The sequence below is a fragment of the Pleurodeles waltl genome, chromosome 3_1, assembly GCF_031143425.1.
Source record: "Pleurodeles waltl isolate 20211129_DDA chromosome 3_1, aPleWal1.hap1.20221129, whole genome shotgun sequence".
NCBI lineage: Eukaryota > Metazoa > Chordata > Amphibia > Caudata > Salamandridae > Pleurodeles > Pleurodeles waltl.
The window spans coordinates 1,940,663,020-1,940,735,108 of record NC_090440.1 but is presented as its reverse complement, the minus strand read 5'-3'; positions in this window follow the sequence as shown (position 1 = coordinate 1,940,735,108).

Sequence of the window (72,089 nt, the reverse complement as noted above, 5' to 3'; positions counted from 1 at the left end):
CAGAGAGATTACAGGAACTGAGAAGCGCAAGTAGTGCACATGAGCTTCAGTACCGGATGTCAACTCAAGCGCACATTTATAACCAGTGACATCCGGTCACTCACCTCTAGGAGGATAATTTTACCTGTCAAGTCAGGAAGACATTCAAGGCCAGCTCCACCTCCTTCCAGTGGGACGATGGTAAAACAAACTTTGAACCTGCGCGATCGCAGATTCAAAGTTTCAGGGGCTGCTATTTCACCCCACCCTTTCCCCACTCTGTGACGAGAGGGGAAAGGGTGGGGTGAATGGCTGATTGGCATGTAGCCACAGGCATTACAGGGATTAAGCCTTGAGCACCCGTGGCTACCTTTATTTGTGAAGCTTTAAACACCACAGAAGGGGGAGGCACTGAGGCATGCCAGGGCCCGAGGCCAGGGCTGGAGTTTCACCAGCCCTGGATGATCTCTCTGATGGCTGATGGAGGCGATGTGCTCCTGTGCCAGCCATCAAACAGTGTTACAACCAGCTTCCTCCAGCAGCTGCTGGACACATTTTGTTTGTTATACCAAGATTGAATAATAGGTTATTCACTTTTGGTATAATAACAAGGACAAATATTCAGAAAACAAGGAGGGTGTAGCCCTGGAGCCCTTAAAGGAGAACCTTCTTTTGGACATACTTGCAGCTGCCATAATGCTCAAAGAGTATTAATGTATAATGCACAAAGACTGAAGGAAATACAATTGTATATATATATATATATATATATATATATATATATATATATATATATGTATATATATATATATATATATATATATATATAAATATATATTCAAGAATTATTGCTTTTAACTATTATATATTACTGTTATAGAGATTAAATATTGTCACAGAAGTTTTACCTATCCAATAATGCAAGGTAAACAACAGTGATAATGTTTAATGATAATGTTCAGCACAGAATATATATGCAGGATACTTGTACGAATTATAGCAATGCTCTTGAGTCAGAATAATGAGTACACAGAAATTCATCTGATGATATTTACCTATATGAGTGAAACGTTTTTGACTGTACATAAATGAGGAAGCTATTGCTCTTCAACGTTTCCTAATTGATGCATTGCTGGAAAATATTCATATGTTTTTAAATATATAAGGTGTGTGTGTCACCGAAGGGAAAATTACAGACACGCTAGTTTTTATTTATGTGGGACTGCATGAGTCGATTAAATTAAAGGTGTGCCTATCACTGAAGAGATAAAAAAGCACGCACGTTCAGGATTAGTAGGATAGTTGGAGCTAACTCCAAAAAAAGGTGTGCGTATCACGGATGTACAAAAGGAACTGACACTCATGTTTAAATTCTGATGGGGCAGCAGCAAAAGATACAGCGAATGGATGACCGATATTCCAGTACATTTACTTGATGAAGAAAGTTTGTTGTGCAAATAACGGTGTGCGTGTCACCAAAAATGAAAAGGCCACACAACAGAATGGTGAGCCTATTACTGTGGCAGGTGAAGACGCAGTCTAAGTGCCTAAAGTTTAGTTAAACACAGGTTACTCTCTGCAAAGCTTTGCGGGAAATGCACTCCAGGATGAGGAAATCATGCATAACATACCTAGGGGAGGGGCTGTCCTCTGAAGGAATCGAGGTAGATTCTGGGTCAGGAGGTTAGAGGACTTCACCTTGAGCGCTCACTCCACCCAAAAAGATGCCGTTGCTCGCTCCACAAATGGAGACGAAAGTGCAGCGAGAAATGTCTTCCAAGGAAGTAAGAACCTTCTATAAGCAGGGGAAGAGCGTTCTGGAAGAGTCGGACTGACTTCAGGGCTTCGAGAAAGCGTATTGTGGTGCCACCTCAAAAGGGTCAGTGGACAGTCTAGATATGCCAGAAGCATCAATGTAATGCTAGGATTTATTATGTTGACAAGTCCTTCACTATTAACTGGTGAAACAGTACCGGAGTCCATGTGTTGACCTACATGGATATAGTCCATACTGGAATATCAGTAAATATGATGATGTTGATGCAAGATTGTGAATTTTCTAATATTTTCTTAATGATTAATCATTTGGTGAATTAACATGTGAAAACGGGTGACTTTTGTAAATGGTCGCCATAGTTAATTTTTGTTCTCTGACTAAGCAAAACTCTAGGCAAAGTCGTAGTTATTTTCCATTGCTTAGTGCTTACATAAAAGAGTGTGTTTAATAGCTCATAAATGTGTAAATAGCTGCATTATGTCTTACAAGGTCAAATTTATTAAGTCATTACACAAGTTTGAATGTTCTATTGTTTGAGATTATCACGAATACGTGGTTTCTTCCTCGAGGATGGAAGTAAACGTTGCAAGATGAAAAGTTTCTTCCTGAGAAGAGAAGTTTAGCAGAGATGGAACAAAGGAGTCACAGACGGGACGGAAGAGGTAAAGTTACTGTTATGAATGTGCCCTGGTTATTGTCGACGTCATTGTATTTTAGGTTATCAAATGAAATAACCATTGGTTGAATCGAAAACCACCCCACGCACTGACCAATCCTAGACTTTTCAAAATTCAATTAAACAATTTGTCATCTGTTTAGAGAGGGAGAGTTCGTTAATGCTGTTTTTTGGAGTAGTGTAGGAGAGAGAATAGAACGAGATTCTGCTATCCTTCGATGGTTCGAGTCATATTAGCGATGTGAGCTTAACTGTCGATGTAGGCCCGATCCTGATGGTGTCCCCTTGCTGAAGTAGACTCTGTGTTGTTGTTCTTTGGGTAATGTATGAAATTGTATTGATATATGTCTCTTTTGCTTTGTAGGTACCAGCTACAACTTATAGTATGATTGCTGCATAATAATGATAATAATAATAATAATGATTATTCATAATAACCCGAGCTAGAATGACTTTTTCTAAATTTGTGTTTCTAAATTCTTTTACATGAAGTCCAACATGTTGATGCTAATTTGTGGTTAGTGAGGGAATCTACCTTCACATGCTCATGATTCGTATTGACATTCTTTGATCGTTTGTAGTATTGTATACTTTACCTTTGTCGCCAATTCTAGTGTTATTATACTTGAGATTATTTTCTTGATTGCCTTGATTAAACTCAGATATATAAGACGTTCTAATCAGCCACTATTGATTCCATATGCTCATCATTTATGCTTGAGAGTTATTTTTGTGACATTAGCATTGTTAATGTAATGAAATACATTTATAATTCTTCTTAATAAACTGGTGTGGTTATTGTTTGAGGTTCAGATCTTTGAATAAAATGATTACTGTTGATGATTACATAACTCATTATTGACATCCCTTCAATGCCTTGTTGTGTCAATCCATTGGCCTCTAGTGCAAAATCCATTATTCAGTTTAAAGTAATAGCTAGGAGTTTGTGGCGCTGCAGCAGTTGTTGGTAGCAGAGGACGGTTACATCATCGTTGAAGATGTCATAATGAGAGTGATGTAACTTGTGAGAACTTCTTCTAAAAATAAATAGATTTGTAAATTTTTCTGAAATGTTATACAGATCCGATAAGATGAGTTGCTAGTTGCCCTAAGTAACTTTCCCCAGTTCTTGAAGACTCTCTAGGTTGATCGGTATGTTTCTAGCGGCGTTTGGTTGAATTGAGTGAGGTGATTTGCGCTTGCACAGCTTAAGCTAACTTGCAGATGATTGAGGTGTATATGAATTTAGAAGGAGTGGATGTACTCTAGTAGAGTTCAGTGGGCGTACTCCAATAGGTATGAAAGTAGGGAAGCAGCATTCTTCATTTGAGTGTGGCACTTAATACAGGAAAAATGATCCACCTGGTTGTTGGTGACGGACCTAAGGAGAGAGATCTAAGACTCTGGAGTATATTCACAAGTGTAGTGAGACACTTGGTATATGTTGTAATTTGTCCATTTAGTAGACCGATCCGGCGTGATTCATAAATCGAGGTTGTGAGATAATTGGTGTGATTGAAATTATACTGAGATTTGGTGAGTACTAAGTGCACTAAGGCAACAGTCCAATGGCCAGTTGAGAAGTAAATTTTGCAGGTCAAATTTTGCTTGCAAATGAGGGAAACTGTGAAAAAGAGTAAGCGGGAGCCTAAGGTTACTTTGGAGGGTTCCTGAAGTGATAATATTACCCTACCTGTAGTAAATGGGCAAATTTGTTTTCTTTATTTTGTTTGAAGTTTTGCTCGCAAATTATTATAGCGTTGATTTGACGTGTGAGTTGTGAAGAAGTCAGACCGAAAGACTTTGTCAGCATCTCAGTGATCGCGCTGAGAAGGGGTGTGTGACATAAGTGGTGCTGCACTGGGATTAGTTGATTACTGAGAAGGGTCGCTCACGGATTCGTCAATCAGTCCGATAATAATGTAACACGACTGGAAGGTGAGAGGGTCGAAGAGAATTGTGGGATCCTAGTCACTTTTTCTGATTGGTTGTTTTTTAACAGATTTCATCATTTGTTTTGCTTAGTTTAATTCAGTTCGTGAATAATAATTTATTGAAAATGAAGTTTTTAAGGCTTTGAGAAGTGTGCTGAGAGGTGATGAATATATTTGGGCGCTCGAAAGAGATATTTGTCTGCCAGAAAATACTACGGCATATATTGTGTTTGAGGAGAAAGGTGCTGGAGCGTGCCTTTGGTTAAAACATTGGGTCAAGATTACAAGGAAAGAAGGTTGTTTAGCTTTTCCAGAGAACAGAACATTTAATTTGGGAATTTTGGAGAATCTAAGGCAGAAAATGTACAGTTTAAAACCTCCTCCGAGGCAAGCACAGTACGAAGCCTTAGCGATCTGGGAGCTAGACAGCAACAGCATTGAAATTTGAGAAAAGAATGAGGAGAGTAGAAAAGACACTAGCAGACGCTAGATAGGATGAAGAGCAGAAAAGGTGTAGAGTAGCAACTCTACAGGGAATTAGATTATTTCCTGCAAGGACAAAAGAGAATGAGGATGAGTCAAAAGATGGACAAACAAAGAAAAATAGTTTTTCAGTAACTAAAGAACAGAAATTAAAAGACTGTCATGTTTAATGATGACAATGAGTTCGGTGAAGATGAAATAGTTTCTGAGATTTTAGAGCCATATCCACCACCGAACATGAGTCAGAGAAATCACAGGACAAGTGAGAGTTGAACGAGTGGAAGTGGGATTAGAAATACAATTCCTACTGCACCATCCACATCGGAGACATCACAGAATACCCTGAACAATGAACGAGTTCAGATGCAGAGTAGTTTTAATGATTCACTGAACAATAGACAGCAGTTGGAAATAAACATTCCTGAAATACATCCAGAGGCTCAGGGTATTAGGACGACTACTAATTTAGTGTTGTCTCCAGGTCAGCAAGGGCTGAATAGAACTCAAAGGGAGCCTGTTCGAATACAGATTCCACAAATGCAGACCATGATAACAGGGCAAATTCAGAAGATCTGCCCTAATGCAATTTCTGTACCTATTACGATGGGTCCGTTAACGCCACTATACGCACAAGCAAACAATAGTGAAGTGAATACTTTGATTCAAATTCAGAATGGGGTTTTGGAAAGATCAACTCCCAGACAAGGACAGACCCTGAATGAGACTAATTCTTTAATAGATTTGTCTCCTGTTGAGAATTCTGGGATCAGATCTTACAGTAATCAGGGAGAGAGATTAATGGCAACACAACAATGTGCGAGCACAGCACAAGAACAAGATTTGGGTGCACAGTCTAATGAGATTTCTTTGAAAGGTCTATCTGCACAAGAAATAACAAAGTGGTTAGAAGATTTGAGTAATTCAAAGACATTAGAAAAGAAAAACGGAGAAGAAGACATGATAAACTGAGTAAGGTTATCAATGTAAGGGAATTAACTTCTTGAAGGGACCATGAGTGTGAATAGACTTGAGTCATATGCTGAAGCTCAATTAAGATATTTGTGCAAAATAATTACAAGCGGAGCAGAGAAAGTATACCAGCAGTTACAGGAAATAGCAGATGAGTATGACATTGATTTGACAAAAATGAAAAGCCTGAAGAGAAGTTACAGATTAAACATGGACGAGGAAGACTTTATACACATGAGGTCAGCAGGGATGAAAACACATCTTAGGGAATTGCTTAAGATAGTGCAGGTTTGGAGAGCATTAGACAAATGGGAAAGCAGATGGGTCAGGAAAAGAAAAAGACCAAAGAAAGATGTTATGACGCAGGCAGGAGACTCAGTGAAAGTGTTGCCGATGAGAAAAACGCCAGGAGGAAATTTTGTACATGTACCTTGGAATAGAGGTGATATTTTAAGTTGTACAACTGATTACCCAGGGTTGAGAGAAAAGCCAGTAGAGTGGTACCAACAGACAGATAGGTTTTTGAAGCTTGCAAAATGTCTGTGGGAAGACCTGAATACACTTTTTGACATTATTGTTCCGGCAGATTTGTTGATTGAATGTAAAAGGAGTGTAGATTGGCCAACAAGTGAGCCGCAAAGGGATTTGAAACAGGTGCACCATCCCCAGAAGTAATGAAGTATTACTATAAAGTTATCGAGTTCCTGAAAACAAGAGTTTCACCAAAAAATGTTGATTGACAACACATAGATAGAACAGCACAGGAAGGAAAGGAATCAGTTCATGCATACTATGAAAGGTTGTTAAAAGTGTTTAAACAATTCAGTGGTGTGGAAACAATTGCAAAAGAGAACATTAATCATTTGGTGTTTAGGTTTGTTGAATGATTGAAACCAGAAATTAATCAGATGATTAAGAATCATTTAATCTCTTGGCAAGCTAAACTGATTGATGAAGTGTTACAGTATGTGAAATACTGTAGTGATGAGATTAGTTGAAGCAGAAAAAGTTGAAAGAGAAGGCAATGGTGATGCAGAGTAAGGCTGCACAGACAGGATTACAGGGAAATTTTCAGCAACTACCACAAGGGAATGGTATGTTTCAGAATCAAGGCAGAGGCAGAGGTCGAGGTGGAATGATGCTTCCAGTGGTTAATACTAATGTGGTGTCATGCTTCATCATAGGCACTGCTCTTCGTCAGACCGGCGCTGCAATGTCTGACGGGCACCACCCCTGATGGGGGGGCTCTTTGCCGGAGATCTTAATATTTGGTGGTGCCGTGACCCCAAAGATGACTAAAGTGTCAACGGAGATCAGAAGATACATACATAGTCTTTGGAAAATTCCCAAACTCCTCTCTTTGATATGTTCTGCATTACAAGAGTGATTGATCTTAACTTCTTTATTCACTCTTTTGATTCTAATTTTTAACCTTGGCCCTGACCGTCCATTGGGTCCAATAAAATCCACAGTCTCAGTGGCGGTTTTGAGAGTCAATTTTAACCACATTCTCTTCTGATCTCCGTTGACACTTTAGTCATCTTTGGGGACACGGCACCACCATATATTAAGATCTCCGGCAAAGAGCCCCCCCATCAGGGGTGGTGCCCGTCAGACATTGCAGCGCCGGTCTGACGAGGAGCAGTGCCTATGATGAAGCATGACACCCCATGGCTGTGTGAGGCCTCTTGCTCCTAGAATTTAGGACCCCGGTCACTATATTTTTTGTTTTGTATGATTGGAACAGTGTATCACTTATTTTCAATACTCACACAAGGAGGATATACACTGGACCATAACTCCTCCTGATCCCTCCCCGATTCTCAGTAATACTAATGTGGATCTGAGTGCAGTGGTGAAGCGCGATGAGGAGAAAAGTATTACCTTGTCATAATTGCTGTGTAATTGGACTTTGGAAAAGACAGTGTCCGATGTTGAATCAAGGTGATGTTGTGCAACAGACAAACTGTGTCAATTCACACCAGAGCATGAGAGGACCTACAATGGGAGGTTAAAATGAGAATTTCCAGAATAATGTAAATATCATGCAAGGATTTCAGCTTTTATAACCAATGCAGCAGATACAGAATGTACAACCTAAGGTACAACAAGTACAAATGTCACAGATGCAATAAATGCTGCCACAAGTGCAGATGGCACCTGTACAGCAAATGCACATGCTGAGACAGGTTCAAATGATACAGAGTCCTATGGATCAAAAACAGGTAATGCTTTTGCAAGTGGTCACGAATCAGAAAAAGAATAAAAGTGAAAAAACAGTTGACCAATGTCTTTTACACAGTGAGGATGAAATAAAAGATGAATGGCCGTTGGATAGTTCAGATGAGGAGGAGTATGTGATGGCAGCATCATTAGAGGTGGATCAGAGGGGTCCTTTTATGAAGGGTTAGGTACATGCTCATGAAGTTAATTTCCTGGTCGACACAGGAGCAACACGATCGACAGTAAGAACTGTAGAAGTTCCAGACATACCAATTTCAGAGAGGACAGTTCAGATAGTAGGAGTTGCGAACAAACATCTGACTAACACTCTTACAGAACCAATACTTGTGAAGGTTGGCAATTTTAGATATTTTCACAGTTTTGTCATTTGTGATTCTAGTCCAGTGTCATTACAGGGAAGAGACTTATTGTGTAAAATAAATTATTGATTTTCAAGTTCTACAAAAGGGATTGAGATTGAGACAAATAGTGATGGAGAGGATTCAGCGATTACTGTTGAAAAAGAAAGGGAGTTCACAGAGTTTGCGCTGATTGATTTTGATGATCAGACAAATGAAAATGAGCAGAAAAATGAGGACAATAATTTGGTTGACTTAATTGATTTATTTCCAGTTTTCAAAATAAAAGATCTTCCAGTTGATTTACAAGAAAGGGTCAAGTCAGAAGTTTGGGATTTGTCCGGAAAAGACATTGGTTTGATTAAAGGTGTTGAAGGGTTCAGAGAGGCAGTAAAGGAGAGTGTAGTGTTTCCACAAACTGCACAATATCCAGTGACAAATGAGGCAATTGAAGGAATAAGACCTTTAATAGAACAGTTCCTGGAACAGGGAGTTTTGAAGGAAGTGATGGGTAGCCTGTGTAATTCATCATAATGGGTTTGAAAAAGCCAAGTGGGAAAATTCGACTTGTCCAGGATTTGAGAAAAATAAATGATATTGTGGTGAAATGTTATCTAGTTGTGCCAAATCTAGCTGTAATAATGTTTCAGATTACGTGTGATGCTGAGTGGTTCACTGTCATTGATTTGTGTCAAGCGTTTTTCTCTGTGCCTCAACATGAGGACAATAGATATCTCTTTTGTTTTAAATTCCTGACCAGAGTCTATTGCTGTTGCAGAATTCCTCAGGGATTTTCAGAGTCACCATCAATTTTCAATCAGATTTTGAAAAAGAACCTGGAGTCATGGGTAATGCCTTACCAATCAACATTGGTGCAATGTATTGATGATTTATTAATTGCCTCAAAGACAAAAGAAGGCTGTCAGGAGGATACAATTGCATTGTTGAACTTTTTGGGAGACGATGGTCATAAGGTATCTCCTACAAAGTTAAAGTACTGTCAGCAAAAGGTGAAATATTTGGGTCATTTGATTGAGAAAGGATCCAGGAGAATTTCGTGGGAAAGAGTAGTGACAATCATGAGAATGAAAATACCAAGTTCGCAAAAAAGAGATGATAATGTTTTTGGGAATGGTAGGATATTGTCGTTAGTGTATTCCAAATTTTTCAGCGATTTCAAATGTGACGATCAAGAGGTGCACAGTGCTTAATCCGGCAACGTTGTTACCAGATGAAAGAGATGATTCAGATAAAATAGACGATATTGAACATGAGTGTTTGGAAGTGACAGAATTGTGCACAGAACCCAGAGATTATATTAAAGACATGTGTTTAGAAGACAATGATCAGATTGTCTTTGTTGATGGTTCCTGTCTAAGAGATACCAGAGGTACATTGAGAGCAGGCTATGCAGTGTGCACAATTACTGGCATACTAGAAGCTTCATAGCTTAAAGGAGTGTTTTCTGCTCAAGTCGCAGAACTAGAGCATGCCAATTATCAGATCAAATTAAAGTAAAGATCTATACTGATAGTGGGTATGGATTCGGTAATGTGCATGATTTTGGGCAAATGTGGTCACAGAGAGGCTTCCTAACGTCATCAGGTTCACCTGTGAGAAATGGTGAAAGAATACATGAATTGTTACAGGCTGTACAGAAACCTGAGAAAATGTCTGTGGTTAAATGCAGGGCACACCAGAGAGGACAAGATTATATAACTTTGGGAAACGCTTATGCAGACCAAGTTGCAAAAGTTTGTGCCTTAAATGGTATCTCATTCAAAGGAAATTGGGAATTGATTTCTGAAAATTATGAAGTTTATACGAATTTCACAATGCAAATTGTTGAGACCTTAGAAGAGCTGAAGGCCATACAGAACAATGTTTCAGAAGAAGAACATAGAGATTGGGTGAAATCTAATTGTATTTAAAGAGAAGATGGCATTTGGGTGACAACAGAAGGGAAAGTGGTTCTGCCAAACAGTTTGTTGACACAAATGGCTAGATATTACCATGGTCAAGCACACATAGGGAGAGACGCAATGATTAGGTGTTTCAAACAGTTCTGGTATAATCCAAAATGTAGGCAAGTTGCTGAGCTGGTTTTGCATAGATGCATTGTTTGCCAGCAGATGAATGTTGGTAAAGGAACAGTTGTCAACATGGGACACATAGGCATGGCAGGAGGACCATTCAGCAGGATGCAAATGGATTTTATTGAGATGCCTGTGTGTGCTGGTTTGAGATACGTGTTGGTGATTGTGTGCATTTTTTGTCACTGGATTGAGGCACATCCAACAAGGAGAAATGATAGCCTTACAGTAGCTAAGTTACTTTTGAGAGATTTAATTCCACATTTTGGTTTCCTGGTCTCTTAAGAATCAGATAGAGGGATTCACTTCAACAACGAAGTGATAACATTACTTTTTTCAGCTTTAAACATTCAGCAGAAACTACATTGTAGGTACTGCCCAGAAACCTCAGGACTTGTAGAGCAGATGAATGAAACTTTAAAGTTGTGATTGGCAAAAGTATGTGCGTCAATGAATTTAAAGTGGCCAGACGTTTTATTATTAGTTCTAATGTCAACAAGAAGTACTCCTGTCATCTCATTAAATTGCAATGGGGAGAACAATGAGATTGCCAGTGATACCTGCAAATGCACTTCTGAATATTACAGATGACATGGTGCTAGATTATTGTAAAAGCCTGGATGATGTGGTTCGATCTTTGTCTCATCAGGTGGAAGCAACAACAGCACAACAAACACAAGGTCAAGGCCACAACTTGAGAGCTAGTGATTGGGTTATCATACGGAAGCATGTAAGAAAGTCGTGCTTAGAGCCACGGTGGAAGGGGCCCTACCAAGTCATTCTCGTGACAACAACAGCTGTGAAGTGTGCAGGTTTGCCGAACTGGGTGCATGCCAGCCACATGAGAAAAGTGAATAACCCAACAGTAAAGAGAAGAATAGCTGGTGAGGCTACCAACAGCTAACAACATTCCAGGCAAAGAGCAAGAAAGTGAGGAGCTGGATCCTAAGAATGTTCAAGATGTACCTACTCCTTGAACAAAGGACTGACCCCATTGGGAAAGGAATTGAGGATAGTCCCGCCCAAGTGGATTATACTCTTCCTGAACCAGTTGCAGGAACGTCAGAAGAAAAAGGTTCAAGTTCAAGTGCAAATCCATTCTTGAGGAAGTTGCTGATGAAGAAAACGTTAAAAGGAGACAATTGGCCAGAGAAAAGTTCAAAAGGAGGAAGAAAAAATGTAGTACCACCCATTCAGGAGGAAAAAGAGTTGAACGAAGGAGAAAACAGTAGTGGAGAAGAGGGTGAAAATAGTAAAAGACCAAAAAGGAAAAAAGTTGCAAGCAAGCGATATTCTGGTCCAGAATGGGCATATGTAACTACAAATGAATGGCAAGAAGAATGTTTGAGCTATTGTTTTGACATAAACACTGAAAATGTTTATTCAGGTATGTGAAGATTATGAGAAAATATTTGGGAAAAATTTGAGACTTATCTGAAAGTCGTGCTTAAAAGAGACATTAATGACTGAAATAGACATATTGATAATCGCAGTTGACAACCTGCTATATCGGAATTGACAAAAAGAGACTGTCCTGAGTGAATGAACTATTAAAAAAAAAAAAAATTTAGCAGGGATTTTTGTTTTGGATTGTGTTTGCTTTATTTTTGAAATTTTTAAAAACAATTTGTGTTTTTTTATTTTCTCTTCTTTCTTGATTCTTGGAGACCATGAGAAACTTTAATAACCAAGGCAGTAGAATTAACCGTTGCAAAATTTTAGGTATTGGTTTGGCAGTAGCGAGTGTCTTAACATGCTTTTATAACCAAGAATATATCCAGTAATTCTATTCAAATTATGACATGGTATTTTCGTTTGTACCTGTCATTGGTTATTTGAATAGAATAGCTAAAGATAATAACATAATTATTATGAGAGATTTCTTTGAGTCTGCTTTAACCTTTGGCACTACATTTGCTCATCGTAACAACTTAACCTGTTTACTAACACCTGTAGAGAAGACATTTTTAGATAATACAGAAGATAGAAGGAGAGAAATCAAGGCAAGGATAAATAAGGGAATGATTAGTCAAAAATCTGGGGTTGATTATGCTTATACTGACATTACTAAACAAGGAAAATTAACATTGGATGCTGAGCATGTGGGAAAGCTTTGCATATACAGGCCATGGAGTAAAAAAGATAGAGTGTTTGTGGGAACGAGTGAATGTAGACATGTGTTTATGTTTCAGAGTAAATGGGATTTTATGATGAATGGACAGGACCCACTAGTGCCTGGTATTTACTATATTTGTGGAAGAAATGCATATTACCATCTTCCTAGAGGATGGTATGGCACATGTTATTTGGGAATAGTCTTCCAAAAAATGTATCAGCTGGAAGACTTGAGTACATTTCCTGAGACGACGAGAATTCAAATGAGACACAAGCAAGAATCAATTTCTAGCACTGTGGGAGACATTTTTGGAGCTATAATTCCTTCAGTGGGAGTAGTTCTGAATTCTATTAGGATACAGAATGTGTCTACAATAGTAGATAATATGTTGACAAGTTATTCTGGAGCTATCATTCTTCTAAATACTGAGTTAGCTGCTACAAGAGCTATGGCACTTCAGAACTGCCTTGTATTAGCCATTCTTTTGGCAAAAGAGGGCGGAGTTTGTAAATTACTTGGTTTGAGTCATTGTTGTACTTACATTTCTGACAATTCAGGAGACGTTAGAGATTTGGTTAAAAATGTAACAAATAACAAAGAAGATTTCAAAAATCTAACCAAAACTATAATTTGGGAGAAAGCGGGCAAGGGAATTGCAGCTGTGAGAAATTGGTTTGGCAACGTGGGGAAAGGAATTATATTGAAAATGATAAAATGGTTATCAATAATCTTGTTTTGCTTAATTGGAATCTGGGGTATATATATAAATTGATGAAATGGTTAAAAAAGAGAAGACTTGAAAAGAATCGTAGAAGGTTCGATATACAAATAACTAAATTTTATGGAGAAAATAAAGGGAAAAAGAAAAATAATGCAAAGGTAAATGAGACCAGGTTTTGAATTGTAAAATATTAATAAATACATTTATTATGGAATTATGTGATGACATAAATAGTCATCAGAGGAGGGATTGCAGGAATGTGAATTTTCTAATATTTTTTTAATGATTTCTAATGTATTAATCATTTGATGAATTAACATGTCAAAACGGGTGACTTGTATAAATGGTCGCCATAATTCATTTTTGTTCTCTGACTAAGCAAAACTCCAACCAAAGTCGTAGTTATTTTCCGTTGCTCAATGCTTTCATAAAAGAGTGTGTTTAATAGCTTATAAATGTGTAAATAGCTACCCCTAGCAGGTAGCTGCATTATATCTTACAAGGTCAAATTTATTAAGTCATTACACAAGTTTGAATGTTCTAGTGTTTGAAATTGTCACTAATACGTGGTTTCTTCCTTGAGGATGGAAGTAAATGTTGCAAGATGAAAAGTTTCTTCCTGAGAAGAGAAGTTTACACGAGATGGAACAATGGAGTCACAGACGAGACGGAAGAGGAAAAGTTACTGTTATGAATGTGCCTTCGTTATTGTCGACGTCATTGTATTTTAGGTTATCAAATGAAATAACTATTGGTTAAATCGAAAACCACCCCACGTACTGACCAAGCATAGACTTTTCAAAATTCAATTAAACAATCTGTCATCTGTTTAGTGAGGGAGAGTTCGATATTGCTGTTGTTGGAGTAGGGTAGAGAAGAGAACGAGATTCTGCTATTCTTTTATGGTTCGAGTCATATTAGTGATGTGAGCTTAAGTGTCGATATAGGTCCGATCCTAATGGTATCCCCTTGCTGAAGTAGACTGTGTGTTGTTGTTCTATGGGTAATGTGTGAAATTGTATTGATATATGTGTCTCTTTTGCTTTGCAGGTACCAGCTGCAACTTATAGCATGATTGTTGCATAATAATGATAAAAAAATAATAAAATAAAAAAATAATAATAATAATAATAATAAAGATTTTTTATAATAATAACCTGAGCTAGAATGATGTTTTCTAAATTTGTGTTTCTAAATTCTTTTACATGAAGTCCAACATGTTGATGCTAATTTGTGGTTAGTGAGGAAATCTACCTTCACATGCTCATGATTCCTATTGACATTCTTTGATCATTTGTAACAATGTATACTTTACCTTTGTTGCCAATTCTAGTGTTATTAATCAGTGTTATGATGCTTGAGATTATTTGCTTGATTGCCTTGATTAAACTCAGATATATAACACTTTCTAATCAGCCACTATTGATTCTGTATGCTTATTGTTTATGCTTGAGAGTTATTTTTGTGACATTAGCATTGTTAATCTAGGGAAATAAATGTATAATTCTTAATAAACTGGTGTGGTTTTCGTTTGAGGTTCAGATCCTTGAATAAAATGATTACTGTTGATGATTACATAACTCATTATTGACATCCCCTCAATGCATTGTTGTTTCTATGCATTGGGCTCTGGTGCAAAATCCACTATTCAGTTTAAAGTAATAGCTAGGATTTTGTGGAGCTGCAGCATTGAGAACACAGAAGGGAAGATCACGATGACTCAGCAACCTTACTACGCAGACCAACTTGTTGCCAGTTTTCAATTTATGACAGAAACCAGTAAAATTAGAACAACTCAGTTTTTATTCTTGTCTCTTCTTCTTCACAGCTCTCCTCGCGAATAGCTCACAGAATAGAATCCCTTAACATTCTAAGGCCAGCTGCCATACACCTGTCAGAATGTTCCATGTATACTGAAGTAAAGAGGAAAGTAGGGGTACTATTTTGACATTTGTATTAATAATTTGGAAGTTAACATGAATGTATTATGCTCTTATCTCAATATGACAGGGTTCTAAAGGACATTATTATGTATTTCAGCTTAGGTATCAAGCAATATTGACTAAAAAGTAAATAACTTAATGGTTAGGGGCATTTCATGGTTTACAGGAAGCAACAGCCAGTGTTATCACTGAGAGTTCAGGACCATGGATACCTTTCAATCTGTCCAGAGTGCTGATTGTCTCTAACATGGAAGTTTATACATCTGCTGTGAGATCTGGCTTGTCATGAAGGGTTGCAGGGCAAACCTCTGTCTCAATTGTACCCTTGTCTCAAATTGTGTGGAGTGGTGCTTTTTACTGCTTGTGTCCTGGGATCACCTTACTGTTGGACAAAAACTGGTTACTAAGTACACCCAGTTAGTACTTGATCCTCAAGGTAGCTATGACGGAGCAATCTAAGGCTTACTTAGGCAGGTGTTGTGGGCTTGAGACTCAGAAGTCAATACACACAATAATGAGAAATAAATCAATGCCCAGCCAGTACTTTTTCTTAAAAAGAAGAGTTACTTCTATCATAGTAAAAGGGTTGCAGATGAAAATTACCCTCAGTGTCAATAAACATCAGGGTCTCAAATTAGCAATAACTTCCAGGTTCTGATATAAGCATTAACAAGCCTAGTTTACTTTACATGTCTCCATAAGTTGTTACCATGCGGACTCCACAGCAAATATCACTTAATTTCTCTCCCCCCATTCTCTCTGAAGCGTGTCTGCTCGGCCACCAGACACACTTCCAGGGGGGCCCACACCTGAAACTATTTTGGTGAGGTGGAGTGACCACCAAGTACCAGTAGTGATGTACAGGGAGAATGCTGCCGTTCAAGAAGGAGTCTTCTATACTCCCTTTTGACCCACCCTGGACCATATAATCTTCCACCCAAAATAAGGTTAAAGAGCCCATCCACACAGTTAGGGCAAGCCTCAAAGCAACTGGAATAGTGCAAGGTGTCAGGCTCGGCTGAAGACGGTCCTACCACCCGCTCTATGACAAGAGGTTGTAATGAAGTCATGGTTCTCCGGGTTATGTGAGGCGAAAAGTGGAAGGGGCGACTCAGGAGCCGGTTGTCATTGTGAACATGTGTAGTCATATGATCTTCATATACAGGGTCTTCGCAGTCTGGTGTTGCACACTAAAAAAAGGAAAACAATATTAAGGAAAGGAACTGGTAGGTGAGAAGTACTATGTGAGATGACTTACCAAACTTCAAGGCAGATGAAGCTTTAACAAGCACTCACACCAACCAGGAACTGGCAGAGAAACCCAGGATGTCAAGGAACAGCAAGGTAGAAGTAAAATGCAATGCACAGAAAAAACAGAAAAACACATAAATGAAGAGTGAACTCTGCTTCTCTAACTCAGGGACCAGAGGGAAGCAAAAATGAGGGAAAACAACAACATGAATGCGGGGGAGCTGGATGACAAAATAAACAGCAGACAGTGATTAGCCAACAATTCACCAAACCCTTAGCAGACACCTACCTAAATGACTGAATGCTTTATCTACTGATACTGCTTCTCTTAATCCAGAAGTGAATAGATATGTGTGTATTTATATGGTATTTCAATAGCGCAAACCTAGCCAAAAGGCAGCAGAGCATTGTACAGGGTCAAAGAAGAGCATAAAGTCCAATGTATGTGAGATTGGACTTAGAAGGGTAAACCTGCCCCTCTACATCCCCACTCCCCATTTAATGTTCTTTCACCAATTTTAGTAGGATTGGAGTGAGAATGGTAAATCTGTACCCCAACCCCCTACCCAGTTAAATTTCTGTACTTTACCCAATGCTTGTGGGATTGGAATTAGAACAGTAAATCCAACATGTCCAATATGTATACTTTCCTCATTGTATGTTGGATTTGAGTTAGAATAGTAAATCTACTCTACTACCACTCCCCTGAATATATGTTATTTCCCTATAAAACTTGAGAATGAGTTTAGATTAATTAATGTGATTTCCAATTCTATCACAGGACCGGAGGCGAGGATTATGCAGATCTTTCTTCACTTTTAATTAAACAGCAAGTTCAAAGTAAAACAAAACATGAACAAAAAAACTACAAGTTCCATGAGCCCGCCGCCATGGTAACGAGTATCCAATGAGGTGCACTCCTTCACGTTGGTATAAGTATCCCGAAATGCGTCACACTTCCTCTTTCTTCACTGCTGTGAGCCAGATAAGTGCCTTTCTGCCTCCGGTTCGGGGGTTTTCTGTTTGCTTTGGCGCGTCTCTGCTACATTGTATTTTCTGTCTTTCGTTCGCCGGAACGAACGTTCCGCTCGAGCGTTCTTCTTGTTTTCTTAAAACCTCCGGCGTGTTTAAATACACGTCGGGCCCACTAGAGGGCGCGCGCACGCTGTTTTTGTTCGGAGAGCATGTAGCTCTCAGCGCTCGGCGCTCGCGCCTCGCGTTTGTTTTCTTTTTTCCAAATTGAGGGTTTTTTGCCCTCAATAACACGTTTGTACCTTCGGTACAGTTTTGTCCCTACCTGTGACACCCATTTGGGTAAGGTTTACCCCATTAGGGAAGATATTATTTTTCTTGCACTTACAGTGACAGAGTGGGTAGGGATTTTACCCTATATATCATATTTTTTTTTTTGGGTGTGCACTCTGTCCAGTCCTCATTATGCACTCCTCTCAAGAAAATGAACCTTTTCCCAACATGTCCCCAGGTGAGGGTTCCTCTCGCCGTACCCTCCCCCCCGGGGTGGACACTTTGTTTTCACAGGCTATTTCCCACGCTTTAGCCCCTCTTAGGGATAGTGTAGCTAAACTTACTGAACAGGTGTCCAGAGGTACGGGCATGTTTGGTGTGACGGGAGCGGAGGGTGATTCCTCTACCCTTTCGGCTCCCAGGAAACTGCGCAAGCGCGACGCGGGGCACCTGGAGGAGGGCGAGTTTTTTTTCCCCTCCCAAGAGTGCGCGCGCGCATACGCGCTTACCCTCCCGGGAGGGCTGTTTGCCCGGGGTAATGGGTGACAAGCTTCACCACCTATGGAACCCTGATTTGGAATCCCCCAAAGGCTTCATGGGAGGTTCAGATGAGGACTCATCATCTTTGGATGACGACTCAGGTCGCCCTTGGCGCCCTGGGGCTACCCTACCAGATCCTTCGGATCGCGCTGATTCTGACTCCGATATGTTTGAACCGGAGGGTATCTACCATCCACGTTCTTCGGAGTGGCGCCCAGACCACAAGGTGGCTGAGTATGTCGCCAGCAAAATTAGGCAACCTCTGGACAAGGAGGTGCGGGCCCGGCTACGGGCGGAGTGCCCACGCCCGTCTTTATCGGATAAGGTCGCTTTTACACCTGATATTGACCCTGAAATGTGTACGTTTTTTGCAAAGTATACCAGGGATCCCAAAAAAGGGATTGACCGCTCCTGGCGAGCATGTCAAGATAAACTTCTTGATGTCCTTGGTCCCCTCACATGCTCCGCGACCTCCTCTTACAAGGGGACTGGATGGTTCGTCTGGATCTCAAAGACGCATACCTCACAGTCCCCATTTTTCCGCCCCATCGCAGATTCCTGCAGTTCATATGGAACGGCCAGATGTTCGAATTCACCACACTCCCCTTCGGCCTGTCATCGGCACCATGGTGCTTCACAAAGCTTCTCAAACCAATAGTGGGAAAACTGAGGTTGCTAGGCATACGCCTCATAATTTATCTGGACGACCTCCTTTTGATGGACCAGTCCAAGTCTCAGTTGATGTTCAATCTGAACACAACTATTGCGCTTTTCCAGGACCTTGGTTTCGTGATCAACCAACAGAAGTCGCAACTTACTCCGACTCAATCGTTAGTCTTTCTAGGGTTTCTAGTGGATTCCCGATCGGCGTCTCTCAGTCTCCCGACGCCGAAGATCTCCAAGATAAAGAAGGAACTGAGGAAAGTCCTTCGACGAGACCACATTTCACTACGTCAATTAGCCAGGGTGATCGGCCTGCTTTCCTCTTCGATTCAGGCCATTTTTCCGGGTCCCCTACACTACAGAGCCCTGCAGCGCTTGAAAGCGTTTCACCTTCGCCGAGGGGTCACGTACTCCGAGTTGATCTCCCTGTCTCCAGAGGCAAGGACGGAGCTGTTTTGGTGGCTGGGCCACATGGAGGCATGGAATGGCAGGGCCATTTTTGGTGCAGCCCCGGATCTGGTGATCGAATCAGACGCCAGTCGCCAGGGGGGGGCCCGTTGCGGAGACATATCGTTCGGGGGACGCTGGACCCCGCAGGAACTAACCATGCATATCAACTGCCTGGAACTCCTGGCGGGATCTTTTGCGATCAGATCTCTCACGAGAGACAAAGTCTCATGTGTTGTTCTACTACGGATGAACAGCGTATCAGCGATACAATACATAAATCGCTTAGGGGGAACAAGATCAAGAGCCCTAGCGGAACTGGCGAAGAATTTTTGGCATTTTTGCCTTCAACGCCAAATCTCAGTCACGGCGGAGTATCTTCCGGGAACCCAGAATGTAGGGGCAGACTGGAATTCTCGGTTTCTCCAGGATCCCAGCGATTGGCGTCTACATCGCTCGGTTTTTCAGCCGATCATGGATCGCTGGGGTCCCTGTTCAGTGGATCTCTTTGCGTCTCGTTGGAATGCTCAACTTCCCCTATACTTCAGCTGGCGACCGGATCCGGGAGCGGCGGCAGTAGATGCGTTTCTCCAGCATTGGGGTACCCTTCAGGGTTATGCTTTTCCCCCGTTTCTCCTTATTCCGCGGGTTGCGGCTCAGGTTCGCCGCCAAGAGGCGACGGTGGTTCTGATAACCCCCTGGTGGAGGTCACAGCCGTGGTTCCCGACCCTGTTGGAACTCTCGTGCGAGTGTCCTCTTCGCCTCCCGCATTTTCCCTCAATACTCCTGGATCCGTTGGGTTCCTATCACCCTCTGGTCCTTCAAGGTCATCTTTCCCTCATAGCTTGGAAGATTTCCGGCATCGTTGGCAAGACAACCGACTTTCGCAGGAGGCTAATAACTTCATCGCACAGGCCTGGGCCCCGGGTACATGCAAACGATATAGATCTGCATGGAACAGATGGTCTCGTTGGTGTGTGGGCAAACACTGCGATCCCATGGGGGCCAGTATTACCGACATCATCAATTTCCTTGCAGAATTAGGGGAATCTGGCTTAGCGTATCGCACTATCAATTCTTTTCGTTCGGCCATCTCGGCGGGCCACCCGCCCCTTAACAATCTCCCGGTCGGGGAGCATCCCTGGATTTGTAAACTTCTTAAGGGTATTAGACTCTCCAGACCTCCGCAACCCAGATATTCGGAACTCTGGGACGTGAACTTGGTTCTTAGTCTCTTGTCCTCTTGGCGGGACAACCAATATTTGTCACTAAAGGAATTGTCAGCCAAATTGGCCATGCTTCTCTGCCTCATTTCCTGTAAGCGAGTGTCCGATGTCAGAGCATTGGATATTTCCGCTCGTATCTTTACTCCAGAGGGGGTCACGTTTACTATTGCAAGGAGGACACAGTCTAATACCAGGTCGGTATCCTATCCCGCTTTTCCTGATTCCCCGAAGCTATGTGTGGTTCGATGTCTCAAAGTCTATGAGGAAGTAACCAGTTCTTGTAGACCTCCAGGAGTCAAGCAATTATTGATTTCTATAACGAAACCGTTTAAGGCGGTTTCTTCCCCTTCCGTTGCCAGATGGATTCGATGGATTCTCTCTGAGGCAGGAGTAGATGTTCAAGTTTTCGGCGCCCATTCTACTCGGGGAGCTATGGCTTCCAAAGCCATACAAGTGGGGGGCAGATTGGAGGACATCATGCATGCTGCTGATTGGTCTTCAGAGTCTACTTTTAAAAAGTTTTACTTTAAACCAATTCATGAAGCAGCCGCACTTGTGGTGAGTAAGCTTTAAACTTGCATAATCCTCGCCTCCGGTCCTGTGATAGAATACGAAATTTCCTAGCTATCGTGAAGGAAAGTTTCAATTCTATTAAGGACACGGAGGCGAGGATTATCCCACCCACATACATTACGCTGGTATGTCCCCTCCCGATTACATCTACCTACGTAACAAGGTAGTATACTTGAGTTTGTACATTTTTTGTTTGTTGTCATGCTGATCATGTTCTAAATACATCATGTAGTATTTGATTCAGATGTGATCACACTCTATTTAGAGGTATTTTAAGGTTCATGACTTTATTGCAGTCAGTATGTATCTGTGTTTTATCGGATTTGCATCTAATTATACCTTTTTTGGTAGGTTCCGAGACTACGACCAATTGACTCTACCAGGATTCCTTCCGCAGTGAAGTCGAGGAAGTGTGACGCATTTCGGGATACTTATACCAACGTGAAGGAGTGCACCTCATTGGATACTCGTTACCATGGCGGCGGGCTCATGGAACTTGTAGTTTTTTTGTTCATGTTTTGTTTTACTTTGAACTTGCTGTTTAATTAAAAGTGAAGAAAGATCTGCATAATCCTCGCCTCCGTGTCCTTAATAGAATTGAAACTTTCCTTCACGATAGCTAGGAAATTTCGTATTATAGACCATTTCCACAGTATTCGTGGAACTGGAGTTGTATTAGAAAATCTAATCCCCCAATTTATGTCCGTTCCTCAGTGTGTATTGGTTTTGAGTTAGAACTCTTACCCCAACTGTATGCACTTTCCACATTTCTTCTGGGATTCTACTTAGATCAGTAAATTTGACCGCTTACCTACAATAGCTGCTCTTTCGCCAACATGTGAGAATGGAGTTAAAATAGTAAATCTGGCCACCCAGATACATTCGCCTTCCACATGTTCATAGGATTCGAGTTAAAATAGTAAACCTGACTCTACATTTGCTTTTCCCAGTGTTCATAGGATTGGAGTTACAATAGTAAATCTGGCTCACTAAACAGATACATTTTCTCCAGTGTTTATCGAATTAGAGTTAGAATATTAATTCTGAATTTTATGATATGATCAGAGTCCTACTTATGAACATGGTATCATAATGTAACTGATATTAGAATGCAGTCTTTGACTCTAGAGGTGAAGGTATTTTTAGTAAAATTTCATCTTGGATATCCTACTTCAAGTGTAAGCAGTACGGATAGAGTTACAATATTCAATTTGACCCAGCCACCCCAAATATGAAGAGATTTCCCAGTGTTTGGGATTGAAGGTAAAATAGTACATATGGCACCTGAAGGATATCAGCATTTTCCATAATGTCTATGGAATTGGGGTTATATTAGTTAATCATTCTTCTTTAAAATGTGCAAGATCACAAACAGCTTTACAACTAGTAAATGCAAGCATGAGAAGCTACTAATAGAGTGAAATAAACCTTTCACTCAGGTACATAAATGTAACACAAACATGTAGATCTGGCATAATATTGTCAAAACATTTACATGAGAAGAATTACAAATTGCATGACACTGAATGGAAACATGATTAACTATAATCATCATGCTTGACTATATCACTAACCCTAGGATTGCACAGAACGAACAATGTGCTACACGTTTGTTACGGTCTTCATTAGGGACAGTAAGTTTTGTAGAAATAGTAATACTAATCGAGAACTAAGAATTGGGGAACAAACTTCATTTGCTGCTTGAACCGTCAGGAACTGTGAGATGGAACCCAACCTCTTGTGAAGTGTGACTGTGGCATAACCAGGGCTTTGAGTATGGTCAGCCCTGGCAGGTTGCAGACCCAGAAGTAATGAAAAACTTTACATTTCACATGTTTTACTTTATCTTACCTTCCCTAAGAGAATATTTTCTAGATCTTGTGTTCCTGTAGTTTTTCATGTAAAATAGGACTCATGTAAAGTGCACGAGTCAACTCGCCTTTAGGTGTATGGGTTAGTGCAGGTTCTGAATGGGTGTTCATGATAGGGCACAATCAAGAACTCTGGAATTGAGGCTGAAGGTGGTGCTATTTTCCCACCGTGCCTTTCAATGGGTGAGGAAAGTGTTCAGATAACATGTTAATCAAATCTATGTTCTCTCTGCAGAGATCACAAAGAGATGGTCACAAATCAGTAAGTACTTTGCACATGTTTACATTTAAGTTTCCATTGCATGGCAGGCAATTGGCCACATAAGTTTACATAACTTGGAGTAGTGTGCTGTTTGCGTGGATAACTGTTTGAGCCCCTCTTGTGGGAGTGTTGGGCACTGTCTAAATGATACAATGCAATACGCTTTGTCACATGCAAATAATGTTGATTCCTTGTACAGTTCTTCATCCTCTCATTGCATGCTATCTCATCCGGGCCCCCTCTCACTGTGGGCCAGATGTAGCAAAGGTTTTTACCCATTCTGTGTCTATGGGAAAAAGTGTTCGTACATATGGCCCTGTGTCCCTAAACCACGAAATAAAAACTTTATCATTGACTTAGAAAGTAGAAACTCACTCCTTTCTTTCTGTTAAATGATCCTCCACTTACCCTCCTTCCTCTGCATGACTCCTGTTTCTGAATACAGTGTACTCTACCTTACATGCCCGTCTGCCTTACTCTCTATTATATTTCTGCAAACTACCCACGCCTTGTTTCATACAGCGCAGCCTCTGTGTACTTGAAATAATATCCCAGCAACCTAGCAATAACTGATCTATTCCAGCTTGTGTGTTTATCACACCAACAGCTGCATGAACTCACATATCCTCCACTAATGAAGAAGCCTAACAATTTATTGTACCAGAAGTAAATTGACAGTATTTCCTTGATAGCACAAGACTAATCACAACAACCAACATCTATCCGTAATCTGTGGATTACCCATTAGCCTTGGGTCCCGGAATAGCGTGCTACCCATCGTAAAGAGCATGCCTCATCAGGTAAGTGCTATAGTAATGCGCCTGTAATACGATAGAATAGTTGTAATTACCATTTTATGTGAAATTATGCCGGTGGTACACACAGCTGGTGAATTAACGACAGTGCCGAAGAAAAAGAATATGCTGTGTTTAAAGGTGAAGTGAAGGAGAGAGAGCGAGAGTGTGTGTGAGTGGTGTCTAAGCGCATGCGCGCAGATGGAACATTTCAGAAACATGTTTGGAGAAGAAAGGGGTAAATATCTAACAGAATGAGCGACTGCAGAAGAAAGTGGTGAGAAAGGGAGAACGGGAAGATCACTACTCCTTCCACAGTGTTTAGTAGTATTTATTTAATTGACAGTCAAATATTTTCAAATGTAACCATTTCCAATTCCAATTACTCACAGCAAAATCGTTGTTGCTCAATTATCTGATACAGCTTACAAGCATTAGTAAAGGCAATACAGATGGCTTGCATACGTTTGATTGATTGATTGAAATCTTTATTCGATTATTATGCAACAATTATAAAAGAACAAATTACATCTTAAGATCATCATGTGTAAAATACATATGGATCTGATAATAATAAAGGAGAATTATAACCATAAATACGGTTCACAAAAACATCAGGTTTTAAAACTTGTACATCAAAGTCATCTAATACATTCCACTTATACTACACATTCAATCGTCTTTACACTTATTTAAGGTTGCAAAGTTTAAAGAGGACCCGACAGCAATTTAGACAACAGGCTCAGAGAGCATTTGAAGGTATTGAAAAGCTGGTTTATACTGGTAAAAGCCACTAGATCTAAGAAAAAGCAGCAGATATCTACGCCGAGGGAATTAATTAAACTTATAAATAAAATTAAATGATCCAGGGTCTGTGGCGAGCTACCATAACAAAGGCAAATCACTATTGAAATAGGATCATATTGTTCGGGGGAAAACAGAGTCTATATCGCATTGCACCCCGACAAAACTTTGTGAGCAAAGATCTCTCCCACAGATTTCTGACTAGGGAGAGATAGGGCTCAGGGCCGACATTAGTTTGGGGACTCACACAAAGCTCTCAAAGTTGACTTGTCCATTACCCCTACCTTCAACAGCACACTTTACAAATAGCTCTTTAACCTTTGATCCATCACCTTTGTCCTTTGTGGCACCGACTGAGGGGCGTAATGTAGTTCTAAACATCTCAGGGATGCTGTGAAATTTTTTATATAGACCAGCCATGGAATTATGTGACCATAATCACAGTCCAGGCAATCTTGGCTCATATCCCTGTTTAAGGCTGTGTGTTCCCTGCTCCAAACCGTAATCCACAAAAACAGTGGAACTAATTTTATAAAATCTTCAACAAAACCCAGGTTATGCTCTTCGTGCAGAAAAAAACTTGAGCTAGCAGGGCCCACACCAAGCAGTCTCCTGCAAGAACGGTTCTTCCGCATGTGTACTCGAACAGTTACAGTACCCCTAAATGGCGGCACCATAAGTCAGGACTAGCTAATATTTCATTCTACAAATGTGCAGTAAAGGGGTTTACTGCCTATAACTGAGGAAAACCTGAAAAGAGCATCACATGCTTGGCTGAAACTCTGGCATCTATAAGCCAAACAAGGGATCTAGTTATTCTGTTGATCAAAGTGATGCTCAAATAGGGGAACACACTCAACCTTGAAATGACCTTTCTTTTGGAAGTTACTGGTCTGACTTTAGACAACTGCTTCCCACAAACCATATCATGAGTTTTGGCAATATTTGTGACCAGATCGATCTCATTCATAAATTTAACAAACAGATCTTCAAGACCCCTGAGAGCATTCAGTGTATGAGAGAGCAACACTACATCATCTACATATAATAACTATGGAACAATGCCCATTTAAATTTGGCCATGTCCTTCCTGTTTACTGCCAAAAACTTGTTCAGGCCATTTATATATAGTAAAATTAAAAGAGGGGCCTGGACACAACCTTGCCTGACCCCTTGAGGAGGGCAGGAGTCCATGTTTTCCCCTGCGAACCCATACCTAACAGAAGCAGCAATATCCATATGCAAAGCCCGTAAAAAATGAATCAGTGGCTGAGGCATTCCTAGTGGTTAAGGTTTAAACAGTGCTGCAGTGTTCCCCTGCCCTCTCTAACGCCAATCTGGGCTGGACTAAGAATGTTATTCAGTTAAGCGAACATTTTGAATCTATTTTGGGACTTATTGGTGATTTTGAATAATATATTGAAGACAGGTGCTTCGTGTTATTAATAATTAAGGGAACAATCTAAGAATTGCCTATTCACAAGGTTTATTTGGGGGAGGTAACTTGTAGTAGCACCGTCAATTGAATATGATAAGATATTAATGGTGAGCGTCAATTCTCCTTAAACCACCTCATTTTCAGTAGTTGAATTTATAATCAGAAGAGGCATGCATAAGTTAGAAGAGGAGAAGAGGTCCATTCAAAATAAATAAAAGTTTAATTCAAGGTCAGTTTTTCATGCACAACTTTTCAAGAGACTATGTCAGGTGGTGAGCTTTTGCAAACATCAGTAGATGTAACCCTGTTGCAAGAAACAGTTTATTCAATTCTGCTATGCAGGAATGTGGGTTTTAACTGTCTTTTTAGAGTTGCTTAGCTTTAAATAGGTGGCTCATACTAGACTCATTGCAAAAACCAAACATAGTGCTTGTTGAGATAGCTTTACAAGCTACCTTCAAGCAGTGCAGCATTTAAGAATATACCACTGCCAATAATTACAATTTGTCAACACCGCCATTTCCCCACTGTATGCAAAACAAGCAATATTGTAAACCCCTGAAAGATCCTTGTGTGTAACTACCACAGCAGCATATTCAATTGCATAAAGTGTTGTTACATATTAAATATTAATCTAGAATACTGCCAACACGTGTTTCGTCCAATGGGACTTTTTCAAGGCTGAAAAAATAGAAAACGAATTTCTTGTATAATAATGCAATGAAGAGAAACAGAAAGTTACAAAGAAGAAAAACAAAGAGAACCAGAAAAGTTACGAGATACCCTCATAAACTGTGAGAAGGACAGGTTATACTTAAAGATTGTGCCAGCGAACGGTGCAAGAATGGAGTCAAAGCGGTGAGAATTGTGTGTCGAGAGGCTAACCAAATCTGAAAGTGTTCTAGATAGAATTACTATTATTTGAACATAGAACTCAAAGTGATCCTCAGAAGATGAAGCTGCTAGTGATAGCAGGTAGCTCGGTGTTATGTGAAAAAGACATGCAAAAATCACCGACGCAGTTACAAGGAGAAACCGTGATCAAAATTGTGAACAAATCAAACAAGTGTATATGGCCGTATATGCCAATAGGAGGGATGGTGAACTACACGTATAATTGAAATTATTTCTAATTTTTTAGTAAAATTTGTCAACCCTTACGAAGGGGGGGGTGAGTAAATTGAGAACGTACCAGAAACTGTAAAAAAAGGGAAGTATCTGGCACAATCTTTAAGTATAACCTGTCCTTCTCACAGTTTATGAGGGTATCTCGTAACTTTTCTGGTTCTCTTTGTTTTTCTTCTTTGTAACTTTCTGTTTCTCTTCATTGCATTATTATACAAGAAATTCGTTTTCTATTTTTTCAGCCTTGAAAAAGTCCCATTGGACGAAACACGTGTTGGCAGTATTCTGGATTAATGTTTAATATGTTGTACATAAGGAATTAAAGTTCATCACTATATGACAACGATCTTCTGGAACTTTGGACTCTCATTTATTTTGAATGTGATTCTCTTTGGACTACTTTCAGGAGTGCCCTGGTATCTTTGTTTTGAAATTCACTTTCCAGCACGGCTCAAAGGAAGCTCCTTTCTCTGATCTAGTGCAGTTTAATACCCTTGGTGGTTGGGTATTCTTATCAGGCTTAGCCCCATTCAAGGACTCATTGGATCGACTATTGTGACATTTATTTGTTTGTTTCAGATGTGCAAATGTTTTAGCACCTACCACCACTTTTTCTAGACTTGATAAAGTACACATATATAATATAAATAAATCATGCAAGCATGTGCCAATTTAAAATATACCAAGACAGCTGATAAACATGTTGGAGCAATCTTCATTATTATGTTGAGTGCATGTTCTGACCCATTTACTACCAGGTTCGGAAAGTACTGTCCCTTGCATGCATCTGAAGAGCACCCAGCCCCACAGAACAGACATCAAGCAGTATAGAAAAAATTTGTCTTGTGATCATCATGACTATCCAACATTCACCCTACCTCACAGGTGCCATTACGTAAACAGTCAAAGCCAAATTAGATATTTCACGACTGCGCTATATCACCGTCAAATCCATCATTCTTCCATCTACACACACATTAAAAAAACGGACTTTTTTTTCTAGAACATATTTTTTTATGAATCTTGATTGCTGCGGTTCTGTATACATGTTTAAATACGCTTTTCATGTATTGATAAAGCAGGACAGGGCTTTGAATAGAAAAGGTAATGCAGGTGACATCCCAGTACATTATGCAGTTCTCTATCTGGTTTTGTGCTGAGGGCATTCATAATGTACACTTTTCAAGCAAACAACTGCCCAGTAAGGAGCATGAACCTTGCGTACAATTTTCAGAGAGAACTGCCCTAAGTTAAATTTTTGCGAAATATGCTTAACATCGTCCACTCAGTTAAAACAAGGCAACTGAATGCACTCAGCGTTTCACCGCTCTACATTCCAGAATTGTCTCACATGACAGACATTTAACCTTAAAGAAGTATTTAAATAGTAATGTGGGCAGAGATGTGAGAAAAGCAGGAGAGGAGACAGAGAGATTACAGGAACTGAGAAGCGCAAATAGTGCACATGAGCTTCAGTACCGGATGTCAACTCAAGCGCACATTTATAACCAGTGACATCCGGTCACTCACCTCTAGGAGGATAATTTTACCTGTCAAGTCAGGAAGACATTCAAGGCCAGCTCCACCTCCTTCCAGTGGGACGATGGTAAAACAAACTTTGAACCTGCGCGATCGCAGATTCAAAGTTTCAGGGGCTGCTATTTCACCCCACCCTTTCCCCACTCTGTGACGAGAGGGGAAAGGGTGGGGTGAATGGCTGATTGGCATGTAGCCACAGGCATTACAGGGATTAAGCCTTGACCACCCCTGGCTACCTTTATTTGTGAAGCTTTAAACATCACAGATGGGGGAGGCACTGAGGCATGCGAGGGCCCGAGGCCAGAGGTGGAGTTTCAGACAGTTTTTATTTATGTGGGACTGCATGAGTCAATTAAATTAAAGGTGTGCCTATCAATGAAGAGATAAAAAAGCACGCACGTTCAGGATTAGTAGGATAGTTGGAGCTAACTCCAAAAAAAGGTGTACGTATCACGGATGTACAAATGGAACTGACACTCATGTTTAAATTCTGATGGGGCAGCAGCGAAAGATACAGCCAATGGATGACCGATATTCCAGTGCATTTCTTTGATAAAGAAAGTTTGTTGTGCAAATAATGGTGTGCGTGTCACCAAAAATGAAAAGGCCACACAACAGAATGGTGAGCCTATTCCTGTGGCAGGTGAAGAAGCAGTCTAAGTGCCCAAAGTTTAGTTAAACACAGGTTACTCTCTGCAAAGCTTTGCGGGAAATGCACTCCAGGATGAGGAAATCATGCATAACATACCTCGGGGAGGGGCTGTCCTCTGAAGGAATCGAGGTAGATATCGGGTAAGGAGGTTAGAGGACTTCACCTTGAGCGCTCACTCCACCTAAAAAGATGCCGTTGCTCACTCCACAAACGGAGACGGAAGTGCAGAGAGAAATGTCTTCAAAATTAAGGAAGGAAGAACCTTCTATAAGCAGGGGAAGAGCGAACTGGAAGAGTCAGACTGACTTCAGGGCTCCGAGAAAGCGTATTGTGGTGCCACCTCATAAGGGTCAGTGGACAGTCTAGATATGCCAGAAGCATCAATGTACTGCTAGGATTTATTATGTTGACAAGTCCTTCACTATTAAGCCCAGTCATCTATTCTCTCTAAGATAATGTGACCAGCCACTTTGATGATAGAGTTTATTGGGGAAAAGAGTTTGTTTATAGAGTTTAGTAGGAAAATAAGTCTACAGCAACAGGGATCCTGTGTGTTAGTCTTCTTAAAAAAAGGTACAATGGTAGCAGCTTTCCATGAACTGGAGATGCTGTCTAAAGTGACTGCATTTAAGACATTGGTTGGTAGGGGAGCCCGAAAGGGAATATTCACCTTATAGAGGTCCACAGGGGGCCCCACCAGGCCTGGGAGCCTTATTAGAAGGGTGACCCTGAATGGCACAATGTACTTCCTGTAGCTTACAGATGATGCCCAGTGACAATGTGGCTGCTTCCTTTATAAAATCTGAGGGCTGCAGTGTTCCCAATAAGTAAATCAGTTTAGAGTGTTCCACACCTTGTTCAGGGGTTATGATAGTGTCTGAGTCATCAGACATACCTGGGGACGACTGTTTCCCTTTACCCATCTCTCAGTGTCCCTATGCATCACCAGAATTGCAGATATGTATTAATCACTCCCATGCTTCTTTAATGGTTCCTAGCCCTGATGGCTGCCTTATGAGCTACTCTTGCTAGAGCAATATTTTGTTTAATGTTTGGCCAAGCATTGAGGACTTCCCCAAGTTGCTGGTTGGCAGCCCTACAATCTTTATCAAATCAACTGACTTTAGGGGTCCCACTATTGCCAGAGAGATCAAGCATGATGGACTAGGCAGAGTGATTTAGGGATTGGACAGCATCCATAACAGCAGCTGGGGGGTGCATACTTAGAGTAGTGAGTCCATAAGCAGGCTCAAATTAGTGTCAATTAAGGTTAAACAGGGCGAGGATTGAAATGCTGCACCATTTAATTCTGAGACCTTTATCTCTAATAAACCAGTTAGACCAGGAGTTATGTTACAGCTTCTACTGACTGGTAGTGGCATGGCAACTTCAATATGGTTATGGTCAGTAACGCAGATATCCAGCAACCCCACCCCTCACACACACCTACAGGTTTTCCAGTGGCATTGAGAGGAGAACATAATCAATAAGTGACCCTTTACCCCATGCCACAAAAGTTGGTCTTTGGTCAAATGGGTTCCCCACGATGTCCCCTACATTGAGCAGGTCAGTCCTACCTAGGGTGTTAAACAGTCTCCTACCTCTGTCATCGAATGTTAAAGGACACAGATTAGTATCACTTAGCTCAAAAGGGTCAAAACCAATAGAATTCCAACCTAGTTTGGCATTGAAGTTGTCACACATATAACATTAAAGCAGTTCAACTAAGAAAGGGACCTGGCCTCAAGAGCAGACATGTCAAATAAAATCTCTATCTGGAAGCCAAGGTGGGACACTGAATCGTAAATGGTAGGCTTTCCTTGTATATGTAGGGTGGAGGACGTTCGAGAAGTCAACCATTGTGGTCCAGATCGGACAAGGGAAGAAATATATTAGAGGTGGGGATAGGAGGTTTCTCAGCTGCTATAGCTGACAAAGGAGGGCCAGTCCTGGATCTTGGTTGCAGATGCCTACAAAAAATCCTAGTGGGGCAATACTTATACCCTCCTCCAGTGGAATCTGACTATTGGCGATTTGGATCAATTGTCTAGCTAATGCATGGTATTTGCAGTTGATGACCATGCAATCCCCCCTCAAATGTTTAGTGGCATGGCCCAAAACAAACAGTATGTTATGTCACCCACTGATTTTAAAATTGGTATTACTGCAAAGTCAGTGGCAAACTTTGTTTTTTAAATGGGAGATAGGTTCCTCTGTATTAGAGATTAGTTATGGAACCCCCTTCATTATGGCAGCAAAAGGGCCGCATTCAGATGGTAGATTTAGGATGGGCATGGTGCTATCGTTTTGGGTAATCCCTGTTTCCCCCCCATTTATGCCCCTAGTATCCCCATTTTCCCACCCTGTTCCTGATGTCGATGCCACATTATATCTATTGGGAAAGAGGGGTAATGGCATGATAATTGTATCAGCATGAGAAGAACTATGGGGTATACAAACAGCATTTGTGGGGGAGTTTTGCCCAGTGCCTACATGATTACCAGAAGTAGCTGGTTGGGTCTTACCAGCAGAAAAATAAGTATTGGCTGTGGCAAATGACTGAGATAGATTTAAAATCAGTGTTTGTAGGTTTTGCATTCTGTCCACCAGAGGGGCAACACACTGGTCTTTGACAGATTAAAATTTGTCCAAAATAATGTCCCTATCTAATGATGACACATTACAACACCTTTTTGAACCCCAGATAAATCCGGTTTCCTTAGGTTTCGGGTAGAGGTTCTACCACTAACAGTTTGTTTTGTTTGGTGCTTTCTTTTTTCAAAGGGGGCATTATCACTGGCATTCAGAGCATCTGTTCCAGTGTTCTCTAGTGGTGACTCAGGGGAGGTCGATTGCAGGTTAGGCGTAGTAATTGAGTCTGGAAAACCATTATCAAATGGTAGACTTGGCTGAAGGGACATGGAAGGGTTAAGGTCATCCCCTAGATCTAGGGATAGCCGTTGCTCAACAAGATACATTTCTTTCGAGACTGTGCCCACTGCATAGCCTAAGTAAGAGTCCAGTGTAGTGTCATTGGAGGACTTATTTGCAATATCCTTATCCACGTGCAATTTTCGCTTACCCATGCTTCTTAGTTATAGTAAGCCCAGACTAATACACAAGTGTTGTCAAATAGAGAATGACAGACTTCAAGTATCCTTGTACAAGGCCTGGCGCCCAATAATTAGAGTGCTCACCAGTCATTCCCTAGATCAAAATCAAGTGGGTTGGCCTCTTCCGGGCACTGAGGGGCGCAGTACGGGGCCTGCGCCTGCCCTGCACTGTGGGAGCAACATGCACGCTGTATAGCGCTAGACAGGTTCAGGTGAGAGCAATTAACAGGGCCCTCCTCCTTGGCCCAGTAAAACGGGAAACGTTGTCCCCCTCCTGTGATGCTGGCACTGTGGACACCTCAGGTCTCAGCATTTGTTTATTAATGTGAGTTACACCGAGATGCAGTAAGAGAAACCTCACCTGGAGGCACACAAACACTGGTTGAGAGGCAAGCTGTATGATGCATATGGATTTTAGTTCACAGGTTTGAAGCCACACCATTAATTAAATAACTCACTTTTTTAACGGATTGCCTTTGTTATGTTCCTTTGGCCGCCCACTTAAAGCACTGGCATAACAGAACCCCATGAAGCCCTTCCCCTCTCCAGTGTGGAGTGGAGAAAGTAAGAACCCTGCATGTGACCCTAGCTCAGTAAACACTCTTTTACTATAGATGAGGGGGCTTACTGCGTGACATTTTAGTAGCACCTTCTACAAGGCTCCATTAGTTCGTGTTATGTAACTGGTTGGAAGCAGGTAGTTTCTGGAATAGTCGTCCAGTGGCCTGCACCCATGTTAAGCAACCTCATCAGAAACAGGGCAAATAAGATGAGCAAGGCTCTCGCTCTGATCCCTTTACTGGGCACAAGCAGCAGAGCATGGTGGGAATGGTAGGCTGCTAGACCTGCTATGCAAACCCAGATGTCCCTGGCACCATTGGTGATGTGAGCGCATTGACAAGCTTGCAAAACAGTTCCCTTTGTTGCAGTGCCAGGTGAGCTGGGCTTGCTTGGAATTGGTGTCATCCAAACTGCTGTGAGCTGGCAGTGCATGTTTGGACCCAATCTGCCTGCTTCTGCTTGGGAGCAGTCTGCCTTCCAGCACACACTTCCCCGTCACCAGGGCTCTCACTGTTCACATTCTGAGTGCGAAAATGTGCAGAGAGGACTTGACAGACAAAAGGCATTGAGTGGCCATGAGTCAGTAGCAGGAGGTTGAGATGGTAGTTGAAAGAAGGCACTTTGGACCAAGAGTACAAAAGAATTTTGGGATCACAAACCCTGCAATTCACAAAATCACTGGCCATACGACATCAAAATGCTTTTTTCTAATGTACAAAATCCATCTTACGAACTAGAAATGCTTTTCGGACTCATAGGATGGACTTTACTGCCCATAGAGGGTCACAATATTGAAGGGGTTTAAACTGGGGTTTCCTTTCAAATTTGGTTCCAGTATGCAATATATCAAGGGTTTTCGACTACAATTCTGATCGCAGTCCTTTGAGCAGTCAATGTTACCTCAAAGAAGGTGGTGACTGATTCTCAAAGGGGAAGTGGTCCAAAGACTCCTTCCCTTTAGAGATTTGTGTTGACAATACTGTACTGTGAGGAATTGTCATTTATCCAGGGGACCACTACCTTCTTCCCCCTGATGTTTTCTCAAATAGAACATTTTATTTTTTAAAGGTGCACTGGTTCCTTGAAGGAACATGGCTTGCTTTAAAAAACGATTTGTGAATGCAAATACAGGGATGGTGATCTCATCTCCCTATCCTTCCTATGGGCCCCATTCACAAAGGTAAACTTAGGCATTTGGTCTAAAATTAGACCAAACTTCTAAGTTTAGGACTTTGGGAATTCACAAAGGGCATTTATGTGTAGAATATTTATGTCCCCACTTGGGGCGGAGTGCGGACCTAAAGATAGCACTTGGTAAGGCCCTCTGTGAATTCCCAAAGTCATAAACTTAGACGTTTGGTCTAAGTTTAGACCAGATCTCAAAGTTTGCCTTTGTGAATCTGGCTCTATGTTTTTTGCCAAATGGTTGCAAATTGTGATCTGACTAATTCATATTTAGTAGGCAGGTTGTTCTGCCACCCACTGCAGGTGGTGAATTTGTGACCTGATCTTTTAGTACATAAGTTGCTTTGCAAAATCAGAGTCCCTATACAAAAAGTCTGTACAGAATTTGAGACCACTTTTTGTTAACAGACTCTTCGTGCATTAGGCCATTTATGCCTGAAAGCAGCACGGGTCAAGTCAAAGTCAGGCACAGATACCAACTACCACTGTTCACGATTTGCATCTCAAACTCAACCCACTGTAATGAAAAAATGTCCAACATGATATCATAAACAACAAAGCAGAGCTCCTTCCTTAGCAGACAAAGTTAAAATCCACACTAGAGGAAGGACAAGCCAATGATGCAAGGTGACATTTATGATCTCTGCTCAAGGACATATGGAAATAACTCCAGGGCCACACACAATAATCAGTAAACTGTAAAGGCACAGCGCACACCGATCACATGTGCAATAAACTCCATTAGTTCCAGTTTGTTCACTTCACAACATTTACTTGCGCCCTCCCGGCGCGTTAAGCTGGCGGCATTTTTAAATATTTTCTTTACTGGCGTTTGATGCACAATATACAGAAAAACAAGTGGAGAAAAATACACATTAAGAAGACAAACAGTTCACGATAAAATACAATTCAAATGTAACCACCTTTACTGCTATTTCCACATGGGTCGGTGTGTAGTAAAAACATACGACCCTTTACTCACAATAGTCTGGATTACTGCACGGCTGGCCTTCCTCATTGCAGTCTTTACATATGAACTGAGTCCTCATCAGGTAGACAAGACAATTCACCTTTTTCATACGAGTCATACACAATGGTTTCCCTGGTATGTCTTACTATGTGTATTTGTGAGTCAACCAAGTCGTACTCAAGGCAAACAACTAATGTAAAAACACTTCTCCCAATCAGTTATAGTTTTTACTAACGATGTGTGGATGTCCCTCAAAACAACGGATGGGAGTTATGTACACGTAGCTGATGTTTGAAAGAGGAAAACAGCACAGTGTGAGCAAAGGGAAACACTATTATTTCCTTTTGCCCACCTTGTGGTGTTTTGGAGAACGAATGATGAGCAAATTGTCCGGCTCACCACCTCTCCTCCGTCGGGACCACGCCACTCTGCCGTCTCCTTTTTGTTGGGCCATATGGTCACCTTATAGAAGGTCCCCGAAATCATACAGTCCTGAAGAGGACTCTCTATTGCAAAATAATTCAAAACGTCGTTGACAATTGGAGACACTAATTGATACAAACTGCAATGAATTGTTTTCACTCAATTTATTAATGTGTGTTATGGAGATGCATTTTCGAAAGATGTTTGTTTTTATTGATGTGATCGCTTTTCTTCAATGTACTTCATCCTTACTGGGACGCTGCACTGTCATTTGTACGGTACTTTGTTAGTCCCTTTTCTCTTTCAAACGTCAGCTAATTGTATGTAACTACAATATGTTGTTTTGGGGGAAACTCACTTGTCATTAGTAAAAGCTATAAACACCTGATTAGGAGAAGCGTGTTTTTGCATTGGCTGTTTGCCTTGGGTATGACTTGGCCGATTCATAAATACATATAGTCCGATATACCAGGTGAACCACTGTGTATTGTTCATGTGACTGCCCTGGTTCCTACTGGTTTAATGGCAGCCCTTGTTTTATATACCAACTTTTTTAAGCCACCAGAATCCCTCTCTCCACCTACTTTACTCCTCGCAGGCTATGACCACATCCTGCAGGTACGAAGCAAGAGACTCAGAGAGGCGACTTCTGAGGAAGATGAGGAGGGCCACACAAAACTGTGATGAGGAAGGCCACAGTTGCAGTAATTAAGATTACTGGTTAGTAACCATGACATTACTGCCTTGTTGGTCAGATGAAATGCATATATCAAGACCTGTTTTACATCAGTGTTTTTACGTGCAGCACTGGTTATTTATTTAGTTACATTTTACATTCTAAAATATTCATACAAGGAGTTTCACAGCTCGTGTACAATGACTCATTTATTCAGTTTTAGGGGTGTAAGAAATAATAAATCTGCTGTCAGTTTTGTGGCAGTGATATCGGCTTTTTGGATTTTTTTTTATTTTAATTTGCTAGTTTATTGTGAAAAGCTTGTTCTCTATTTTTTAAGTGGCACTTCGTTTGCTATACGTTGTGATTAATGTGGGAACAAATTTCTGCCAGTGGCTGGACCTATGATGCCAGAAAAAGTAGATAATCTTCACAATATCTGTCTAAACGGGCCTTCAAGTGGACCTCTCCAAAGATGTGCAGTCTTGTGACACTACAAATAAAGTAGGACTCACAGGAAATAAATTGGTCAAAAGGCTATTGTCCCATTTTTGATGAGCAATTCCAAATTCTATTTGATTTACCGAAGTAGCGTCTCGCTAAACTTTAAAAACAGGAATTATGTTAGTTATCTATTGGCCTCTCCAGCTGATCTAAACTATCTATGTTGCCATCCTTATCTGCGGTTTTAGTGGAGACCATCATCCGAAAGGCCATCAGTCACCTATCACTGCATTCTCATAATTTCAGTAATACTCCAAATTTGACCAGCCTACAATTTCCCATGCACATTTTTCAAAACATGAAATCAGATCATTATTACTGTGGGCAACATTTTGATTATCGCCCGAAATCACTTTCTGTTAATCCTGTTGACTCATTGTCCACATTGAAAAGGTGTATGCGGATAATCCAATATTAATACATACTTTTAAGTTGATCAGCTTTAAAGTCACACATCAGCAGTTGAGATAACACCAGGGAATGGCCTGATACCAGAGCTTGTTTTATTTACCATAGTGATTTTGTATATATATTTGGAGATGCATTCATCCCTGAAAACATCGATACATAACTCATTGACATGCTTGTTCTCTGGGTCCTGTAACAGAGGAGTACAGGAAATATTAGTTTCATTGTTCATCAACTGTCCAAGAGCTCTGGGTACTGTTGCTTTAAAGATTAGCAAATAATCCCTCAATTCTTTGACTCTCCAGTGGTTGCAGGGGCTGAGCAGTCAAGGCTTACACTAGGCTATAATTAAGAATTTCAGTCTTGATACAGAACTATACAAAATTATCTCAAAAATATTTACTTCAGAAAGAAAACTTTTTAACACAATTTTAGAAAATGTAAGTGGGTTTAGTAGAAGACTGGAAAAATCACAAGGTGACTTGCTCTCTTGGTTGCTGTAAACAACCCCAAACTGAAACCCTTGTCATTCGATGAGACCAAAACGCAAAGCAATGTAAGTTTATGCAGTCTGTTTTTATGGCCACTTCGCAAAAGTATGCAGGTCTCACAATACTACTGTGGTCACATTTTCAGGTCAAAATCAATTGAGAGACACACTGTTTAAGGCAATACTAGCATAGCCAAATGAGTACGTTGCAGAGGATGGTGGAACCTAGGTGTTTTTACCGAGTTTTCAAATTCAATATTTTAAGGGTCCACTACTACTCCAGTGCTTTTGTTTGGCTCACAAATAACAGTTGTGGTCTCCTGGTGGACTTCAGGGACCTGTACCTGCTAGTTGCAAATTGCAGTTGACTCTTCCAGATCAGAGGTCTTTCATAACCTACACTCAGAATGGGCTAGTCTAGATAGGCACAAGTATTTCACTAATGTGTACCTATGTCATACATGCTATTGTGGGGATTCAAGGGTCTGGGAACTAGAAGCTACCAAAAAAACAGCGAAGGTTTCATTTCAGAGTCTGGGGTGCACACCAAGGAGCACTAGGAATCTTGAGACATCCTCTCATTCCACTAAGATAGATTAACACTCCAAGCCTTAATGCCGTAGGGAGGTTATTCCTTGATGAATGGAAGAAAAAGAGACTTGGTGTCCTCAATGAGACAGAGTTGGCTGTGTGGTTCAGTGAGCTGGATGCGGGCTGCTCAAACATTCAGTGACCTGAAGATCATGACTTTGAACCAAGCAAGGCTTACTTAGCCTACCATCTTTCCAATGCACGGAGTTTGAAAACTGTTAGATTGGTTAATAGTAACATCTATTATGAACAGCACTAAGAAATGGCAGAAGTACAATAAGTGCTATACAGTATACTTTGTTATTATTATTAGAAAGAGAGATGCATTAAAATGTGCAACCTACCCATATCGTGGCTGAGGAAAATTAAATATCAAAATCAACATTCTCTGAAGCATATCCTCTTTTCTAGGCCTGTTCTATACCAAACATCAATACATTCCTGGACTTGCTGCAGCTCTCTAGCTAGCAATTTGTATGTGGGAAAGCAGAAAGCAGTGTCACTCTTTCATAGCCCTAGAATTAGGGGATTTTTGGCTCTTTCAAAGATGAGACCATATTCTAGCTGCACCATTTGAAATCCCATGGCAAGCAGACCAGTATGGGTCAGGCAGTAGTGTCCGCACCGTGCCCTCTCAGAATTCCTGTAGATACTAGTGATGTGGGCTATCCTAGTGATCAAACTGGGTCTGACCGCATTCCCTTTGTTAATTTCTTCTCTATATCATAGGTACAAATTTACTGACTACAGGCCTCTTCACAAGACAGAAGGAAGGAAATGATCTGTCTATAGCGGTCTTGTTAAAGAATGGGAAATAGCAATTCTTTCACAATGTGCAGGATTTATTTTGGGTTTACATAATAGATTAGTTATCTATTTATGTGGAAAGTTTCAAAGGGTTATATGGCACTATATAGACGTTGATTATATTGACTCAAGTAATATTGCATCCACTACGTTTTCAACCATAGTAAATAATTACCAATCTTATCTCCACAAATACTTACCTAGACTTCCCTTGAGAATGATATATTTGTCATGCAGTAATGTTAGTCAGTACGTCTTGAGGCACAAACATCCACCGTATGAGGGTCTTTTGTTACTCAGGCTTTGTCAGCGTTACATAGGATAAACTAAAGACGTTTACTAGATTCTCCGTTTCACAGCTAATTATTATTTTCTCTTCCAAGCTGTGTTATTCTAGTTAGTCAGTCCCCATTATGTGCTGTTCTGTGGCACACCAGTCTCTCCCATCCCTTGTTACACAGCAGTAGAATGACCTCTTAGAGCCAGTGTACATAGGAAGCAAGGTACCCACTACCACCATCTGCATTACTCTGTGGCTGGTCAGTGCCATTAATGTGTTACTCGACAGCAGAGTGTATCTTCTAACCTGTATTGTTCTGTGCAGATCTGCTTCTGCCATGTGATAATATTCAAGCTAGCATCTATTGAGTCTTATTCTACAGCATGTAAACTGCATCTCAACACTTTCGGTCTAGCATCAGTCTATTTTGTTCTATAACAGATAAAACGTCTATAATGTGTTTTTATATTCCAGGTGATGTTCTTTCCTCATCCGTTACTCAACAACCTATTCTCTTGTCCTGTCCTAGCCTGTGTTGTTCTACAAGCCAGGCTGCCTCTTACAGTATGTGTTTTAATGTCTGTCCAGCCAGGCTACAGATCGTCCATTGGGAGCACTGAACACCATCAACCAAATGCAATGACGACTGCACTCAATAAAGGTTAAAAGATCCTTCAAAACTTCAAGCAGTTCCCTAAGTTTTTTTTTACCAAAGTTGGCAACGCTTTCGCATTTATAACTACTTCCACTGGCTGTTCTGCGTATTTCAGAAACCCCTTAATGTTGGACTGAGTGTGCTTCTTTTTTGGGGTGCTTTCTTAACAGCTTGATTTACGAAACCTGTAAAATAAATAAAAGAAAGTCCAAGTATTAAGACTGCCGAGCTGAAGAACATCACCAGTGGAGCTTTGGCACTTACATTACTCAGTTCTGAATTATTAATAACCCAATTCTCCTCGAGTTCTGGGCTTGCATTTCAGGCTTTTGTCTGATTCTCCAGCAGCTGGGTTTTAGGCTGTTTTAATTGCTGACTGGTTTGAGGTCACCCAGCCTGAAAAGCAGACATAATGGGCACTAAGATCATGCCACTTCTAGAATAATGGCAATTATGATTCAAATGCTGGCACCAGTTGGGAGCTATTTAAATGGCAATGATACTTTAGATGCTGAGCGCAATAGAGATACAACCAGGACAATGGTGCTTTATGCAGAAGTGCAATGCAGATACTATCATTGTGTGAAAACCGGAATCTTGTTTATATCATGCACATATACTTGTATCCATTACAGTATTAATGTTTATGCATATCATCACGAATATACATATCTGTGTTTTACTATCAAATATGGATGTTGTTTTACAGATGTTTGGAGCTTTTAGTAGCCTCGAATATGCGTGCTAATTTTCATGTTCAAGTAGGCCCAGAAGCCATGTAACTTAAGGTTATGCATTTGCACGTTTCCAAACAGTACAACCTCTCTTTCGAACCTGGCAAGGGGAATTAGGATTTTAGAAAAATTCTGATAGTTTTGTCTTTATGAAATTTATCTTCTCAAGGATGTTCTGTGCTTCCTCAGGGAGAAGCTTCTGCCACCTGATTATTAGATACGTTTAGCTACAAATAACAAGTTTCTGCCGCATGGTTAGGCTCCTTTGGCTTGTGTACTTGCCTAAAAGTCTATGGCCCTCATTATGACATTGGCGGCAAGTCCCGCTTATCGCCATGCTGACTTCCGGCAATATGCAGTCGGTGCGGCGGTTTACCGCTACTCATATTATGACACACATAGCCATCCGTCACTATCCAGCCAAACACACAAGTCTGCCAGCCCAAAGTTCAGTGATAAACTGGCGGTAGCAAAACCCACACAGTTACGCCAACAGAACTAAGCCCACAGCATTATGACCCACGAATCACTGCAGCGGACATTCAGCCGCGGTAAACCATTGGCGGTACATACCGCCGTGCTCAAAATACACACACACATACAAAACAGCACCACATTGGACAATTCAAAATACACACACTTGACACACATACACACACCACACCCACCCACCCAGACCAATATAAAACACACACACACTACCCACAACCCTTTACAACAACAAAAATTGACAACAGAGAGAGAGAGACACCAAGAGCACGCGCAGAACCAGAGCCACAGAACACCATCACCCATACACCATCCACGCACCTTACAGCACACACCCCAACACATCACCCCACACACCCTCACACACATCACACACACTACACCCATGGCACCACAAAGACACCCAAGATTCTCTGAGGAGGAGCTAAGGGTCATGGTGGAGGAAATCATCCGGGTAGAGCCACAGCTATTTGGATCACAGGTGCAGCAGACATCCATTGCTAGGAAGTTGGAGCTATGGCAGAGAATCGTGGACAGGGTCAACGCCGTGGGACAGCACCCCAGAACAAGGGTTGACAGCAGGAAGAGGTGGAATGACCTAGGGGGTATGGCGCGTTCCATGGTAGCAAGACACCAGATAGCAGTACAGAGGACTGGCGGTGGATCCCCACCTCCTCCCCCACAGCTAACTACATGGGAGGAGTAAGAATTGGCAATCATGCATCCTGAGGGCCTGGTAGGAGTAACAGGAGGACTGGACTCTGGTAAGTCAACTATTTACTACTTTCACCCCCCCACCTGCATGCCATCACATACCCCCACCCCTACCCTCACCCCACCACTCTACCACCTCACATACACCCCATCATCACAACCCACTCATCCCAATACCAAGCCTGGCACGTAACACTAATGCACGGACCCCCATCACAGACCTGCATGGACACACATCACTAAAGCATGCACATTAGAGAGAATCACCTAGCCCACAAAATCACTACTTACACAAGGCAAAGCTGACAGGGCAATCACAACCATAGAGGGCAACACACCCATGCACAAGATGTCACACGCAGAAACAATAACACTGCATTTACATCCCCACACGTCCCCCACACAATGCTACCGGAGAGGAGGTGCCAGGACCATCCAGTCCCTCAACAGAAGAGGCCCACAGTGATGACAGCAGCTCTGGACACCTGGATCTGGATGACCAGCCTGGCCCATCAGGTATCTTCGGACAGACGTTCACCCAGGCACAATCCCATACCACCACAGATCCTCCCCCCTCAGGAAACACCAGCCCAGCACCCACCCAGCAGGCCCATACCTCTGTCCCCAGGACACGTCAATCAGCACTGTGTCCACCACTACAGGTACCCCAGGACACCCCACAAACACAGGACGATCAGGGACCTGGGGTCAGTGGCAGTGGGCACACGGTTCAGGGTACAGAGGCACAGGACAACAGGGAAGCTGGGAGGACTACTGTGTGACAGGGGGAGGACAGGCCCAGGGAACCGATTCTCCAGGAGGCACTCACCAACATCCTGGGAGCATACCACCATTCCCAGGAGACGATGAGCCAGATACTGGACAAGTTGCTGGAGAACCAGCGGCTGCAGGAGGGACAGTACCTGGGGATCAGGAAGGACCAGAAGGACATCCACACCACCCTGGTCACCATTGTAGGGGTGATGGCAGACATGGCTAACACTATGAGGGAGGCTGTGGCACACCATCGGGCCCCTGACACTAGCCACACCGATGAACAGCCCTCCACCTCCGCTGCCGCTAGTGGATAGGAGGCCCCGCCACAGGACAAACAGGTCACAAGCACCCCTACCCCTGCAGAAGGAGAACCACCACGTAAACAGTCCCTGAGATCCAGGCAGAAGCGCATAGAACATTGCCAAGACCCCTGCCAGGAAAGAGAACTCTCCTGATTGTCGCCATTGTGTCCCACTCTGTCACCCTGTCCACCTTGAACTGCCATTGCTCCCCTTCCTATGCCCCCTTGGACAATGCACCTGTGATACAAATATACTGGACTCTATCCTGGACTTTCCTCCACCATCAGCCCATAAACACCATTAAAAAAAATACAAGTATGGAGTCTGTCAAATGATTGAACTAGGTATTTGTTTAACAAGCTTGAAACACTGCAATACAACTGTACAGGAATAAATACATAGGAATGACCTGTAGTAGGCTGCAGTAAACACACCAGGTGTCAGAGTGGGGCACAGATATCTGAAAATAGAGATGCCAAAGGGTACAGTAAGCGGCCATAGAATTGGGAGAATCTGCCTGCCATGTACAATGTCAAACACAAAACTGTCAATGTAAAGTGAAGTTACAGTGTCTTGCCTGTGTGTCACTGGAAGTATTGTCGTATAATTGCTGTTCTGTTGTCCTCATCCTCATCCTCTGCCTCCTCATCTTCACTGTCCACAGGGTCCACTGCTGCCACACGCCCATCTCCAGCCTCATCCTCCTGCAAAACAGGCACCTGGCGTCTCAAGGCAAGGTTATGCAACATGCAGCATGCTACGATTATCTGGCAGACTTTCTTGGGTAAGTAGTAAAGGGATCAACCAGTTAGGAGGCACAGAAACCTGGCCTTCAGGAGGCCGAATGTCCTTTCTATTATTCTTCTTGTTCGCCCATGTGCCTCATTGTAACGTTCCTCTGCCCTTGTCCTGGGATTCCTCATGAGAGGTTGGGGTAACCAGAGTCACCTGCAAATATCGGAGGATACCTGTTAGACACACACTAACTCCTATGGCCAACACCATACCCATACACCAACCTCCACTGGGAGGGAACCAGGGCTCACCTATTAGCCACACCCTGTGCCTCTGGAGTTGAGCCATCACATATGGGATGCTGCTATTCCTCAGGTTAAAGGCATCATGCACAGACCCAGGATATTTTGCACTGACGTGGGAGATGTACTGGTCCACCAGGCACACCATCTGCACATTCATCGAGTGAAAGCTCTTTCGATTTCTGAACACCTGTTCATTTCTCTGGAGGGGGGACAAATACAATATGTGTTCCATCGGTTGCCCCAATGATGTTGGGGATATGTCCCATTGCATAGAAGTCAGTTTTCACTGTGGCCAAATCCTCCACCTGGGGGAAAACTATGTAGCTGCACATGTGTTTAATCAGGGCAGACAACACTCTGGTCAGCACTATTGAGATCATTGGCTGTGATATTCCTGCTGCCAATCCCACTGTCACTTGGAAGGAGCCAGTTGCCAAGAAATGGAGCACAGATAGGACTTGCACAAGAGGGAGGATCCCAGTGGGGTGACAGATATCAGGTCAGGCTCCAATTGGGCACACATCTCTGTGATTGTGGCCCTGTCCAGTCTATAGGTGAGGATAATGTGCCTGTCCTTCATTGTTGCCAAGTCCACTAGGGGTCTGTACACGGGGGATGTCTCCATCTCCTATTCATCTGCACCAGTTGTAATTTAGGGGGCAAAACGGGGAGCAGCTGATCAGTATTCCACATTTCCAAACACTACACTGCACTGCATGTTGCGACTGTAACAGTATATTGTTGGATAGGCCCAAATGGTGCCTATGTGTACTGTGATGCAGTTAGGTTCCATGGCCTGCCCCCCCGAAATGGCGTCTGTCTGTCCTGTGTGGATGGACATGTGGAAATGAGGTAATGCCGCTGACGTAGTGAGCCGTTGCGGGAGGCGGTTGAGTACCGCCGTGCAACTCCTCATTAGTTGTCATTGGGCCCTAGGGGTTACAGTGGCCAATGGTGATGTACGACGGCGGCGATGTACTACAGATACAGCCACCACCCCTGTACCAGCACCGCCCTCCCAGCAGCCCCTCAGTGTGTTTCCTGTGCCCTTTCACCCAGGAGGGTCGGCATCTCCTTCGCCCCAGGCACCTCAGGCCCTGCCCCAGTTAGCCCTGCTGCCCTGAGTGAGGAGGCTATTGACCTCCTGCGATCCATCTCCGTTGGGCAGTCAACCATTGTGAATGCCATCCAGGGGCTGGCAGCCCCTTTGCAACAAACAAATGCATTCCTGGAGGGCATTCACTCTGGCATGGCGGCCCAACAGAGATCAATCCAGGCTCTGGCCTCCTCCCTGATGGCACCTATTGTCCCTGTTTCTAGGCTCCCCCTCCACCTTCCTCTACCCAGTCCCAGTCCCATTCCCCTCAACCCCAACCTATCCCAAGCACACAGGCAGACCAGCATCCACACAACACACAGGAGTGGCTCAGGCAAGCACAAGCACCACACATCATCCCACAGGCAGTCACACAAACACCATCCAGATGCGGACATACCAACATCCACTGCCTCCACTGTGACCTCCTTCTCCTCCTCGTCCTCCCTCCCAGTAGCCTCTCCACTCACACCTGCATGCGCTACATCCTCATCCATTACTACCATCACCAGCACACCTATCAGTACACACCCTTCACTGGCAGTCACCACCCCCACATCCATGCACATGTCCCCTGTGTCCTCTCCCACTGTGTCTGTGCCCCTTCCTCTCAAAGTACACAAACGCAAGCACTCAGACACCCAACAGCCATCCACCTCACAACAGCATCCAGCCCATGCACCTGTACCCAGTCAGCAAACAGACACCTCCTACAACTACTTCCTCTTCCTCCACTCCCAAACCTTCACCCTCTTCCCGCCCCAATGTCCCTACGAAATGTTTCCTCTCCACCGTTGACCTCTTCCCTACCACCCTCCCCCCCGTCCTTCACGTCAGGCCAGAGTGGTCAGAACCCAGGTGAGCCACCCAGTCCACAGCCACAATAGTGTTGACAGCTACTGAAGGTGGGACAGGCTCCAGGGAACCAGGCTTCAGTACTGAAAGTGTGCCTGCAGCAGCTGCCAAGGGGAAGGGGAAAGAGGCACCACCAGCTGCCAAAGCGAAGGGCCAGGGGCTTGCACCAGCAGGCAGGACGGACAGGAGGCCTGGTGCTGGGACTGATTCTGAGCCCCAACCACCAACCATGGCAGTCCAGCCATCCGAGGCTGCAGGGGAAGGGCTGGAGCCTCCCCCCACCACTGCCTGCACTACAACCAGCACCACTGCCAGCAGCAGCAGCCGCAGTGGGCAGCCGTCCAAGGCTGCAAGGAGGGACTGGAGCCTCCCCCCACCACTGCCAGCCCCGACACGATCCCTGCCACTGCCACCACTGAGCAGTCATCGCCGCCAGCGGGCAGTGTGTAGTCCTGCCTCCATGAGCTGCAGTGCGTCCTGGACCTTGCAAATCCTGTAGGTGTGACACCCAGGTGAGAGACTGTGACCTTGCACTCCCCAAGATCTGCATCACAGGGCACAAGTCCCCCTCCAGAACCAGAGGAAGAAACCATCCACTCACCCCATCCTTGCCAGGATGAAGCACACTGGGCACAAGGCCCCCTCCAGAACCAGTGGAGAAGCCATCCACTCACCCCATCATTGCCAGGATGAAGCACACTGGGCACAAGGCCCCCTCCAGAACCAGTGGAAGAAGCCATCCACTCACCCCATCCTTGCCAGGATGAAGCACACTGGGCACAAGGCCCCCTCCAAAACCAGTGGAAGAAGCCATCCACTAGATAGACTGTGGCCTTGCACTCCCCAGGACCAAGCAGTGGGCAAACCACCCACTAGAGAGACTGTGGCCTTGCACTCCCCAGGACCTAGCAGTGGGCAAACCACCCACTAGAGAGACTGTGACCTTGCACTCCCCTGGACTAAGCAATGGGCATGTAGCCCCCTCCAGGACCAGTGGTGTTGTACAATCTTCCAGCTGAGGTGCCCCCCCATTCCCCGTCCCCCTGAGGTGCCTGTGTATTTTCGACCTGATGCCCCTGCAGTCTTCTCTCCATGTTGTTGCAGGAGTGAGGTGGGGCCTTGGCCTATGTGTAGTGGCCCTGTGGCCCACGGACATTGAGGACTGGGAAGTGTCCCTCCATTTGTAAATATGTATGTACTTTTTGATTTTGAAGCATGTATTTATACTATTTTATCTTAATACACTCACTTTAATCAATTCCTTTTGTCCTTGCTTTATTCCTGAGGGGTACGGGGTGGATATGTAATGTTATTGCATATGGTTGTGAGTATGGTGTTGGGGTTGGGGGTGTTGCGTGAGTGTGTCACTCTCTTTTTCCTCCCCCCTCCCTTGTGTGCTAGGTGGCAGTACTCACCGTGGTCATCTTCGCCGGCGTTGATGTTCGTAATGCAGGAAGAGGTATACAAGCATGGGGAAGATGTGTAACTCGGGCTCCATGGCGTTGTGGTTGTTCCCTGAGTCTCCAGAGGTGAGTCCTTTGACTTCTGTGTTCTGTTTCCACCGTGCTTTTGTTGTCATTGGTACCGCCCCGGAAAAGGTGGTGGATAGGCCTGTCTTAATACAGTGGGCGGAACATTGTCTTCCGCCTGGCTGTTGGCGATTACCACTGTGGTGCTTGTTGCTACTGCTGGGGTGGTCAGTGTGTTAAAGTGGCTGTGTGTCTGAGCGGTTTCTGCCGTGGTCATAATTCCATATTTTTTACCGCCAGCCTGTTGGCCGCATTACCGCCGCTTTATCACCGACCGCCAGGGTTGTAATGAGGGCCTATGTATTTTAACTTTCACTCTTACATTTTCTAGTGAGAGTTTTGGTCAAATTAAATGATTTTGCTGTGGTGCCTGCTATTTCGCCTTAAACGCTATTTGGACTTTGGGCTTCCCAACGTGTTGTTTTATCATTTTAATGGTGGGAATGCTGCTTTAGATACTGGGAGAGTGTAGAATATACTTACAATGAAAAGGGCATTACAAAGGTAGATATATACAATTCAAAATATTTAACAAGATATTAACAAAAATATAACATTAAAAATATACCCATAATATAGAAATTATCTAAATACATGTTTTAACTTTAAAAATAAAATACATTTATAATGTTAAAATAAATTAACAATGCAAAAATACATAAGCACTAAAATGACTTCTCAATTTAAATCATAAAAATGTGTTTTAATAAAACAAATAAAAATAAACAACAAAAATATAAATGTACTACACACATTTATAATAAATAAAGAGAATTTTAATACAAAGAAAACATTATTACAATTCTAACTCCAAAGTAATAACATTAAAAAACAACTATTATCACACTATTCAAACAAAAAGAACAAATGACATAAATAAAAAATAACATTACTACTAAAGTCTAAAAGAAACATTAAAACAATGTTAGACTTTGGAGGGGTAAGAGGTGTTGTGTTATGTGAGGCAGATTTATAAAGCACGTAGCTACTCAAAGGCATCCTAGTACTGAGAAGATAAAAGCATGTTCCGTCCACCTGTCAGCTGAAATAACGGAGATTAATTTGCATAGAGCCAAGTTTTAAGCATCTTTCTAAATTTAATTTCGTCAGGTTCAGTTCTCAAATCTTTATGCAAGGAGTTCCACAATTTGAGTTACAGGCAGGAAAGTGATCTCCACCTCCCCATCTGGCCTTCTTTAGAAGTCCTAGATTGGAAGACTTCAGAGTCCTATTTGGGGTATAGGGTGTCAACAGTGACCTAATCAAGAGCGGACCTCTCACGTTAGTTGCCCTATGCCTCAAGCATAGTGCCTTGAATTTTACTCTCTTCTCCACAGGGAGCCAGTGTAGGGCGTCCAGGGCCCTTTAGGCTGAGGACAGTTTGGGTAGCTTAAAAATTGTTGTAGCTTCAACATTTTGTGCCACTTAAAGCCTTTTTACAGCTACTTAGGGTGTGCCCAAATGAAGGGAGTTTCCACAGTCAAGACGTGGCAGAGTAAGTGATTGTACCACAATTCTTCTGGAAGTAGATGGTATTAAGTCAAGTATTTTCTGTAGTATTCTTAATGCTGCAAAGCAGGAACGATTCACTTTCTTGACTTCTGCTTTCATTGAGAGGGAGTTATCTATCCACATTCCAAGGCTTTTTAGAGCAGATGATGGGGAGGGAGATATTATTCCCACTCCAACGTAAGCAACAGCAGGGAAAATGTAGGACTTTGGGGCCAAATTTACTACTCCCACTCCAGCCTAAGCAAAAGTACTGAACGTATTGAAATTTGAGCAGGGTGTATTTACTATTTCCAATCAGACCTAGTAACAGGAGAGACAATGTTAGACTTTGTTGTAGGAATAGTAAATCTGACCCATCTGAAGAGTCAGGGTTACTATTTCCACTCTAACCTCAACCTAAGTATAGAAAACACTGGATTTTGGAAGAGTCAGGTTTACTAGTCCCTGCCCAGCCTAATAAAGCAACAGTATGGAAAGCATTGAACATTGGAGAGTTCAGATTTACTAATACCACTCAAACCTAAGCTGTGACTAATTGTAAAATAATGCTTGCTAGTGCCCAAAGCTCTCTCAGAAGCTTGCAGACAGCACTATTAAGTGCCAACTTGCCACGTACTGCACTGTCTTTAATTCTCCTTATGCCTCTTTAATCCAGTATCAGACACCACCTTTCCCTTTCCCTTACTCTTGTAGGTTACTGCTTTCTCCTTTTGTGAATTTTTTTATTTGTCTATTCCTCCTTTCTCCTTTGTGTGTTTTTCCATCCGTTGCTCTCGAGAAATGTCTGATGCGATATAGGTGCCAGTACCCAATAAATGAGTACCAGTGGCCCCCATCAGCAACCACTCACTCACATTAAGCACTGAACTTAAGCAACAGTAGGAACACTATTGGACATAGGACAGGACAGGCTCACTATTCCTTTACCAGCTTGAGCAACAGTAGGGAAAGTGTTTGAATTTGCAGGTGTCAAATGAACTATTCTCACTCCAACATGAGCAACAGCAGGTAAAATGCTGGACATTGCACGGTTCAGATTTTCTATTACAATCCTGAATGTAAAAAAAACAAAAAACTAACTTTAGTTAATACAAACATAAAACTGTATTTCAGCAAATATATGAGAACATATTAAATATTTTAAAACATATGTTAATTTAAATAATTAAAAATATTTACAAATTAAAATTATAAAAATATTGTATAAAAATATTCAGTAATTAAAAACATTATATATTTGAAACACTTCCCACCCTACTACACTAAAAGCCAAATTACTCAAAAAAATAAATGATAGAAACAAATTAATAGCACACAGTTGAATAAAATAAAATGCTACACAATTTTTATTATATTTAACTACAAAAAATAATACATTTAATAAATGCAAAAACTTTATTGAACCAATTTCATACAATTACATAATGAATGGCTTAACCAGTTAACAGTTGAAAGGGGAATTCATATTTTTACAGAAATAACTATTAAATAATTTACTAATAAAATGAATAACTAATATTCAGATTAACAAATTAAAATGTGTAAAATAAGTACATTGTTTATAAACCAATTAAAAACCATATAATTGAAAACCGTTCACCCCTACTCCCCTTCAAACCTAACAACCCATCAAACAAATGAAAGATATTAAAATAAATCAAACATCTCTTATTATATTACCAAAACAAGCATGAAATAAACAAAAAAAATAACACATCCTTAACATTAAAATAATAATAACACAAAAAAATTATAAAACACAAAACTAGAAAATCAATATTACTTATAACTATATTAAGTCTAATGATATTAGACACTTAGAAAAACATTATTGTTACCTGTGATGATCTATCTCAATATATTCTTGCACAATATTTGTGTCCAATAATATTTTATTATAATATTAGGGTTGTTCAGCCTAGAACCACATCCTGGAGGTACCAAGAAAGACGTTCAGAGAGGCAACAGTAGAACTGGAGTGGGAAAGAAGGACTCTGATCAGGAAGGCCAGACTTGAGAATTTTGAGTAGGATAAACCAACAATGGTTCTGATACAAAGGAAGACTCATCAGGGCCCCATTTTGGGAGTTTGTTTCTGAGAAGTCTTGCAGAGTGGATTGCCACAAGATCGTGGCTTGCCCAGCATTAATGTCTGCCAAATGTGCTCCTTCTATATCAGTAAAAGCAGTTTTATCAGAAATGATCCACCAATGTGGCAGATACCTTTAGATTACTCTGGAAGTCTGCTATATGCTGTAAATAACGCTCTAAATTCCTCACATCAATTTCTTTCCTCACAATTTAGCACTATATCCACTCAAAGAGAAAGAACACAGGGATGAGGTATACAATGACATAGGGTGAAAAATAACTATACTCACACATTGTACCTCAGTAATTGGATAGAAAGTTTTGTATCAACTCCTCAATGTACTGGGTGAATTGGGCCTCCCAGCCCAGCAATTTCACCGACAATATAGAGAAATTTGTATCTATTTATTAATGTTCTTAGTGACACTGTCTTGCACTAAAGTACATTATCTACTCATAGCATTATGTGACACGTACGTGCAATCCAAAGTTCACGCACAACACCCAGCATTCTGAAAGATACATCTTTTTGCAGATTCCACACTTTATAAATTAGCTTTCAAGGCTTCAAACAGGTCTGAAAAACTTCTCACCAGCAATGGCTCTCCTGCACTGCTAGGTAGAGTAGTGCAGTTCTAGCAACGACTCCGCCTGTGGACAGATTACTAAGGTGTGTGTTAGTCTCCAACTGGTGTGCTGGCGTCGGTTCCTACATTTCCGCATGTCATCAACAGAGGGCCAGAGCTCTTTCTTTGTGTCTTACCAACAATATTCCATATAATTTTAACAGTGACTAGGCCAAATGTCTCCTCCAAACCTTTTAGGTTTAAAGCCTTATTTCACATATAGTTAGAAGAGGCCCTTTCTGATTCACATGACAATTGATTGTTAGACCTCACATTAGATTACGACTCCTGGGCGTGCAATTCTTGTGCCTTCATGCATCCAAAGGCCTTCAGGAAGTGGAATGGCAAATTGTTTCTAGAAAAGGCAACATGGAAATGCTAAAGTAATCTCTTTCACCCATTGGTAAGTCACCTGTTAGGGAACAATCCTCTAAAAGATTGTCCCAAGAAAAACCAAAAGCACCATAGGAGAAGTCCTGTTCTTACTCGAGGAAACAGTCCCACTCCAAGGGCCATCTGAAGTCTTGATGCCGTTCTCTGATGCTGATCTCTTCCTTGTGGTCAAAACAGATCCGGATGCTTACTCTCATGAGATTGGGCGTATGGGCCCACTGGCTGACTCTGCGCAGGTTGAAACTTTCTTGCCTACTAAGCTGGATCTGTTTGGACCAGCTACAGCATCTACCAAACCACTCCCAAATAGGGAACGGTCCTGCAGGCTGGCTTGGTCACTCCAGTGCCTCTGACCCAGTGATTCTGATGCCAGTCCTCCACAGGCACTAGCCCTGGTGCTAAAAGAGTTGCAGCCTGCCAATTTCACCCTATTGGGAACTATAACACTGCTCTTGAAGTTGCCAACATCAGAGGACATTGTCCATGTGGCAAGGGTAAAGATTAAGGCATACGTTATTCAGTGCCCCTTGGCAGAGTTCCCTCTTAGGGCTCAGAGGGTTACCTGGATGAAAGATTTGTGGCTCTGACATGGATGACCTTGCAATGCCAGATAAATATAAATGATTTGGAGGCTAATTACCACCTTCCCAGCTATAAGGACTTACAAAATGCAGGTGGCCTGGACAGTTCACCAGAAGGGTATCCCTCTCCCATCTAGTGCTGTTTCAGAGGACAATTCTCATTTACAACTGTGGTATGAAAAGCAACTCAAGCTTTCGATTTGTTCTGGGCCTCTGTGGAAGCAACCTTTAACATGTTTTACACTATACTGATCCTTTTGGAGCTGGACACAGCAACATATGCTGTGCCCATCATCCTGTTGGCACTGCTGCATTACAGCACCTCTGACTACTCCCCTACAGCCATTATTCTCCTTGGTAGGGTCCTCTAATTTTCCACAAATGGTGAGCCAAAGAAAGGAAACAGGGCTGAAACCAATACTGGATCGTCACTACCTTCTGAACTAGTTCATTTGGCAGGACACATTTAAAATGATTTTTCTGAGGCAACTCTTTTTGACCTTGAATGTGAAAGATTGGTTGGTGTCCCTGGATCTCCAGGAAGCCTATTTTCATCATCCAATATCTTCTCCCCCCCTCACACACAGATCTTACCTGAAGTTCATGTTGAGATATAAGCTATAACAGTTCATGGTCCTACCGTTTGGAATGTGATCACACCACATATCTTTAAGCTAAGTGCAGGTGGCAATAACTGCTTAGATATAGTGGTCAGGACTGCATGCTTTCCCATACTTGAATGACTGGTTTGTAAAAGCTGAGTCCCCAGCACTAGTCGAAGAACACTTCCAGTGTAGGATTACTTTCCTTAATCACTTGGACTTTAGGTTCACTTCTCTGCGATGCAGGACCTAATCTTCATTGGGCGATACTGGACATTACCAGCATAGAAGACTTTCTCCCTTCTCGTCAGTGGGCTACAGATATTTGGAAGATGATTCTCAGCTTTCTGAATCCAAATGAGATCCCAGTTCTGGGGTCTTGCATGTGCTTGGCCCCATGACCTTGTCCATCATGTTGGTGCCACACACCAGGTGGTGAATAAGGACTCTTCAGTGGTGTCTGAGGTCACTGTTTAAGCAGCAATAAAGCCTCATGGATGAAGTGCAGATCTTGCTCTCCATTCATCCAGATCTGCAACGACCCCCACAAAACATCCCTTAAGCCTTCTGCAGGTTCAGGCTTCTGTGGTTATGGAAGCCTCCTTGCAGGGCTGGGGTGTCCATCTGAGTAAGATGGTGGCTCAAGGACTTTTGTCGGCACCAAAGCAGCTCCTAGAAATAAATGTACTCAAAATGTGAGTGGTTTGCATGCCATGAAAGCATTTCTCATTCGATTTCAGGGAGCAACCTTGAGATTCTGTCAGACAACAACACCACCATCCATTACATTAAAAGACAGGATGGTGTGGGAGGTGAACCCTATGTTCAGAGGTGAATTGCCTGTGCCAGTAGAGCAGCGAAGGGGAAGTTAACATGTCATTGCTCATCTATCAGGTTCCCTCACCACTTACTGGATGACCATGATTGGGAGCTGCACTCTAAAGTGAGAGATGTGATCTTCTGCAGTTTCCATTCATTGATCTTACTGCCATGACCCAGAACAAGTGGCATCTTGAGTTATGTGCCATGCACTACTCTCTGATTGGATTCCTGGGAGGTGTCTTCAGATTCGAGTAGTCTCATTGCCTGCTCTACATAGTTCATCTAATTCTGCTTCTGTCAAAATTACTGCAGAAGTTGTGGGAGGATCAATCACAGTTTATTCTAGCCACCCAGACTGAACTTGTAGGATCTGGTACTCCCACCCGTTGGCATTAAGCACTTAGCCGACCTTTCCTCTGCTGTGCTAAGATGGCCTGCTCTCACAGCAGGATTGTCTAGTCCTGTGCCCTAATCCGCAAACGATGCAGCCACATGCATGGAGATTGGGCAGTGCCAATTACAGTCCTTTTGTTTACTCGATGAAGCAGCAGACATCATCCTTAAAGTCAGAAAGCCTGCCACCAAAATCAATTATGAAGTTTGTCTAGTGGTTTGAGTTGGACGACGTCAGCTCCCTCTATGACTCATATTTCTGTTAATGAAGTTTGTGTTATCCATTGCACTGCATGGTATAGCAGTGGCAACAATTTATGGCTATCTGGTGGTCCCATTTACATTCATGTGTTTGCCAGATCAACCTTCTCTGTTTGCATCACCCCTTATAGAACATTTTCAGAACGTTTTACTCCATTTACTCCCTTCCACTCCATTTATTGTTCCTCAGTGGGATTTGAACCTCATTTTGACTTTCTTGATTGGATCCACATTTGAGCCATTGCACAGTTGCAGTTTGACATTTTACCATGAAGACACTTCTGATGGTGGTAATAACTGGTATACAAGGATGGAAAACTTCAGGCCCTATTAGTTTGTCCACCTTTTACAGCTTTCTGTCAGGATAAGCTGTTGTTGTACCTGTTCATTCTTCTTACCCACTGTGTTTTCTCTATTTGATATACTCAGTTTATTACTACTCCATTTTTCTTTCATCCTTCATATCTAGCAAAGGAGGAGGAGCAACTTCACGGGCTGCAACTGAGACATGCGATGTCTTTGTACATTGAGCACATTGGTCAGGACAGAGTGGATGATCATATCTTTGTGGCTTTTTCTGGTGCTAAGAAAGGCAGCAAGGGAACAAAATGCCCCACTTTGTGCAAGTTACCCTCTGTATGGAGACCTGCTGTGTCATCCTGGCCACGAAAAACCCTCCAATGGGTATTCATGTCCACTCTACTAAACCCATGGCTGCCTCCACTGCTTTCCCAGAGACACCCAATTTTCTGGCATCTGCCAGATGGCTACATGGTCATCTTTGAATACTTTTGCTAAACACTACTGACTCATGTCTAAGGCACATAGTGGCTGGCACTTTGTCTAAGCTGTGTTGCATGACCTTCTTGGTCAACTCTCACTACTCTGTCCCAACCCTATCCCATCTGCCTATGAGATATACTTTGGGACTCACTCATAATGTGAAGAATCTACAAGTATATGTACTCATCAGAAAAATAAAGTACTTACCTTAGGTAACAGTATTTCTAGTGAATACATAATTTTCTTGTAGATTCCACACCTCCTGCTGCTATCCCCTGGGTGTTGTGACTAATACCTTCCCAAAGTACGCAAGGACATTATAGGTGTATTTGTCAGTGTTGTTGCTCTCTTCGTTCCTCTCCACAGACCTTGCTGTGGTGCAGAAAGAGTCCTGAAACTGACGCTAGCATGCCCGTTGGCACCTTACTTACTCTTCTTTAGAAACAGATGGACCCACCTGGCGCTAATGGAGAACCACTGATGGGGAACGTTTTTCCAGACCAATCTGATATGTGGATAGGCAATTCATGGAACGAGGAATCAGCAGGAAGATTATGTATCTACCAAAAATATCTTTACGGAATCCAAGTAACATTTTTAACATGCAAAGACTTGGTGGAAGATCTGAAGACTGGACCTTCTTCTTAGGAACAGTGATTCATCCAGAGAAACCTAAAAGTTTTAAGAGGTACTTAAAGCAATGTATGTTGCACCATATACAACTTCTGTAGGTCAGTCTCTTCCACAACATTTGATGTTCTGTAGGTCAACCACTAACCCCGCCTGTATTCAGCTATAGGAGGTTAGCCATTTTCACTGCTAATGTTATGATCCGTAGGTCAGCCACTTCCTCAGGTGCTCTGCAGTGGTGTAATGAAACTTGAGGGGGCCCCCCTTGCAATTTGCCTGGAAGGGCCCCATTCTTAACTCAGTCCAGAGCTCTTAGGCTAGGTCACTGTGTTGAGTGGGCCCCCTGGAGGATGGGGGCCCCCTGTACCACGGGGGATGTGAGGGCCCTTGTTACGGCACTGGTGTTCTGTGTAATAAGCCGTTGAGCTCTACTCTAGTTGACCAGTTGCTCTGTTGGTTTCCAGAAGGAGTTCCACCACATCCTCTGGCCAGGTGCGGCCAGAGGCTATAAAATAGAGGGTAGAAGACCACATGTGGTCTTTCATCTCAAGGATACTTCTGTGTGTGTGCATACTGTTTACAGCACTGGCGCGCTTTAGCCCCACTAATACTTTGGTCACAACACTTGCAACGAGGATCTTCTACCCAAGCAACTTATTGCTGCAGTGTGTGCTCACTGAACACAGTAGCCAAGAACCCAGCTACGTGTCCCACTCTCTCCACCTGCTGCCCGCAAGACGCCATGAGGGCTGTGACTATCTCAGGTCCGTCCCAAACTAACCTGTTGCATCGACCCGCTCCTGCCAGTACAGCCGCACTGCACCCTGAAGCCAGTGAGCCACCTTCAGCACTGCCAATGTTCCTGCCAGGCCTCTCTGGCAGAAATGGAGCCTGTAACCACACCCCAGAGCACAGGCCCTGCCCCACAGTCCTACAGTGAAAACTGCATGCAGGCCCGGCCCCGACGGCCTCATCTGCTTTGATGGCAGGGAAACGCTGCCAGCCCGGCACTTGAGCCTGCAAAGGACATGCTAGCTCGGAAGAGAAGGAAAAGTACAAAAAAATAAAAGAGAGAAAAACAAGAAAAGTAAAATACTGAACATAGAACCAGACCACAGCCACCATAAACAGTGTGGTGCACAATCCCCAAAGCTAGTAACCCCTCACTCAGAGACCTTGCTGACTCTGCTACACCCATCACACATTTGCACGCCCGTGCACCCACTGACTACATTTAAGTGCACACTGTTAGAACCCGTTACAGCCAAATACTCTCACAGTCAGACCACAGCAAGGAGGAAGACAGTGAACACTCTGGTGCACTGGAACCTAAGTACTAACAACCGGCCACTGCAGCACTAGCACAATTCCCACAACAGCACACCATGGTAGAGGTGTTGCCACCATTCAGCGAACTAGCTAACCTAGCTAACCCAGCAACTGCCTCCTCGAAAATATGGGTTGGGAGGCTAGAAAACGACTTCATTGCCACCCAAGAATGAGATGTGGCCCTCAAGACGTCTCTGTTATTACACTTTGGCAGAGACAAAATATACAAACTGTTCAGGCACCTTCCCAACACCAGCGCAGTAGACTATGATGCAGCTGTAGGAGTGCTTAGCGCTCACTTTGACCCACAATTAAACCCAGACTTTGAGAGATTCAAACTCTATCAGGCACACCAACAAGAGGGAGAATTGATTAGACCAGTTCTGCGTGCGGCTGAGAGAGCTAGCCAGCATGTGCATGTCGGATGACCTGCCCAAAGAAATATGAGCACAGATCCTCCAACGCTGCCACAACAAGACACTCAGCGGCCTTATCCTAAGGCAACCAAACATCAGCCTGGATGACATCCTTATAACGACCAAGTCACGTGACCTCCCGACAGCCAGAGTGATTGAGATGGATGCTGCTATAATTCAAGTCCCAGAGAAGGGCCCTACCATCAAAACGGAACACGCTGATGTAATGCAGATCCAATACACCAAGAGCAGACTCAAGTCACAACCCCAGCGAGACAAGGGAATCGCTGTACATTCTGTGGGTGACAAGAACATGTCCCCAAGGACTGCCTCGTGCAAGGACGGCAATGCTCAAACTGTGGAAAGATTAATCATTTTGCGACTGTCTGCCGAGAAGGTGCCAGTGGAAGAGGCGCAAGAGGAAGGTGCGCAGTCACCAGAGCAGTAAAACACCTGTCACTAGAGGACCCCAAACCACCAGAGTGAGATCAGCAGGCATCAAGCTGGAGGCACATACCCAAGGACTAATCACCTGATGAGGAGGAGGTATTCCTCACCTCCTTCTCGAATGAGCCGAAAAAGCACTGAAGACCTCAACTGACCTACTTTGTTGAGATCGCAGGGTCCCAGGGAAAGTCCTAATTGACACCGGCGCCTCGGTCAATATGATGGGCGACTAGCAATATTGCCGCTTCCAACCTCATCCTCCAATAGTGCCATCCAACACCAAGATTTTCATATATGGAAGCCACACTCCGCTGCTGCTAAAAGGGCGAATGATGGCAAATGTTAGATCCAACAACAAAGAATTACAAGCCACCTTCCACATTGTAGATAAGGAAGCAGATACAGTGCTCTGCAGCCATCTGGCTGAGGATTTGGGACTAGTGTAATTTGTGAAAAGTGTGAGAGCCTTCCAAATCGACAGACTGCTACGGCAGTTCCCGGAGTTGTTCCCTGGCCTGGGATGCCTGAAAGCTCCACCCATCAAGATGCACAATGACAAATCTGTGAATCCCATTGCTCTGCGACACAGATGCATCACTTTTCTTCTCCATCCACTAGTAGAACAAGAGCTAGGCAAGCTAGAAGAACTAGGCATGATAGAGAAAGTGACAGGACCCACACAAAAGGTGTCCCCCATAGGTTTTGCGGAAAAGACAAAAGGGCCAGGGAAAATATGCCTATGTATTGATATGTGCCTCCTCAACCAGGCGATCAAGAAGGTGAAACACCTAACGCCGAACATAGATGACATAATTCCTGACCTGAATGACTCCAGGTGCTTTTCTAAGTTAGACTTAAAACCCGATACCATCAGTTACGCCTGGCCGAGGAGAGTAGATACATCACCATATTCTCAATGCATATAGGGCTCTAAAGATACAAGCGACTGAATTTTGGCATCTCATCTGCAGCCAAAGTGTTCAAGGATGCCATTCGAGAAACTCTCCCTGGGCCACAAGGTGTCTCTGAATGTGAGTGACGACATCCATTCCGCAACTGCTGAAGAACACCATCAGCATCTTCAAGCCATGCTCCAACGCCTGACAGAATGTAGTGAATCCTAGTTCGTTTTAATGGGATAGCAGGAGTTAGCTTAGCCGCTGGCTTGTAGACTCGTGCCTCTGTCACCTAGTGACTTCTAACCTACTTAGCTTGCTCTGTCTTAGCCCATTTAATTATTTATTTCTTCTAAGATGGCTGCCTTGTTTATAGTTAGGCCACTTGTTATGAGTTCCATTATCAGTGTCACCGTGCCAAGGCGTCAAGATCAAGCACCAAAGACAAACAAACAGTAGGTGTTCACACTTAGGGATTTTCCCTCTCTATACTTTCGAGGGATTGTGGATATTAATTGCCGTCCCAAGCATGCCTGTTATCTACTGTTTTGGAATACACCTACGTCAGGGGACCTTGTAGATCTGTATAAATACATCACACTTTAGACAGATAATCAGAGGGATTCCGACCAGAGGGCATCGCCACCATCGCTGATACCGATGCTGCAGTCATCTTGACGCTGACTCAGTCTTCGTGTCCCTGCGGAGTCTGAGATAGAGACCTCATTCCAAGGTAACGAGGGTTGGGGGCTCCTCTCATGGACACGGCTTTGGCAGATTAGGTTTAACGAACCCAGCTCTCCTTTAGGTAGGAGGTTAGGCCTATTCTCATTAGGGTATTAGGGCATATTCCATCTAATATATATTTCTTTCATGTATTGCAAAATGGTGGGGGTCTTCATAACAATGACTCTCTTCTTCGCAGTACTGTTACTTGCTATATTCATTATCCTAATCATTGCAGTTCATGCAACTTATCGCAAATTGCAGTTATGCTAAATAAAAACTATTATAACTTCACTGCATCTGTGTTATTGCCTTTGTTTGTATGAGACATAATATATCTGTGAGAAAAGGGTAATTTCCGTTTAACCACAACATTCCCTGAGATATCTTATTTTGAGTCCATGCGCAAATGACTGCCATAAAACACCTTTTACTATAGTGTTTCTGGTGAGGTGCTGCTAGTGAGCCGGTAAGGTTGGGACAACAGTTGCGACTTGTTGTAGGAAAGACTCAGTCGCCTACAAACAAAAGTACTGTCATCCATAAACCAGCAGTCTTGCTCAGAGCAAGAGTCCAAACTACGACATGGCACCACCAATGATGGTGTTTAGGCACTAATTTACAGATGCCCTGACTATCACTGTCTCACAGACAAAAGGTACCCTAAGTACCATTATACGGAGACGACGGTGGTCTTTGGGAGAATCCTCCTCGGCTGAAAAGATAACACCTAATTAAGCTGTAGGTTGTTTGAGCTCGAACTCATAAAAAAGGAAAATACTTCCCCCATCTGGTGTTCCGTTTCCCTAAACGACTATGGCTAGTACCATAGATATTCCTGCAAATGCTAGACATGCACTACCACAACATTTATTAGCGAATGGTCTTACAGAAGAGGGTGGGGATGTTACTCTAATAGAGGCAACTGAAGCATACCAAACAGAAACGTTTTATTGTTGAGTCACCTTTCATGAGGTTGACCAAAGAACGCACACATTTCACACATATGAAGTTGCAAACGTGCCTGTACGGTACGAAGCATACCAGTATCATGAAATATCGCTCACATATCAAGAGCATCAGAACTGGTTTGAAGGCGCCCTACCACATGTACTACGAAGAGTGAGGTTAGGTCCCTTAAGAAATGAGGGTCCTACATGGCCTATGTTCGCCACATATACACCTCACCCAGGCATACAGAATATGCCGATAGCAGATTTACGAGTTTTATATAATGAATTAGTGGCATTATATAGACGATTGGTTCAGTTCGTAATGCGTACATTGAACACAACACCAGCGCGTCCAGCACCGCCAGTAGCTGGTGGTTATCAATTGGCTACTGGGATTAATCCACAAACAGTGCATACTATTATGGGTAAAGTGCCCACGGAACCGGAAAAAATACAGTTCTGGATAGCACAGAAAACTAATCAGCTGGAAGCTGTGTTTCCCCATACGGGACCACAGGAAAAACATAGATTGCTCACTATGTGCTTGCCGTTTGGGATGGTTCCCTCAGTGGATGACTGTGCCACATGGGGTACAGTCTTCGCTGCCATATATACTACCACACATGGTACCTTGACACTTGCCAATTTACCGGAAGTATTAAAACAAATACAAAATGAACATGGTGCTGCACCGGCCCTGGATCTGGGGATGAAATTAATGCGTAACTTTGACGCCGTCTCCTCAATCATACTGAGTAATATTAAAGGGGAAGCGGTGGCACTGGCAATACGCCAGCCTCTCCGGGAAACTCCAAATCTGGAACAAGAGAGACAGCTACCGAAAATAATTTCCGATACCTATACTAGTATAGGACGGGATAGTTTGGGAGCCAAACCCAAAAAATTGGAGTTACAATGTACCGCCGATAAGGAGGGTACTAAGCAGGCACAAGAGGGCTCTAAAAAGCGCTGGGACAAACAAAAAGATTTCAAAGATAGAAGAAATAAGAGAGCTGATTCTCCACATCCGGAGTACTCCGAAAGGAGGTATAATCTCAGAAATAGGGAGCACATTAGACCTTCAGACAGATATACTGATTCACGTCCCTCTCGCTCCTTTCAGGACGCACCGGATAAACGTAGCGAGAGAGGGGGCCGTCAAGATCGACATCCGGAATACATGAAAGAAAAGAAAGACTCACCACAGTCTATCATTAAAAAAGAAGAAAGGACTCCTCAGCAAAAGCCACAGTTTAAAAAGAAAAAGGTGGCAGCAGTGACAGTTAAGAATGCCAGTTGTATTGAGAACACTGTTGAGGAACAAGAAGTGGGCCGTGACTCTGTTGGACAGCGCGGCAGAGGTCACGATATGTCGCCAGAGTCTGAAAGATCATCTGGATGCGACAGCAACTAGCGATTACATCGCGGTTGAGACAGCGGATGGCCGCGTTCTTCCTCCCGATAGGATTTATGATTTATCAATTCAGATAGAGGGAGACGTGAAACGCACTGTTAGTGTAATATTTTGGGATGAACTTACTAGTGATATCCTATTGGCCGAGAGAGACTGGCCACCTGAACACGTCCGCATGCTCCCGCAAGTGGAAGATGTCATTTTGCCTTCTTTCTCCGCTCTTGTTCCTGAAGTAGCTTAAGAAGCCTATGCTGCTGAATGGGCTTTAGCACAGGCACCTGCAGTATACCGTAATCATGTAGGTTGCGACAAGGAGTCTCCTTGTCATATTATTCCCATTAGGTCTACACCCCATCGGCAGCCACAATACCCTGTTAAACATGAAGCGAAAGCTCCGGTGAAGGAAATACTGTCACAACTTGAGTACCAGGGATTAATTGAGCCCTAATTTGATTACAGACATCTAAATAGTCATACACGCACATATGCTATACAAAACTCACACAGCACGGAACTAATAAACAATATAGTGCGTAAAAAATATAAAACTACATTGGATATATCTAATGGATTTTTCTGCCAGAATTTAGCACATGAAAGTATGGACCTAAGTGCATTTTCATTTGGCTCTCAGAAATGCTTTTGTCGTTTACCTCAAGGCTATAAAAATAGCCCAGGCCTGTTTTCAGCCCGTGTAACATCAATTTTGAACGAGATTGATTCCGATGCATTGTCCTATGTGGATGATATCTATCTCACTGACGACGCCCTCGACATTCATCTTGCGAGGGTCGATCGGATCATTTTGGGATTTGCAGACCTCGGTTATAAATTTAATTTTAAGAAAAGCAAGATAGCCTTTCTTAGTGTATTGTTCCTGGGATACGAGCTATCAAACGAGGGGAAGAGCCTGGCCCCGCACTTTCTAGAAAAGTGTGCTCAACTACAGCCTCCAAATACTCTTAAGAAATTACAGTCATTACTGGGTTTCTTCAATTTTGGCAGAACATATATTCCAGATTATGCAGAACGCATCAAGCCACTTTATGACTTAATTCAGCCCAAATTTTCTAGCAGACGATGGACGATTGAACACACACACATCCTTAGGGACAAGCAACGGGACATGCTAGAAGCTAAACACTTACACACACGTGACAATAAAACAAACTTGGTCATCAGAATAATTGCTGGTGCCCTTGGATTTACATATGTGACCTTTAATGAGGGTGACACAGTGCCGATAGCATATAAATCACATGTATATTCAAATGCTGAACAACGTTTTGCACCTACAGAAAAGATTCTGACAGCAGTTCAGATGGCCGTCATAAAAGAGAGGCTACTTACCCAGGGGAAACGCATTATTGTTGTCTCCCCGGTGCCGGCTTTAGAGGCTGTCACTAAAGCAAGCGTTCCGAACGCTAAAGCATTACATCCACGCTGGATCCAATGGGCAACGTCTCTGACCGCAACTGATGTCGATTATATATTCGATCCAAGACTTCAAACACAAGAATTTCTCCATTATGAACAGGAGTACCCCGCTCCTCTGGATATTTTGCCACTAGACAGTTATAATACTATCATTTATACTGACGGATCAGCACAACCGGCTGTAGGTACTAAACATCAATACTCGGCAGCTTGCGCAGCCGTGTACGGAGTGATGGAAGATGGAGTTTTCCACCCTCACAATACCTACACGCAGACCTTAGGGGACTGCACAGCCCAGTTGGCTGAGCTTAAAGCTCTTATTCTGGCGCTCGAACATACTGAGGCAGGAAGCCAGACTTTGATAGTCTGTGATTCATATTAGTGCGTCCAGTCATACAATGAATATCTCAATCATTGGAAACTGAACGGGTTTAGGGATTCTAAAGGGAACACCATTAAACACAAAATATTGTGGGGAAGGGTGGCTGATCTTAAGGATAGGCTACCATGTGTCCATGTAGTTCATACGTTAGGACACCAACGTGTAGAAATACACGTTGTCGGTAATGCATTGGCTGATGAAGCGGCCAAAGCATCAGTAGCTACGGCTTCTGTGGCTGCAGTGACTCGTTCTCGGACGAGGTTGGATAATGAAATACTGATTGCCGTTAAAGCTTGGGCTGCAGGCAAGACCCTTCTGAAAGGTTACCCTACAAACTATACTTACCATATCAGTGCACAGAATGTTGCTTATACAACAATTCCTGGGGTTGGAGATCGAGTGATCCCCAATGAAGACCAGAGATTAGAGCTGATTACAGCCGCACATGAGGGTGTCGCTTCTGCACATACTGGTATACAGGCCACAATAACAATTCTACAGCAACAATACTGGTGGCCTGGTCTATGCAGACGAACTAAACAGTATGTCCTTTGCTGTGACATATGCCAGCAGATTAAGGGCTCTAATATCAAACGCCCTCCGCAGACATCCCTCTTAGTGTCAGACAAGCTACTTCAGTGTGTGTACCTAGACCATTGTGGTCCCTTACAGCCTGATGGTGCATACAAATATATTCTAGTGGCTGTGGATTCCTGTTCTAGATTCCTGTGGGTATGGCCACAGCCGTCGGCTGACACCCGGACTGTTATAAAAGATTTGCTGATCTTTATCGGTACATATGCGGTTGCGGCATTCCATTTGGACCAGCGCCCTGCATTTGCCTCTAAGGCATTTAGGGACACCATGGAGATGATGGGTGTTGAACTCCATTACTCCTCACCATAACATCCCGAGGGAAATTTGGTCGTGGAGAGGCAGAATCGTGATCTAAAGCAGTCCTTAACAGCTCGAGTATTAGGTTCAGGCCGCAGTTGGTTACACCACCTATATGGGGTCCAGAGAGCACTGAATAATCTGCCAAGACGGTCCTTGGGGGGAATATCTCCATATGAGGTTCTCTTTGGGATACCTATGTATGTCCCAGATCTTGATGCCCCTGGTATGGTGGCAGCAGAAACACCATTTGACATAAAAGAACGTCTCACTGTTTTACAGGAGCTTCAACAATTTTGTGATGATAAATCATCTGCAAGTGCTGCCACCTTAGGAATAAGGGAATTGGCGAAAACTTTGACTGGCTGGATTCCTAACGTTGGGGATCTGGTTCGTGAGAAGATCGCTGTGAAAAAGGAGTTCGGTCCATCATACAGAGCACCTGTACCAGTCTTGGGAATAAAAGGCACCAGGACTGTCATATTACCACCACTGTCTGGTTCTAAATCGAACAGATTCATCTCCATTGATGACATCAAATTACACCATGTGGCTGATCCTTCACAGTAGACCAGGATGTCCCTTGGGTGGTTCCCGATCCCCTCTCACTACCCAACAGGACATCCATCTACATAGTAGGATGAACATCACTACTACTGACTATCCATCTATGTCGACTGCTGTTCCAGACACTTCCTCGACCATAGGGATGGCGTAAAATGAACTTTTGTTGGTTCCAGTCACATCTTCAGTGACCACCCCGCTTCAAGATTTGGCTGTATTTTACACGAACACTTCCATGACTAATGACGTTGTCTATCAAGAGCCTCCACGTGCGGTGGATCAGAATGTACCGGCTCCTGTGTTTGCAGAGACTACCTCTGGCTATTTCGTTGACATTGATGATTTTTCTTCGGATTCCTCCTCTACAGTGATTGACAACATTTCAAGAAGTAGTAAGCTGTTTCGATGGCTTAAAATGAACTATTTGATCTTCCCATGGAACTATTTATGGTTCTGTTTGACATTTATTGCATTATTTTTATGGATTGGTTTTGTGACTGTTTTCTTTTTGCTTATAAATGGTCACTATATTCCTGATCGCTCCTCAGTGGAGCCTGTTGATGAGATTTTAACACCACATCATTCTACACATAAGGTCCGAAGAGATTTGTCCCCTGTAAATATTACAGCAATACCAATTACTGATGGGATTGTGTGGGACAAAGTTCCATTCGATATATACGGGCCAACAGAGATTATTCAAATACCATACGTGTTCAAAATTTTGATGTCTGATGTTATTACACCTAATGTTGTCTCTGATGATTGGGATGTCCAAACAGTTGATTCCATGCTAACTGAAATGAAGGACTATTCCGCTTTTAAAAGTGATGATGTATATGATTATACAATGAATTATGGGGAAATGTTCTACTATAACAATTGGGGACATCACTACCTACACCGTGCCACTAGATATAGACCTCTCTTGAACTACACACAGTGGGAACACTGTTCGACACCACCGGTGGGCAGTCCAAAGTATTATAGCGATAAATTGACATACTTTTCTGGGCATGATACAAAAAAAGCAGAGTCGTATTATTTTAAAATACCTCCTGCACAAATTAGGAAAATTTAGCTAACAGATACAAAACTGATTTATTCAAATCCCTTTGTTTCCCGGCTCTCGATTGAGGGTTACGAATATTGGAAGAGCACTATTGACTTGAAAAGTGTATGGGGAACACAAGATTGGCAGATACAGGGTAGGGAGGCTTTGTTTCGAGCATGCCTGATTCCTGTGCAAATGATTTTCTTAAATGACACTATTGAGCAGAGATCCTGTCTGGGATTAGCAAAACTTAAAGATCTAAATACACTCAGTATCCCTACTCCGGAAAAATTTAAAGATTGGCAACACTTCCTTAATATCACAGAGGACAGGCTAGATGCAATGGTTAAGGCTGTTACCTATAATTCTTCACTTTCCAGTCCCGGCGGGTGGTTGGTATGGCCCATCGACACTAATGAGTGTCAAAGGTGTTTCTTGAACTCTTCAGGGGTTTTTTCAATGAACAGGCCTGACCCTCACTTTATATCAGGTCAACATAAGGTATAGTTACAACAAACAGTGTGGGTAAGCTGTGCCAGCAATGGGTGCAAACAAACACGTTAACAGCGGTTAAGAAACACCTGAACACTCTTTCTGACAGTATAGACTTACAGGATTTTCTGCTAGGTCCTAGAAAACAGCGCTCAAAACGTTTTTTATATGCTATGTACAATGAGATTTGGAAACTTTCCCAGATTGAGGCTGCTGCGCGTTTAAGACAAATAAATAAGGAAAATTTGGAAAAAACATTAGCTGTTGTCGACAATGGCATGAACACGCTGTCCAACAGGATTCATTCACTATCGAATATAGTATCGTCTGCTATTGATATCACTCAGACTGACTTGTCCCGGTTATATCATGGGCAGACACAGCTACGTTCCATCATGCAGCTGGGTTGGACATTACAGACACTGAAAAGTGGCCACATAACATGGAGGTATATTGAAGGGAGTGAATTCTTTACTGCTTTTAATTTTTCCAGGGAACAAGAGACAATGGCTAAAAGGGAGGCTACTTTCACCCTGCTTCAAGTAGAGAAATTAGATAAGTTGCCCTTCACGGTAGCAGAGAGTCCTTCAACTATCTGGCTCCTACACAGCATTATTAATTTACCGATTTCGACCTTTCGTTTCTCGAGCTGCCTGAAACATCTTGTGGTGGGACGATATGAGCAGCTAGGAGATAGCTTTATTAAGGAAGAGTGGGAGTTGCCCTTTGATTATAGATGTCTGAACGGTGAAAGGGAGGTCTTTCTTAGCGGAAGTGAATGTGAGATTGCTGTTCGTCATTCTATGATATGCAAACAGGTGTCTCTTCACAGTCTTTGCAATGCGGGGGTTGCAAATTTGGCCTGTTTTCTGAAGGGGACTCCCGTCCCCTTGATTCGTCCAGTGTATCAAGTACTTTCCAATGGAAGTTATGTGATACTGAACGATCAAAGCTGTTGCGGCATGCGACCTGGAATTGCCTACGCAGTCTCGGTCACGAAGGTCGTTACGTGTTGTGGACATGTTTTGTTTCACCCCACACAAGAGATAAAAGTATCTGACATGTGGCCCCACATAGATACTATTTATGTGAACTATGACAAGCTGAGTAGGCTAAAGGCGCTATTGTTTCAGAAACAGGTCGCCTTGACATCCGCAAAAGAGACGTATGCTCTCCAGATTGCGAGATCATCAGCCGAGATACAATCCCTTTTAAATACCAATTTCCCCAAACACTTTGGAGAGCTGGTATCCAGAATATTCAATGCTTCAAGCACCACTGGGATTGTTCATTTCTTTAAGGCTGTCGGGTCTGGTTTCGTGTCCATCTTCCAGACTGTCTTCGGAGTCATCCCATCAGCCATCCATTCTCTCTTTTCAAGTGTGTTTGGTGGCTTTCCAATTATTTTGGCTTTAATTGGCGGACTGCTACTGCTATTTCTTCTGATTCACAGTGGTTGTTTCTTTCCAGCAACACAGAGCAATGGAGCCGCTCCCGCCAACTCCACTGTGCCGTGAGCGCATGGTTCGGATCTTCGGTGCACCTTTGCTGGTGGAACTGGAGCTTGACTGGTCGTTGTCATTTCGGCCACTTCTCTGGTGTGTACAACCAGTCTTCCGCTGTATATGGTGTCTCTTTGAACATCTGCCTATGGTCTGTCTTGCTGTTGCACCGACATCTCCTGTGGACCACGAACTGCTGATGTCCCCGATGAGGGTTCATACACGGTCATGCCCCTTGAGACTGAGGTTGCTCCGCGAGGCCACCTATGAGCCTTCCGTTATGAGATCTACCATGGATGAGGACACTGCAGCAAGTATCAATGCACCAGGAAATATGGCTCACTTCTGCTCTGTGGATCCGTTGGTCCGCCCAGCACTAGACTTAACTTCGGACGATGTTGACTCATTTTTTGAGGTCCTTGACTGGTGACTTCGATGACATTCTTCAAGATCATGCATATAACACATAGGGGGTTATTCTAACTTTGGAGGAGTGTTAATCTGTCCCAAAAGTGAGGGTAAAGTGACGGATATACCACCAGCCGTATTACGAGTTCCATAGGATATAATGGACTCGTAATACGGCTGGTGGTAAATCCGTCACTTTTCCGTCACTTTTGGGACGGATTAACACCTCCTCCAAAGTTAGAATAACCCCCATAATTTGATGAATTGACTTGCCATTCCCGATTCCAAATTATGCAATTAAATAGACATTTGCTGTTGCACGCTGTACTTGTCATAGTTGATATTAACATCTCTGTGTGTATTTTTAAACAGATTTGTTTTAACATATTTTTAACACATGTGAATGCTTTTTTTGCCTTGTTTTAGCATTTAGCTTTTAGTTCAGGAGCAATTTTTTAGCTTTTTGGGTTCCTGTAACTTCATCATACCTGTTACGGCAATGGGGAGGGTGTAGTGAATCCCAGTTTGTTTTAATGGGATAGCAGGAGTTAGCTTAGCTGCTGGCTTGTAGACTCGTGCCCCTGTCACCTAGTGACTTTTAACCTACTTAGCTTGCTCTGTCTTAGCCCATTTAATTATTTATTTCTTCTAAGATGGCTTCCTTGTTTATAGTTAGGCCACTTGTTATGAGTTACATTATCAGTGTCACCGTGCCAAGGCGTCAAGATCAAGCACCAAAGACAAACAAACAGTAGGTGTTCACACTTAGGGATTTTCCCTCTCTATACTTTTGTGGGATTGTTGATATTAATTGCCGTCCCAAGCATGCCTGTTATCTATTGTTTTGGAATACACCTACGCCAGGGGACCTTGTAGATCTGTATAAATACATCACACTTTAGACAGATAATCAGAGGGATTCTGACCAGAGGGCATCGCCACCATCACTGATATCGATGCTGCAGTCATCTTGACGTTGACCCAGTCTTCATGTCCCTGCAGAGTCTGAGATAGAGACCTCATTCCAAGGTAATGAGGGTTGGGGGCTCCTCTCATGGACACGGCTTTGGCAGATTAGGTTTAACGAACCCAGCTCTCCTTTAGGTAGGAGGTTAGGCCTATTCTCATTAGGGTATTAGGGCATATTCCATCTTATAATTATTTCTTTCATGTATAGCAAAATGGTGGGGGTCTTCATAACAATGACTCTCTTCTTCACAATACTGTTACTTGCTATATTCATTATCCTAATCATTGCAGTTCATGCAACTTATCGCAAATTGCAGTTATGCTAAATAAAAACTATTATAACTTCACTGCATCTGTGTTGTTGCCTTTGTTTGTATGAGACATAATATATCTGTGAGAAAAGGGTAATCTCCGTTTAACCACGACATTCCCTGAGATATCTTATTTTGAGTCCATGCGCAAACGACTGCCATAAATCACCTTTTACTATAGTGTTTCTGGTGAGGTGCTGCTAGTGAGCCGGTAAGGTTGGGACAACAGTTGCGACTTGTTGTAGGAAAGACTCAGTCGCCTACAAACAAAAGTACTGTCATCCTTAAACCATCAGTCTTGCTCAGAGCAAGAGTCCAAACTACGACAAGAACATGGCCTAACCCTTCAAAAAGGGAAATGCTAATTTTTCCAAACATCCATTGAGTTCTTCAGCTATGTCTTCAGTAAGGGCGGAATGCAAGTTGACCCATGAAAGTCCCAGGCGATCAAGCAAGCCCTAGCCCCAAAGACTGTGAGAGAAGTGCACAGCTTCCTGGGAATGGCCACCTATTGTGGTCGGTTTATACCAAACCTGGCGACTATTGCGGAACCCCTTAGATACCTCACAAAAGTAAATGCCAACTTGGTATGGGGCCACAAGGAAGAGAAGGCTTTCCATGCCCCCAAATAAGCACTGTTGAGAAAAACCACAATGGTGCACTTTGACCCCAATAAGTAGACGGAGCTGATAGTAGACGCCAGCCCTGTGGGACTCAGAGCCATCCTCACTCAGGAGATCAAGTGCTGCAAATGGGCCCCATTGGAATTCACAAGCAAGGCACTGACACCAACTGAAAAATGATATGCGCAGATTGAGCAGGGAGCCCTAGCGATCAAATGGGCCTGTGGACACTTTCACCTCTACCTCTGTGGGAGTCCATATAGAGTAATCACCAACCACTAGCCACTAGTCCCTCTGTTTAAGGGCACAGCACCTCACCCCCCACCAGACATAGAACGATAAGGTATTCAACTGCAACACTATCGCATGGAGATGATGTTCTGCCCAGGTGCCACTTCACCCGCCACACCAAGCAGGAGAGGACACGTCCACTGACAAAGCGGCAGATGATTGTATAAATGCTGGTACAAGGTGTCTGCCCCAAGACACTCGATCGGAAAGAAATTTCCGACGCAATGGTCACTGATAAATTACTGACATAAGTGAAGACGGTCCTACCAAGCAAGTCCTGGGAAGGATTCCTCAAAGTCGCCAACAACTGGACAGGCCCGGACAGGGAGAGGCTTGCAAAGCTCTCGAGAGTTCGCAACGAGCTTAGTGCGACCCCAGATGGGCT